General features: G+C 36.1%; 1 protein-coding gene and 1 pseudogene across 1 annotated transcript; one reads left to right on the top strand and one right to left on the bottom strand.

Annotated features, from left to right (window-relative positions):
- Positions 1 to 1,859: 1,859 nt before the first annotated feature.
- LOC114293167 (polygalacturonase-like) lies at positions 1,860 to 35,926 on the bottom strand (annotated as a pseudogene).
- A 12,076-nt stretch (positions 35,927 to 48,002) lies between these two features.
- Positions 48,003 to 53,105, top strand: LOC114314301 (polygalacturonase). The gene is made up of 4 exons (XM_082873127.1): positions 48,003 to 48,535; positions 49,930 to 50,219; positions 51,655 to 51,880; positions 52,836 to 53,105. Exons 1-4 carry the CDS (start codon positions 48,089 to 48,091, stop codon positions 53,052 to 53,054), a joined length of 1,182 nt encoding a protein of 393 aa, XP_082729253.1. The 5' UTR covers positions 48,003 to 48,088; the 3' UTR covers positions 53,055 to 53,105.
- The last annotated feature ends 585 nt before the right edge of the window (positions 53,106 to 53,690 follow it).

Genomic DNA, 53,690 nt, shown 5'->3' with positions numbered 1-53,690 from the left:
GTCATGGTAGATATTATTTATGGCACTATCAAGTGCCATTAAAAAAAGAGTTAGTGACACTTATAAGTGTCATTACACCATCAAGACTAAAACATTTCAGTGACACTTTAATGTCATGGTAGGCACTATTCGTGACGCTATCAATTGCCATTCGTGACGATAATTCGTTGTAGAACAATTTGATCCGCTCTTGCAGAGACTCGAACCGCCAACCTCCCGCACCATAAACCTTATACACCACACTCTTCCGACTACACCTCTATAGCACCATATGATTATATATGCAACATATATTATTTATATAGTACATACATCTATATTAATATAAAAGTATATGTATAAACATAATTATTTTATTGAACATAATTTATGTAAAATAAACTATTTACTAGTAAAATAAAAAAAAAGCACTTTTGGCGACTAAAAATAATTTTTGGTCGCCAATTCTATACTTTTGGCTACAAATTATTTTTTAGTTGCTAAAAAACTTAACTTTTGCTGACCAAAATCGGATTTGGTCACCGAAGATGCACTTTCAGCTACCAAAATTTTGGTCACCAAAAAATTTAATTCCCGCCTTAGGATTTTAGGTCTCCCGCGCTAAAAATAACCACTTTTGGGGACTAAACTTATTTTTTAGTCGCCAATTATAGACTTTTGGCTACTAAAATTTTTTTAGTCACCAAAAGCTTTAATATTGGCAACTAAAATTTTTTTAGTCAGTAAAACCCATATAATCAGTGACCAAACTTATTTTTAGTCGCCAATTGTAGACTTTTGGCTACTAAATTTTTTTAGTTCCCAAAAATCTTTACTTTGGGCTACTAAAATTTTTTTTGTCACTAAAACCCATATAATCAGCTACCAAACTTAGTTTTGGTCGCCAATTGTAGACTTTTAGCTACTAAAATTGTTCAGTCGCCAAAAAGTTTTACTTTTGGCTACTAATACTGTTTTGGTTGTTGAAAGCTATACTTTCAGCGACAATATTTTTTTTGGTCAGGAAATTTAGTCGCCGAATATGCTTTTTCCTTTAGTGTATATTAAGTTTAATTTATTTATTTTTAATCATTTACTGCATTGTAAAAATTTTTAAAATATATCGGCATTTTTTGTTTTTTCAAAAATGCCATTATAAGTTTGGAAAGTTTTTGACTTAGTGACATTTCTCAAAATGCTATAAAATATTTGTTTATGAAACTTTTCACCTAAGTGCCATAAAAAGTAATTTGCACCTACTTAGTATCCTGACATTTTTTAAAAAATGCCATTGCTACTAAAGTTTAGTGGCATCTGTTGGTAAATGTCACGAATATTATTTTTGTGGCAATTTCTAAAAACATGCCACTAGTATAGTGTCACTAAAGTGTGTTTTTGTTATAGTTTTGTGACACTTGTTCATTGAAATGTCACTAGAGCCTTTTATATTTCGCTTTGTGGCATTTTTAAAAAACGTGCCACTAAATATCATTTTTGTGGCATTTTCTAAAAATATGCCACTAGTGTAGTGCCACTAAAGTATGTTTTTGTTGTAGCTTTGTGACACTTGTTCATTGAAATGTCACTAGAGCCTTTTATGTTTGTCGTTTTGTGGCATTTTTCAAAAACGTGCCACTAAATATCATTTTTTGTGGCATTTTCTAAAAATATGCTACTAGTGTAGTGCCACTAAAGTATGTTTTTGTTGTAGTGACTGCTTGTAAGTCTAAGCTCGAAACCCAATTGGCTGACATCCCCATAGGCTCGACCAAAACGAATCTTTCAATACAAAAACATTCATACATAAATTTGATATAATATCTTAGCTAGGAACATTTGGAAGAAGGTAAAATAAAATAAATCAATTTTTTTTTATTTGCCTACAAACAACTCATGGGTTGAACGATGCCAGAAGAGGTTCCACTGGCATTGGCACATGATGCTTTAGCTGGTTGATTCTTGTAAGTGAGCTTTACATCCTCTAATCTTATCCCACTACATGGATGCGCTTTGCTACAGAGAAATTTCATCGCAACTTCTGTTGCTGATGTTCCATGAATATCACTATATGTAATACTGTTAATTTTTACACCCGAAATCTGCTTATACAAAAAAAAAGGATAATGGAAAGAAAAGAGTAAGATTTATAGTCAGCTTGAGAACCTTGAGAGAAAAGAAAAGTAAACCGATGAGAGAAAAGAAAAGTGTAAGTTGTTACTAGCTAATTTAAGTAAAATTTATTCTAATGTATGAGACCATATAGCATACCTGACCAGGGCAACCTTTGTAGTTGGGGCAGTAATTTTGGTCAATAACAATGGGATTTTGGACATTAACCATAATGGCATGTTGGAAAAGAACTCCCCTAACAAATCCATTGTTGGGTCTGCCCCAAGTCTTTATCCTGACTCCATTTTCTGTACTTGTGAATGTGATCGTTTTAACGGTCACATTCTGCACTCCAGGTTCTTGCAATTCCTTGCCTAGACTCCCAATGCTGCACACACATGGCATGCCATGTCATAACCACATCAATGAAATACTAGCTAACAACAGAGAAACTAACCGTTGATACACATGATACGTGTGGAATTTAAATAAATAAATAATATAATAAAATATTTATTTAAATAAAATCTAAGATTTGAAGCATATATTTCTCATTTATCTAATTTTTTTTTTTAAATTGAAAAATAAGGGACACATAATATAAAAATAAGCAAGTAAAAGTTTGGACACCAAGTTCAACTTTTAGATAAGAGTATAGATATCGAAAAATTGTAACTAGTGCTCTATTTGTTTAGGTAAATAATGTTTTCACATTTTTAAGTGTTTTGTATAATAGAAAATGTTTTTATTTTTATTTTTATGGTCAACAAAAAATAATAACTCTAATTTAATAAAAAATAGTTTTTACTTTTAACACGTGAAAAAGATAAGTTTCACCACCTCTACTTCCACCATCCCACTACAATACTACCGTCACCGCCTTACCATCATCAAGGCATAAATTTCAAAGTTAGCAACCAAATATAAGAAAACATTTTATGAAAAAAAATTTGCGCAAATTACACCTATAGTCATTGCATTTTGTCATTTTTGTTTTTACACTTTCATTTAGGCTAAATTTTGACCATTAATTTTGAATTTTGTGTCAATTTAGTCTAATTGATAATGCTAGTTAAAGATTTTGATGAAAAATAGTTACTAAGTTAGTTGAAGTTAACTCATTAACTCAAGTAAGATTATAATTTCGCTCTTAAAACGTATGGCTCATGTATGTAATTTTATAAAAGACACTAATTGGCCTAATCAATTAGACCAAATCATAAATTTCAAAATCAAAATCGAACTAATTGATAAGAACAAAAGCATTGAGTACATGAACTACAAATATAATTATTTTAAAAAATAGTTTTAATAGAAAATATTTTAAGTTGAAAGAAGTAAATTGTAAATAAATAAATAAAAATTATATTTGGTACCTGATACCATGGCCAGGACCACAAGCCACATTCTCAATCCATAAGTTAGTAGTGCCAGCACCAATAGACACACAATCATCTCCTGTACTGATCTTGGAGTTTATGATGGTGACACCCGATGATAATTGCACGTGAGTACCGTCCGTGTTGGGGCTATTGCCTGAGGCTGAGACTTTCACTCCTTTTAGCTTCACGTTATGGCAGCCATTGATCACTATGTGAAACAATTGACTGTTTATTGAAGTCAGTCCGCTGATTAAGATGTTGTTTGAGTTTGTAAAACTCAGTGTCTGCATATATATTGTGAATTAGTTAGACAATATTTTTTAAACACAAATATTATGAATTTATGTAATTATGATTATTGAATTAATCTCTTCTTCTTCTTCTTCTTCTTCTTTCCATAATGAGTTAACAATCAACGCATTGTAATATAAGATGAACAATTCTCATTATCAAAAGAGGGTTCATATCATTGCTTGATCCTTGAGTTTAAGGTGGTGTTGTCCGCTGTTAGTGTATAGTTGTTAATAGCAGTTATAGCATCATAGCTGTTAGTGTATAGTTGTTAATAGCTGTTATAGCATCATAGCTTAGCATTATAGCTTTAGCATAGCTTTATCTTTTATATTGTAAATGCTTTATGCTTTCGGTGGGTATCCAATGCATCATATCCTCTATATAAAGAGAGTGCATTCTCTTTGTAAACTTGCACACACAATTACAGATGATTCAGTGTCTCTCTCTCTCTCTCTCTCTCTCTCTCTCTCTCTCTCTATCCTCTCTCTCTATCAAACTATTGTTTCATGGTATTAGAGCCCATGTATACAATTCTAGCATTTTTCAATTTTGGTGCTTAGTCCCGTACACAGTGGAACTACACCAAATAGCTTGGAATCTCCTTACGATTCCAACGGCACCACGCACATCATCAGAAACTCCCTCACGCGCTCTCACGCGCCTCTTTTGTGATCGGCGCGTCTCTTCTTCCGTCGCCACTCTCACACGCGCCTTCACGCGCCTTCAGGTCTACTCCTTCGTGCGCCGCGCCTGCTACCGTGCACCTGCGTGCGCCATCCCTCTACCATGAGCCGCGCCTGCACCGTTCCACTATCGTGCACCCGCTTGCGCCATCCTGCTATTGTGAGCCGAGCGTGCGCTAGTTTTGCTAACGTGCGCCGCTAACATCATCTTACATTTTGCTGACATCATCTCTACACAGCATACCTTTTCTAGCTATTTTCGACCTTCCGGACTCATTGGTACACTCTGTTTTACCTAATTTTGCTTCTACAGGTCTATTCCTATTAATTTAGCCCGACTCAACTATTATTATGGATCGTCATGATGTCTCCCATCCCATTTCCGTTATTTTGAATGGTTCAAACTATGTTCTTTGGGCCCAAGCCATGTCTTCCTTCCTCAAAGGAAAGAAGCTCTGGCGAATTATCACCGGGGATGTGACCAAACCCGTGAAAGACAGTGACACTAATGAAACTACTGCTACTGCAGCTACTACTGCTACATATGAAGACCGACTTGAGGAATTGGACAGTAAGAATTACCAAATCATTACCTGGTTTCGAAATACCTCTGTTACCTCTATCAGTTTTTAGTTTGGTCGCTTTCAGCTTGACTATGTAACTACTCCTGCAAAAGACATCTGGGATTTTTTGAAAGAACGATACCAGACTACTGGTCTTGCCCATCAATATCAACTTCAGAACCAACTTCACCGCATGCGCCAAGAATCCACTCAGTCCATTAATGACTTCCTTTCTCAAATGTACTCTGTTTGGGATCAGCTTGCTCTTTCAGAACCAACTTGGCATGATCGAGAAGATGCTGTTTTATTTACTATCTATCACAATCAGCAAAGGTTGGTGCACTTTCTCATGGCTCTTACTTCCTCTTTTGAGCCCGTACGTGCCTCTCTGCTTCATTGCCATCCATTGCCTACTCTTGAACAAGCAATTTCTGAGTTGCTATTAGAGGAGACTCGTCTCGGTACTCTTCAAGCTCATTATGTGGACTCTGTTCTTGCCACTCCTCTGTACCGGCCATCATTTACCCAGCGGACCACTGCCTGCCTCTATTGTCAGAATCGGGGCCTTCCTTCAACACATCTCCTGGTCAATTGCCCCGTCAGATCCTGCCGCTACTGTAACAAACTTGGTCCTGGTCATCTGCAATAGGATTGTTTTCGCAATCCATCCCGATCATCCTCCAATAGCCACTCCTCTCACGGTGGCTCTTCCCGGGGGAGCTTTCATCGTTCTGGGAATCAGTCTCATCACACTGCTGCTGCTGCTTCCGGGAATCAGTCTCATCACACTGCTGCTGCTGCCTCTGAGGAGTTCTCTGAGTCACCTGCTCCGTCTACCCCTCGCTTTTCTCAAACGGATGTAGAGGCCATGCTCAAACATCTTCTCTCCCCTTCTGGTACACCTCATCCTACTGCTTTGTCTGTGATCCCAGGTAACTCTTCTTGGTATTTTGACTCTGCCTGTTGTAATCATATGACCTCCAGTTCTACTATATTTTCTTCCATCTCTTCATCTCCTCATATTCCCTCAATTCATACTGCTGATGGTTCCCTCATGTCTGTCCGTCATGTTGGTACTGTTTCCACATCTTCTTTATTTATACCTCAAGTTTATCATATCCCTGCTCTCACCTTAAACCTTATTTCCATTGGTCAATTATGTGAACTTGGTCTAACTGTCACATTTTCTGCTACTGATTATTTGGTACAGGACCCTCAGACGGGGCAGACTATTGGGATCGGCTGTAAGCATGGACGTCTCTATGAACTCATTCACTTTCATGTTCCTGTCTCTCCTCAGATCGTTGCTCCTGCATCTACTTCCTCATTATCTCCCTTTCATCTTTGGCATTGTCGCTTAAGGCATATTTCTGTTAATCGCTTAAAGTCTTTGGTTTCTAGTGGACAGTTAGGTCATGTAATTCCAGATAGTTTCGATTGTATACCCTGTCAACTTGCCAAACAACCTGCTTTATCATTTAATAAAAGTACTTCTGTTTCCCTTGCACCTTTTGATCTTATACATTCGGATATTTGGGGCCCCTCCCCTACTACTACTATGGGGGGATCTCACTATTTTGTTGTTTTTATTGATGATTTTTCCCGGTTTACTTGGCTTTTTCTCATGAAAAATAGGTCTGAACTTAAACACATTTATTATAGATTTGCCCAAATGGTCCACACCCAATTCTCCAAAGCCATCAAAATTTTTCACTCTGACAATGCTATGGAATATCGGGATTCAGATTTCCTTTCCTTTCTTCAGCGTCATGGTACACTGCCTCATCGTTCCTGTGCTGGCACGTCCCAGCAAAATGGCCGCGCTGAACGGAAACATAGGCATATTCTTGACACTACTCGCACTCTCCTTCTATCTTCTTCCTGCCCTGAAGACTTTTGGGGAGAAGCTGCCCTCACTGCTGTTTACACTATCAATTGTGCTCCTACCCCTGTCATCCATAATCAAACTCCCTTTGAACGTCTGCATGGCACTCCTCCTCCTTACGCCAATCTTCGGGTTTTTGGCTCTGCCTGCTTTGTTCTGATTTAATCCCATGAACACACCAAGCTTGAACCTCGTTCTCGTCTTTGTTGCTTTCTTGGGTATGGAATTGAACATAAAGGCTTTCGTTGTTGGAATCCTCTCTCTAAACGTCTTCGTATCTCCCGACATGTCGTTTTCTGGGAGTACCAAATGTTTTCCTCCCTATCCTCCTTTCACTTACCCGCACTTTCCACTAATGTATTGTTTACTAATCCTTTCATAGATCTTTTCTATGATGATTTTGATACAGGTTCCTCCTTCATCAAGACGCCCTTGCTCACTCATGATCCCGTCCAGCCTGCTCTCCCTGAAGGTCCACCTCTCATTGCCACACCTCCTTCTCCACCGGTTCTTCCTCCCACCGATCCTCCTACGGGTCGACCACGCCGGGTAACTCAACCTCCTATCCATCTTCGTGATTATATTGTTGAATCTGCTGCCTTTTCTACTTATGAACCTACCTCCTATCATGAGGCTTGTACTAATCCTCTTTGACAGCAAGCTATGACTGATGAACTCCAGGCCTTGGACAAAACTCATACTTGGGATCTTGTTGATCTTCCTCCTGGCAAGACTGCGATTGGCTGCAAATGGGTTTACAAAATCAAAATACATTCTGATGGCTCTATTGAACGCTACAAAGCTCGTCTTGTTGCCAAGGGTTTCAACCAGGAATATGGTATTGATTATGAGGAGACATTCTCTCCTGTTGCTCGGCTTACCTCTGTTCGCAGTTTACTTGCTGTTGCTGCTGCTCACTACTGGGGGCTCTTTCAGATGGATGTCAAAAATGCTTTCCACAATGGTCATCTTCTTGAGGAGGTCTACATGCAACCTCCACCTGGGTCCATTTTTTCACCTCATCAGGTTTGCAAACTACAGCATGCTCTCTATGGCCTCAAGCAAGCGCCTCGTGCTTGGTTTGCTAAGTTCAGTTCTACCATTCATGACTTCGGGTTCACCTCTAGCTCCTATGACTCTACTCTTTTTATATGGACTACTCCTCATAGTACCACTCTTCTTCTTCTGTATGTGGATGATATTATTATCACTGGTAATGATGAAGCTGGTATTCTCCACCTCAAACAGTTTCTCCACCGTCAGTTTGAGATGAAGGACCTTGGTACTCTTAACTACTTCTTAGGCTTTGAAGTCTCTCATGATTCTACTGGTTCCTATTTGTCCCAAGCCAAATATGCATCCGATCTTCTGGCTCGTGCTGGTCTTACTGATTGCAAAACTACTTCTACTCCAGTTAATCCTCAGATTCGTCTCACTCCTCTCGATTGGACTCTTCTCTCCGATACTACTCTTTATCGCCAACTCGTCGGAAGTCTTGTCTATCTCACAGTGATTCGTCCTGACATTGCCTATGCTGTTCACATTGTCAGTCAGTACATGTCGGCTCCTTGTACTCCCCACTATACTGCTCTACTCCACATCCTTCGCTACCTCAAAGGCACTCTGTTCCATGGCCTTCACTACTCTGCTTCCTCTTCTCTTGGACTGCGTGCCTTTTCCGATACTGATTGGACTGGGGATCCTACGGCTCGACGCTCTACCACGGGATTCTGCTTCTTCTTAGGGGATTCTCTTCTTGCTTGGCATAGGAAAAAACAATCCCTCGCTGCCCGCTCTAGTACCGAAGCTGAATATCGAGCTCTTCCTGATACTACTCTGGAACTTCTCTGGTTTCACTGGCTCCTTGCTGATATGGGTGTTTTTTTTTCTGGTCCTACCCCTCTCTATTGTGACAATCAGAGTGCCATTCAGATTGCTCACAATGATGTTTTTCATGATCGCACCAAACATATTGAGATTGATTGTCATTTCATTCGCCAGCATGTTACCTGTGGTACTGTTTATCTTCTCCCTATTGCTTCAGTCGATCAACTCGCTGATATCTTCACTAAGGCTCATCCTCCTGGACGCTTCAATGATCTTGTTTCCAAACTCAACTTGGTTGATGCTTTCCCTCATTGAGTTTGCGGGGGGATGTTAGTGTATAGTTGTTAATAGCTGTTATAGCATCATAGCTATTAGTGTATAGTTGTTAATAGCTATTATAGCCTCATAGCTTAGCATTATAGCTTTAGCATAGCTTTATCTTTTATATTGTAAATGCTTTATGCTTTCGGTGGGCATCCAATGCATCATATCCTCTCTATAAAAAGAGTGCATTCTCTTTGTAAACTTGCACACACAATTACAGACAATTCAGTGTCTCTTTCTCTCTCACTCTATCAAACTATTGTTTCATCCGTAAATCAAAACAGCTAGCGTTTGGTTTAAAACTTAAATAATGATTTGGATAAAAAAAAAATTCAAAATTTATAATCAAACACACAATTCAAAACTCAAACTCTTTTCAAAATTCATAACCAAACTTTTTTCAAAACTTTATTTAAAAAAAAAATTTCAAAAAAAAAATTTGTTCTTTAAAATTACTTTTTATTTTTTTTGAATTTTTTTATTTTTAGAGAAAATTATTTTTTATTTTATCGAATAAAATATTTTATTATTTTTTAGTATTGGTCAAATAATTTGTTTATGATTTAGATATATAGGTGATTCAAAATTTTTAAAAATTAAAAAAAATTAAATATTTAAAAAATAAATAAATAACATTCAAAAAAATTTTAAATATTTACCCTAAAAAATATAATTAAGAAAATTTTTAAATATTTAAAAAAATAAATCTAAAAAATTTCAAAATATAACTCAAAATTCTTTTCAAAACTCATAATCAAATTAATTTTATTTTTTCAAAAACTCAAAACTCAAATCATGATTCAAAAACTAAACCAAACAAATTTTTCAAGTAAGATTTAATATGTTCATAAAAAAATATTTTTATAATTTATAGTAATATATAACATATAAGAGTCCCATTACATTCCCTAATTATGGTCCCAAATTTCACTCACAATGATGTGACTCACCTATATGAAGTGGTCTCACACTCTCCCTTCTTTCGTCTTTAATATTCTAATTCCACATTTGAGAATGTAAAATGAAGAGATGAATCAATTTTTTATTTTTATTTTTTTTAATTACAGAGACTCATATATTTTTTAAGTTTTTAAAAATAAGCACATTATAATTATTCAAGTACCTCGAAATTTAAAAGAAATTTATTTTTTTTATTCATATATATACCCAAAACACTTCCAAGGCAGGATCCTTAGAATCCATCCTTACAAGTCAAATTGCTAGCTGATCTACTTAAATCATTAGACTTTCACTTAAGTAGAAAAGGATTCAAATCCTCGTCAATAAGGAGAAAAACATATTTTCTTATCAACTAGGATGATGCCTTGGTGATGAAATTCACCTTTATGTCCCAATTCCCATGAAACACTTGAAATATACTCATTTCATACTCGAGCTGCACTATTCCCGTACCCAAGTCATACCCAAAACCATTTGGCATACCATGGATGGGTTAAGTAGTCGATACTTGTACCCCAATATGTTCGGTGTAGTCATATCTCATAAGATATGGAAAGTTTTGTTATCTACCGTCTCGTTCGTGATTAAATATTTTAGTTAAAAAATTAAAAAAAAATTATAAATTATTATACTATTCTCTCTATTTTTTATATATCTCTTTTTGAATAAAATCAAAAAATATATTTTTTCTTACAAAATTAAAAATTATTAAAATAATATTTCCAAACGAGACTAAGCATGTTTGGTAATTGACTAAAATAAAGTCAATCTATTCTTCTTATTTTGTGCATATTTTTTTATAAAAATTGAAAATTAACTAAAACTATCAATTCCCAAATGTACTCTTCGCCTACCGTGGCTCCATCGGGGCAAGTCTTGCCAGAAAGGGAGAGAGAGCAAATGAATAACTCTGTATTTCTATGTATTTTTGTGTATTTACAATCTCTTTATAGAGAGGAGAAGACAACATAGGATGCTAATTGAGACACCGAAAGCAGAAAGCATAAAGCAAGGGGACACTAATTATTAAAGCTAAACACTAACATATAATAATATACTAACAGTCTCCCTCAAACTCAAGGAGGATAGGTACTAACCAACTTGAGTTTGGAGAGAGTAACAAAACAGGAAAGTAAACTGATAAATAAAATAAAATAGGATAGGAGACACTGTATGGTTGTGTCAAATCGTTGTTGAAGACACGGTATGGTCGTGTCACACCGTTGGAGAAGACACTGTATGGTCGTGTCGGACCGTTGTAGCAGATAATGTCTGGACAGTTTATGAGGTCATGCCGGACCGATGTAGAAGCTAACCGAAATCAATGTCAAGACAATTTACGGGGTCATGTCGGACCGTTGTAGGAGCTAACCAGAATCAATGTCGAGACAGTTTACGAGGTCATGCCGGACCGATATAGAAGCTAACCGGAATCAATATCGGGACAGTTTACGGGGTCATGTCGGACCGATGTAGATGCTAACCGGAATCAATGTCGGGACAGTTTACGGGGTCATGCCAGACCGATGTAGATGCTAACCGGAATCAATGTCAGGACAATTTACGGGGTCATGCCGGACCGTTGTAGCAGACACTGTATGGTGCACCAAGGGGCAACTTAAAGAGTGCGCCATAGGATGGCTTGGGTGGTTCGCATGGTATATAGCCATGCTCACCATGACTGGGTGGTTCGCATGGTGTATAGACATGCTCACCATGATATATGTATAATATCCCCCTCAAACTCAAATAGGTTTGAAGATAGAAGCCTATTGGAGGTTGAAACAAAGGAATTGATAAAGTGGAGCAGAGCGGCTCAACACAGAGTGGAGATGTTATAAAAAAAAATAATAATAATAAAAATGGTAGAAAGGTTTTTTTTTTTTTTTTTGTGGAATATAAAAAAAAAAACAATAAGATAATGAAAAAAGGGTGATGCTCACTAACTGAGTTGTATAATAATGAAATATTGATGAAAAAAGAAAGATAGAAAAAATAAAATAAAAGTAGGAGTAGTGGGATCAGACTGCGGGTTACTGAAGCCGTGAGTTGAAAATAATAATGATGCGTTGAAAAGTGGACATAATGGTAGGGATAGGGGAAATATATTATTATAAAAAATACATATATATATATATATTAAAATAAAAGAAAAGTGTGAAATAATGTGGGTGGAACCAGCACATGGTTTTGGTTTTATGGTTCATTATTTGAACTGGGGCCAGCCACTAGAGAGCATGTATCTCTCTCTCTCTTCTCTAGAACCAGACTTGATTCCTTCGGTACACCAGAGAGATGGGTTTAAGCTTCCAGGGTGAGTCGGATAATGCTTCAATGGTGGTAGCGACGTTGGAGTTTCGATCTCCGTCGCCGTTGGTGGAGGCGTGGAGGAGTAATTGTCTGCCGGAGTCGCCGTGGCAGACGGAGGAAGGGAAGGTGCAGTTGACTATGACGACTGTGTAGACGCGGCCATAATCCACCTCCAAGTTCTGGGACGAAGCTCTGCCACTCGACGACGTCGGAGTCGATTCTACGGTGAAATCCAGTGGGGTAAGGTAACCAGCTGCAAAAGCTGTTTGGTATGTTGCTATCACCCACGGTGGGTGACGCCGTGTCGGTGGCAGAAGTGGAGGTCGCCGATCTTGGAGCTGACGACCGTGAGCAGCGTGGTGAGCTTGGTGCTGTAGCTGCTGGCACTTTTGCCTTGTATAAGAAGCATCAGTCAAAGAAAGACCCTGAGCATGCCCACAAGCATAAGATAGAGGAAGAGATAGTAGCTGAGGCTGCAGTTGAATCTGGTGGGTATGCATTCTATGAGCATCGTGAGAAGAAAAAATGCCAAGGAAGAAGAGTTTCTGGTATGTGTTTGTGGTATGTATTGAAAACTCCAACGGGCAGCGAAGGCAATGTTGCCGGCCGGAGTAGCTGGTGATAGAGTAGCCGGAGGTGGAGTGGCTGGTAGTGGAGCTGAAACCGGCGGAGTGGACACCACAGGAGGTGTGGCCGGAGATTGACCTCCAACGCTGGCGACGACAATGCAGATAAAAGCTACAACATAGACGAACCTGTGATCCATATCCACGGCCTCACTGGTGTGAAGGTGTTGATTATTCCCTCAGAGAGACAAGAGTTCAGTTCAGTTATGGAATTTGTGGCAGCAGAGTGAAGGTATGTGTAGAGGTCCGGCGGGCGGCCAAGGCGAGACTGCCGCCCGCCGGTGAAGCAGAATGACTAGGTTGTTAACCTAGCTCTGATACCATATAACAATAGTTTGATAAAAAGAGGGAGAGAGAGCAAATGAATAACTCTGTATTTCTATGTATTTTTGTGTATTTTTACAAAGAGATGTACACTCTCTTTATAGAGAGGAGAAGACAACATAGGATGCCAATTGAGGCACCGAAAGCAGAAAGCATAAAGCAAGGGGACACTAATTATTAAAGCTAAACACTAACATATAATAATATACTAACACCTTACAAGCCCAAAGGGAAGCCCCCTGTCCATCAAGCACTCCACCAACTATAGAAACTCCATTGACTCCCTCAAACAGAAGCCAGAGATCGGCATTTCCTAAAACATTGTAATTGGACGGAGCGACGAGCATGCCATCAATACGAATAGTTATAGCATTGTTTGTGCATCGTCCTCCAAAGTTTGCTGGTCTTCCAATCAAGTACCTTCCTGGCGGCACGTAAATTGTGGCTGGCTGTGCCGAACCACAGGCTAAAGCCCATGCACTCAGGAAGGACTTGGTTGAGTCGGTCTAGCCGTCGAGCTTGGCTCCCAAATTCAATACATTATATGTGATTGGAAGAGTTGATGATGATGATGATGATTGATGGAAAAAGAAGATGGTGAAGAGAAATGTGAGAACTGGAAGAGATTTCATCATGGAGGAGAGAGAGAGATGAGTTTAGGAGTCGAAGAGGTTTTGAATTAGTTGAGAGGTATTTATAGAGGATATGAATGCATCTTCTCGTAACTGAAAAAAAAAAAATAAGGAAAAAAAATAATGGTAGAGGTGCCGAAACTAGAAAATTACAATACGTTGTCTTTTGTTGCTTTTTTTAGGTCATGCGTAACTTTTAAAAGTTTCCTTATCTTGGGACTAAGAGTAATGCTAAGGACACCAAATTTTCTACCAAACAAATGACCAAATGTCTCACATGGGTGTGGGGTCCGCAATTTTGTGGGCCCCACACCCATGTGAAATATTTGGTAATTTATTTGGTAGAAAATTTAGGATCTCTAGCATTTTCCTGGGACTAATCTTCCATTTATGATAAGGAAAGTTAAAAAAAAAAAAATAAAATAAAATAAAAAATAAAATAAAATAAAATGATGCGTAATGATTTACTTAAAATGATCAAAATAACGGTAGACGTTTTTTTTTAAAAATTGGAAATAAAGCACATTATTCTTTATAAAAATTCTATATAAAGTCGTCAAAACAATATCTAATTTAGGTCTATAAAAAAAATGAATAGATAGGGTTCATAAAATTTTTAATATTGTAACAATGTTCACACCAAGTAAGACGTTGATATTACATGATAGAAATAATAAGAAACCTTAGCAGTAGGCAGTTACTAACGCTGTATTTGGTTGGGGAATTTGAAAAGGGTTTTGAAAAGGTAAAAGAAAAAATTAAGTGAAATGTGAAAAAATATATTTACATTTCACCTAATTTTACATACTTTTTTACTTTCTCTCTCCAAATCTCTTCTCAAATTTTCCAATCAAACACACTATAAAAGACGCGGGATTTGTGAATGAGCAGCAAAAGGAGCAGATGCCGTAGGTGGTGTTTACATGAGAGATAGGAGATCTTCAAAGTTCAAAGTTTAGTTAAACCCTTGTCTGGCAACTTTTCGTTTTAATTTAAAAATCAAAAAATTAATAAAAAAATTAAAAAGTCATCAAATTATATAAAAAAGATAAAAAAAAAAATTATTTTCTCTTTACTTTTTACATATTTTTCATAAAAATTAAAAAAAAAATTCTAAATATATTTAATTTTTTTATTTTATATTTTAACTAAAAATAAAAAAATTATTAAAATAACATGTTTGCAAACGAAATATAAATGAAAAAAAAAGCACAGAAAGCAATTAATATGAACGACTGTTAACATGATTATTTTTGTTTTGGTTGGCGTGCAAGATCAACGCCTCTACTCCATTCATGTTTCCATATAGGGGTGAGCATGGTCCGGATTGGATCGGATTGGAATAAAATCAGGACCAATCCGTTTTCTACAGTTCCTAAAATATTGGAACCAATCCAATCCGTTTAAATCATGGAACCAATCCGAACCAATCCATTTAAATACGGATTGGATCGGTTTAGGACCACGGATTCACATAATTAAATAACAAAAATATATTTATAACACTTTAATTTTATAAAAATATAAACATAGCGCTATATTAGTTCCACAATAGCAACATATTTTTCTATAATAGCGACATACTGTTCTAAAATTTAAACAACCATAAGAAAATTGGTTTCACTATAAGTATTTAAACCATTACAAATTAAAACTAAAAACCAACAAACAAGAGTAATAAAAGAAGATATTATACGGTTTTAGGTTTGAGTTTAGATTTTATATAGAATTAAGAGAAGATACTATAAGGGAGGATGTATAATAAAAATATAGACTATTTGTATACGGTTCGGATCGGTTCCAATCCGGAACCGTGAGATTCAATCCGGAACCAATCCGTAGACTACGGATTTTTAATTCTTCAATCCGGAATCGAACCGCGGATTCAAAAAATCAATCCAAACCTATCGGATTGGACTGGACTGGATCGGATTACGGATTTCACGGATTGCTTGCTCAGCCCTATTTCCATAGCTGCTCGGTGAAACTTGAGATAAATATCAAAATAAGACATTATTTTATTGGGTTTTTAAAAATTTAAGGTTGTGTTTGGTAGAATTTTATAAATATGATTTTAGAATATGAGTTATATTTTGAGTTTGTAAGTTATAAAATTATGATTTGAGTGTAGAACATTTGTTTGGTTATGATTTTTGAATAGAATATTGAATTGAGTTTTGAATTGTATGTAGAATTGAGTTTTGAAAGTTTGATGTGACATATGAAATAAGAAAATTTGTTTGGTGACGAATTTTCAAAATAGTTTTCAAAACTTAATTCAACTTATAATTGATAATCAAACATACAACTCATAACTCGATATCCATATTTTTTATCAACAGTCATAACCAAACTATTTTTAAAATACTCAAATAAAAAAAATGATTTTTTTTCAATTAATTGTTTTTAAGTAATTTTTTTGAATAATTTTTTTTTTCAAATAACTTCTATTTCAATTATTTAATGTCAATTAATTTTTCTGTAAATTCATTTTTTAAGCCTGTATAAACATTACAAATATTAAAAAATTTTAGAAAATTAAAATATTAAAAATATTCCGAAAATCAAAATATTAAAAATTAAAATATCAAATTATTAAAATTAAAACATAAAAATATTTTTATGAAAATTAAAATATTAAAAATATTCCTATAAAATAAAATAAAATATTTAAAATAAAAAAAAATATTTAAAATAAAAATTAAGTTGTTTTTGTATTTTGAAAAGAATTTTGAGTTGTGTGTTTGGTTATGAGTTTTGAAGAGTAATTATTATAGTTTGAAATGAGTTTTGAGAAATGAATGTAGAATTATGATTTGAAAATTGCAACCAAATAACACACTCAAATCAATGGTGAAACTATGTTTTGAAGTGACCTAATGATTTAACCATATGTGCATAATTGCAATCTCTTTCTAATCTAATTTTTCCTTGAGTTGTTCATTAAATTACCAAAATATGCCTCTTGTAATTCTATCCATTCACATATATATACACATGCATATATAGACAGTTATTTTTTGTAATGTTAGAATTTTTATTGAGCAACAATACATTTCTAAAAAACAAATACATAGAAAAAGGTTTAATTTGAAAGGTATAGATGAGATTAATTATGAATGTATCATTGACTACAAATAAGTGCATATTAGACGAACAAATAATAATTTAATACAAAGAAATGTACATGCGATACAACTACAAATGATGAAGCAAGCTTACGAGAAAACATGCAATAGTACAAAAAAGTGAAGTAACAAAATATGGCCGTGACTCCGTGAGACTGAAAGGCATGCAGTTACTGTTGTCAAAATGTGATTTCTCCCCCCGTGAAGATACAGACGGAGTGCTGCAACTCCAAGATTCAATCTAAGGCACTGTTTGTTTCACTGCATATAAAATGGAAGATATAATATGATGTGAGATTTAGTCAGAATATATAATGAATAGGATATAGGTATTGAATAATATATCCCTCAATTCATATTTGTTGACTTGATATATAAGATTGGATATATATTATCCATACTTGTTTTACAAAATATATTGTAGGATATAAACAAGTAATTTCTAAGATTGTCCTCATAATATTATATTATATTAAATTAAATTAAATAATATTATATTATATTATATTCAAAATTTATGTTAAATTATATTATATTAAATTAAATTTAATAATATTATATTATATTAAATTCAAAATTTGTATTAAATTAAATTATATTATATTATATTATATTATATTAAATAATATTATATTATATTATATTATATTAAATTCAATAATATTTATATTGAATTAAATTCAATAATATTATATTATATTAAATTCAATAATTATATTATATTAAATTCAAAATTTGTATTAAATAATATTATATTATATTAAATTAAATAATATTATATTATATTATATTAAATTCAATAATATTTATATTATATTAAATTCAAAAAATATATTAAATTATATTATGTTAGATAGACAAAAGGATAAATTAGACTTTTTAAATCATATCCCAACCAAGGAGATATGATATAATGGGGGGTGGTATTGTATATCCTCTACTTTTTGGGGATATACAATCCCATGGATATTATATTCTCTTTGAAAAAAATTATAAACATAAAATATGTAAACCCCACAAGATATAATATCTTATCTCACCTTTTATATCTTGGAATCAAACAGGCTAAGTGTTCATAAGCTTTCCTCTCGTCCAGTGTTATGAATAAGTTACGAACCAAATTGCTTAAAGAAATGATAGTCGTTGATGCAAATTCACCAATAAAGACAAGACACTTGACAATGCTACACTGTCAAAATAATAGCAACTGGACCCAAGCAAAAGCATGGTAACTACCACAAAATAAACTTCCTGAAGGATCCCCAAGTGGTTGTTACAATCATGTGTCTAGGTTTCATTTGTTTCAATGTAATTGTTTTTGTTTTTATTTTTCGGTATTTAGTTGACACTTGAAACAAAAATATTTTATCATTTACAATAGAAATTTTGATTCAATAAAGTATTATTTATAATTTTTTAGTGAGCTAAGTTATCTGTATTTGAAAAAAACTAAATGTGTTGAAAATATAGTGAGTGAGAGTCAACTTTGTAAAAATTAACTTACGAAATTTCGAAAGGTAAGTCATTTTTAAAAAAATGATATAAGAATATTTTTTGTTTAGCGAAACAACAAAAAATTAGTAAAATATTTTTATAAAAAATATTTTATGTCAATACAAACAGAGAGAGTGCAAAATCGCTATCCCATAGTATCCTCCTCACCAAAGAGGAACCTACTCAGCTCATCACCGTAGACATCCTCCTCCTCGTGAGATGGTTCTTCTCGCTCCCCATGTACTCACTCTCTATGAATGTGTGTTTGAAAAAAATAATTATTCAGTAATTTCGGAATATAGACGCGTAGTATTCTATAGGATTATAATTAGTGAAGAAGGTGGATATTGTGTTGGGTAATTAGAAAATATAATGAGACATATTAAATAATGATTGGATAAAGAATATGAATACGTGATAATCCACGAACATTCAATAATTTTCCATTTGAAAATGTAAGTGAGGGTATACATACCTTTCTATTTTCAAATTTAAATCCAAAATTTTGGAAAAAATGAGTAACGAATTATATTTGGGCCAAAATAAATTAAATTAGCCCAAAATGGAATCTAATATTTAAATAATTGAACATGGGCCAAAATAATTAAGTTAAGACATGAGCTCAATCTGCGTAGAAATAAACCCCTCCAGGCCCAATCAAAAGAATTATACAACGAAATCTCTAATAATGTGGACCTACCCACATCATACCTATGCTGCACAGAATTTAATTTACAAAAATGAGTAAGAGTTCTAAAAGTTGAGCTCTAAAGAGGCATTAAATTGTTTTTTTTTCACTCATGTTTTTTTTTTTTTTTTAATGATGTCAGCTCATTAGAGCTATTTGAGGGCAGCTCTAATTAGAGCTCTCTAGCAAAACCCTTTAACTTAAATCGTGCCTCCTGCACTTCGCACTTAATTTTAAAAAAGTTTTGTACTCAAATTTTTGCAGAACAACCTACCCATCACTTTAATTAAAATTCATTCGGGGTCTTCTCTATTAAAAGGAATTTCATACGAATAATGTTAGAAATATCAAATTTTTTATTAAATAAATAACTAAATATTTCATATGAGATATTTAGTTATTCATTTAGTAGAAAATTTGAGACCTTTAACATTTTTCATTTCGTCCAATTAGATTACAATAAGTTTGTGAACCACACACCTATGTAAAATATTTAGTCATTCATTTAGTAAAAAATTTGAGATCTGTACAATTTTTCATTTCGTCCAATTAGATTGTAATAAGTTTTAAAGCTTCTTTAAATCGTTTTTTAATTTGAAATTAATATTTTATGAAAAGTATTCCTGTGTATTGGTTTGCTATGTGGTGTGGTCTTATTGTGTTAATGGGTGTGCAATGATTTAAGCGTCTGTTTTTTTTTTTTTTTTAAGGGTTTTCGTGCGTTGATGCTTGTTGGTTAATGCTTGTCTTTTCGGTGCTAATCAAATTTGATTAGTGGTAACCTCTCACCAATTTTGGAACCCAAAATTAATATTTATTCTGTGTTTGGTTAGGAAATTTGAAAAGAGAAAGAAAAAAGGTATGTGATACTAAGTGAAATGTAAATATATTTTATTCACATTTTATCTAACTTTTTTTCATTTCTCTTTTCAAATTTATCTTCAAATTCCTTAACCAAACATAGCATTAATGACATAACAAGTACTCCTTGAATAATTTTTATTATCTATCTTAGATAATAAAGCAATCCTTCCCGATTGTTTTTATGTTTTTTGTTTTATTAGTACAATTCTCCCAGATTGTTGCTGAAGGCATAACTTTTCCAGCCTAATTTAAAAAGTGTCCACAGATTTGGAGTGTGGAATTAAGCTTTAGTTAATTATACTCATCCTCTTTTTGGATGTTTCACTTTTCCAGTTATGTTCCAGGAAATAAAATTGGGGGAATAACTTGGCAATCACTTCCTTCATATTACTATCTTTCATATTTTTTATATTTTATTTGGTGTCGGCTTCAGTCCGGTCCTTAGTCAGATTGGATCGTGTGGTTGAACCTGTAGAGGCCCACCACGGGTTCCGTTTTGATAATCTGGACCGTTCAATATGTAGAACTCGTCGAGTACTATAAGCTTGTAAAAAATCACGTTAATCGGATATCGGTAACTATGTGATCAAATCAGATTTTTATCAACCGTTAATTTATTCACCGTCCATTTTTTTATACAAAACTGATTTGATCACATAGCTACCGATATCCGATTAATGTGATTTTTTACAGGCTTATAATACTCGACGAGTTCTACACATTGAACGGTTTAGATTATCAAAACGGGACCCGTGGTGGGCCTCCATGGGCCTAACAATACAGTCCAGTCTGATTAAGAACTGGACAGAAGCCAAGCCCATTTTATTTTGTAGATTCATTCTGGTTTTACAATAATGATTCGAATCTTTCATCTTGTAAACTCAATAGTAAAAATCAGTCGTACAAAAAATTAATTTTATCGGATATCATTAAACACATGAACAAAATATATTTTGTTTTTTTTTAAAGGATAGCAATTGAGTTTAAACTTAAACCGTTTATTTTATAAAACAAATGCAATTTTTTCTTCTATTCATCAATATTCTCAAGTGATGTGACTTATGACACATCACTTAGGTTGGTTTGTGGGTCCAAAACATTTTCTATTTGATTAGTAAGATTAATAATGAGGGAATTAATATTTAAGAGATTAGTATATGATTGATTATCCAATTACACTAATGAGATAAATAAGTATATCTTATCCACGTTTGTTTTGCAATAGATATGAAAATATATCATTTCAATTATATATTTATTTTGCATTATTAGTTGTAGGTTTAAAAAAAATTCTTTCAATTTTGTTGGATAAAATGTCAATCGAAATCTAATCTCAATAACAAAAATTGTAACTAAACAATGGAATGTTAGTCTAATGGATTAATAATCTCATTCATATTATATAATTTGCCGAATCAAATAGGGCCCACAACAACAAATCAATGTTTTAGAGATAAAAATATAGGGATAAAATTATTTTTTAGAGACAAAATATTTTTTTTGTTAAAAGTTTCATTATTATATTTTGGGTGGTGCTACGTTCCCCTAATTTTGTCCCCTCAATTCCACCTCTAATGACATGGCTTACCCCCATGTAAAACGGTCCTACACTCCTCTTCCACTTATCTTTAGTCTTCCTAATTCTACATCATTGACGGTAGAATTAGTGGAGCACAATTAAGGGAATGAATCATTATTCTTATATTTTTAGTTACAAAATTAGATATTTCGTGATGAATTACTATATCTGTGGGGATATATTTTCTGAGTCCCAACACGTGGCCAAGGTGACGCCGACGTATCAGCCGAGGTGCCACGTGTGCAGGTCATGATGTCGAGGTGATCTCGGCAAGGCCGAGGTTATCTCCGAAGATATCGGAATCCGAGATAAGCAGATAAGGCATGAGAGTCCTAAGAATGAGGAAAGACTTTAGCACGGATAAGGATAAAGCTCATAGGAAGTTTATCTTTATCTCTTGGAGAGTCCAGGATAAGCACTGAGCAAGAGTCCATTGATGCTAGGCTTCTAGTGGGACTAGGATTGAGTCAACTATAAAAGAGAGGCGCCCCTGATGGGTCTAAGGTACGCAATTTATATTCTGAACAGTGAGTTTAGCAGTATTGATTATCTTTGAGAGATATACTGACTTGATCGTCGGAGTGCCCCCGGGTGGACGAACCACTGTCGGAATCTTCTCTTTCTGTTGCAGGTCAGACAGGTGCCATCTATTCTGCCAGTGCTCTCCAGCTGAATACTGAGTTGGTAGTGTGATCGGAAAATCACTCACACAATTTGGCGTCGTTTGTAGGAAAGAAAGAAGAATGGATGGCCAATGACGGACAGAAGGAAAAGATTGGGGACGACACTCCTGCTGGGAGCGATAGACCTATCGACCTTGACGTCGAAGGAGACAACCACAACACAGAAACTCGTGACCAGAATCACAGCAAGAAAGACGTCGGCCAGGATGGTGGCATACCAAAGAAGCCAGATCAAAGTGGGTACTACAATGAGGATGACCTCCATGTATGGAAGGATAGATGCCTGCGGAGAGATGAAGAAGTAAAAGAGATGGCAAACAAATTGGCAGACCTGCAATCGGTCGTCAATTTCATGATGCAAAACAATATCATGCAGCCACCATACCCGTTGCAGGACACGCCAATTCTAGCGGCCAATACCCAGAAGGGAGGACAGAAGACAATCCCAATAGCCCCACAGCACACCAGAAGCGAAAAACACTCTCACCGACCTTCTAGGGAGGTCGGGAGAGGAGAGAAGATGAGAGAAAAATCACGGAGAACGCATCGCGCCAAGAAGGCAGACCCCAAAGAACATCGGCATGTTCAGGGGCAGGCACTCTGCTTCGACACAACTCACGGAGAAAGATCGAAAAGGACCCACTGTAGACATCCCCGAACGTCCCGGGAGGGAATCCCGTTTTGTTCATTTGAGCTCACTACAGTTCGGACTCAAATTGTCACGGTTCTTAATCTGATCTCACAATGTGCGATGTGAGATTGATAAATCACCAAAGAGTCCAAATCCGACAAATCGTTTTGAAAAACAGATTTTTAGAAAGAAGTGCCAAGCATGGACTGCTTTGCCAGATACAGAGTCGCCACCTAAATGTTTTATTTTTGGGAAATTTAGGAAACCCTGACTCGTTGCCTAAGGCCACATGTCTGTCATCACCAAAGTTGCCTCGGCTCGGAAACTTGGGTACGATTGGGGAAGGTCAGCTATGAGCACCCCCGCTCGCCCGATCAAAGATCGGCCACTACTAAACATGATATCTCGTTTTTGAAAACACATGCGTTCTTATTCCGATTAATTAGCTAGAATTACTACGTGATGCGCGCAGCAAAACAAGTATAGATTAGATCGCCTAATTTGGAACAAAGTATCGCATATCCGTTTGTTTGGAAAATGATTTGAAGTTTGCTACTCGTAAGTAGGCTAAAACATGGATTTCAATGAATTATCCTAATTCAAGCAATCCAACCTTCACCCACAAACATTCAGGCAGTTATATCACCTAAGCAATTAGCCTCATGGAAAGCATGCTGTCATGTTAACATTCACACTCATGCGAGATGCTAAAGCATAAACACTTACAGTGTACTCCGAGCCAAAACAAGAAACTAGTTAGTAATCATGCATGATCCTAGTTCATGTTAAGATGGCTAATGCAACGCATGCAAAATGCAACTAAGATAGGCTCGGCTATCCTAAGAATGGCATATGAGGTGCGACAATCCAATACATGTATTCAACTTGGAATTGAAATACAATGCAGTTAGCATGATGCGCCGAGCCCGGTGCATGCAATACAAATGAATGATGCAAACATGCTATCATAAGTATGCTAATTGAAATGTTCCCTAAAACTAACCATTGAAAGCAGGTAAGTAAAAGGGAGAAAGAAGTGAGGGTTAAAAGACATGCACACACTCACGCACACTTATTACAACATTGCCCTCTCTCGGAGGGTCCGAATAAATAATACAAACCAAATAAGTAATTAACTACTTTAGCTAATTAAATATTACAAAATTCTAATTAATTAACAAATTAATTACAAAAGGAGGTGGCCGCAGCCCTGTCTCGGAATGATGGGACGATGCATGCTCGATTCGCCTCGCTCGGAAACCCGTTGCCATGCCACATGTTGCCTCTATTTACATTGTTCTGCACCTCTGAGAACTGTACAAGTCCCAAGGATGTTTCTGAACCACCTTGTGAGCATTATGGAAGGTCACCGGCCAAAAGGAAAGGCCACCGACCATTGGAAAATGGTCATCGGCCATAAGTGGAGCTCTCGGCCAACAATACATGGCCGGTCGGCATTGAAGATGGCCGACCGGCCATCTCTTCCTGCAGAATCCTGTTTTGCTGCAGCAGAGGGCAAATAGAGCATGGCAATGCATTTTCAAAGCAATGTATGCACAACCACCCTCCCTATCATGTTTAAGACTCAAGAGAGTGTAGTCCTCGACCCTCGGACCATCAATCACGCATTTCAATGCATGATGGCCAAAGAAGCTAAGTGTGCAACTCGATATGGAATGAAATGCACAAAACACATAAAGGGCCTCAACCTCTATCATGATTGATCAAGAGGCAAGGGATGCACGCACAATGCAATGCAACCTTGGCAAGCAAGCAAGCATGGAAATAACTCAAGTATGCAACAAATCTAATGCAACATGAGCATGTTAACATGCAATATGCAATAGGCATATAACCTAAACATGTGGACATGTATAGCATGCAACAACATGCAAAATGAAACAAGCATGCAACAACATGGTGAGATGGACTTACACTAACATGGGTAGCTCTCAAGCATGCCAAAATCAGTGGCCAAGATGAAGCAAACAAGGCACCGAAACTCATGCAAACATGCACAATGCAATGGCCCCGAGCCTAAAACACAAGATGCAACTCCCCAAGAGCATGGCAAAGATGAAACATGGCATACAATGGCATACATTCCAGCTCTGAAATGGCATACTAAATGACTCCAAAAATGACTCTGAAGCATGCAAACACTCATGTAATGCATTGTTAAAGACTTAAGCATCGAAGCTAGTGAGATGCAATACACTATAGACATGCAAAGCGATGCTCAAATGATGAAACCAACCCCAAACAGACCTGATGCAGGCCAAAATCAGTGGCAAAATATGTTGGGATGGTGGCTTAGAACGCACAAAGATGAAGCTCATGCAATGGTCCATAAATGAGGCATACAAGCACAACTCTCAAACGCATTTAAAGAGTGATAAATGCATGTGCATGACCATGAAACATAGACTGAAATTACACTATAAATGATGCCACATTATTGAAATAGGCCAAGTAATGCATACTAAATGACTCAATACACAAAGCTTACAAGCAAGATTGAACCAAAGCTATGCAAAACAAGTCATGGGTGACCAAGACAACCAAAATCAGACCTCAAGCATACCAAAACATGGATAAAATCTTCTTGAAGTCAAGCCAAAAGCATGCTAAAAAGACATGTCACAATATGACGCATGTTAGGTTATTTCATGGGATTGCATGGCAAGTGTATGGAGCATGCAAGGGCTAACCAAACCAAACCTAAGAAAAGGCATGACATGATAAAATAAGCCCAAGAACATGCTGAAATGGACACAACATAGGCTAAAATGAGATGCTACTTCAAGGAGCATACAAAGCTAGTGTGTGTGATTTACACTACAAGTGTATGAGGCATGCAAGGGCCAACCAAACCAACCAAAAACAGATCTAAGGCATGTTAAAACTATACCAAAAATCTACTAAGATGGCCCAAAAACAAGCTAGAAACACATGTTCAAACATGAGGCATACAAGACTAGTTTGCAAAATTTACACTACAAGTGTATAAACCATGCATGGAATGACCAAGATAGGCAAAAATAGTGGCATATGACAGAAAAATAACCACAAATACCAGCTAAGACATGGCCAACATGAACTTAAAAAAGGTGCTCACATATGAGGCAAATATGACAAGTATTGAAGACAACAAAGAGAGGGGATGGCCCTCTCCTTCTTAGGACCTCAAAACACCATCCCCACCAGAGAAGGCCAATACAAGGTGGTCCCGAAACTTACAAAAAAGGCACAAAAAAGAGGCCAAACAAGGCCTAAGAGGAGGGAAACAACTCCAAACACAAAAATGATCTTAAACAAACTTCAAAAGCATGCAAAAATAGAACTTTTATCAGTTATAAGTTAAGCTCAAAAAAGCATGCAAGATAGGCTAAAAGTGTGTGCAAAAACGGGGAATAAAGAGGATAGTTCTCACCCTTGATGCACAGCTGCAAAACTAGCCGGTTCTTGGACCAAGAACCAACTCTTTGAGACCTCTCAAGACCCTCAAAGAACCTTAGGTCAATGGTGGAGGTGTATGGCTATGAGGTGTGGTGCTAAAGGCCAAGAACAAACACTTTCTAAGCCTAAATTATAGAGACAAAGAGAGATATATGCTTCTTGCCTTAAACAAATTTTTGGAACCTCTCTAAAGGAGAGGGAGGCCCTCTCTTATAGAGAAACAAGAGGGTTCAAGCTTCTAGGAGAAGCTAAAGAGGTTCAAGCTTCTTCAAGAAGCTAAAAAGGTTCAAGCTTCTTGGAGAAGCTAAAAAAAGGTTCAAGCTTCTTGGAGAAGCTAAAGAGGTTCAAGCTTCTTGGAGAAGCTAAAAAGGTTCAAACGATTCAAGCTTCCTCAAGAAGCTAAAACAAAGGTTCAAAAGGTTCAAGCTTTCTCAAGAAGCTTAAACAAGGGTTCAAAAGGTTCAAGCTTCCTCAAGAAGCTTAAAACAAGAGTGCAAATCCTCCATACACGTATGGAGGGCAGGGTCTGTGTTTACCAGCTGGCACAGCTGGTATGCATAATGCTTAAAAAAGGCAAAGAAAAGGTCTCGGCTAGAAAAAGTAGCCGATTGACCAAAACAATGGTCGGCCGACCAAAAGCAATGCCGAATGGCCAATACCTTTGGCCGGTAACAATAAAACAGGGCCGGTGGCCTCAAGCCATGGCCAGCGAGGTGTGGGGATGGCCAACATGCCATTCCCTGCCCTTAGAAGCAAAAACACAAGGGTTTGGTCCATGACCGAACACAAAACAAATAAGTTGAGAGATCTTGAGGCAAGGCGCATATCCGAGACCTCCGAGAACTCAAGAGGAACATGAACATGGATGATCATCGAGTGTTCAAACGATGACGTCCAAGTCTTGAGGACTGTCAAAAATGTGATGTCTACACCCACCATAAAGCTGAGAGTAGCATGTCGAAAAGACTGAAGTCAGGAGGTAGCCGAACTCCTGGGCGGAGCAAAGAAAACTTGAGAGATTATCTCAAGAGGAAGCAACAGAATGCCGATGCCGAGGTAACTTCCCCTGAAAAGTCGAGAACACCATTCTCAGTGGAGTTAGACAAATTTGAGGCGCTGAAGAGATTCAGTATGCCAAGGTTCCAAATATACGATGGTAAGTCAGATCCCAACTTTCACGTCGGATTATACTTGAACTCAATGGCATTGTAAAGTGGGAACGAGCCGTTGTTCTGCAAAGTGTTCCCCTCATCTTTTGGAGAGATTGCATCAGATTGGTTCCACAAACTACCAAAGGGAAGCGTGAAGACTTGGGAAGGCCTGGCCGAGATGTTTGTGGCCAAGTTCGTGATAAACAAGCTGCAGCCATTGAGGGTGGACGCATTAATGGCTCTGAAGATCAGTAAGGATGAAGGCCTTAGGGCCTATGCAAAAAGGTACTATGAGGTGTTCAACCGAATACCAGAATATAATCAAGAAGTTGCAGTCGTATCTTTCAAGAACGGCCTAAAAGACAACTGTCCACTGCGAAAATCTTTGGCAAAGACATTGCCAAAAAGTATGGAAGAGCTCATGGCGAGAATCGAGAAGTATACCAGAGCCGAGGAAGACACGTCTTGGACTAAAGAGACAAAGCAAGAGAAGGGAAACGGCTCGCCGAAGCGAGGCCGAGGTAACAATGGATCAAGCAAGCAGGAGACAGAACTGAGGGCTACATAAGCAGTGACAACTGTGTTCCGAATCCCAACTCACAAAGTCCTGGATCAAATTCGGAATCAACCCTATTTCAAAACACCAGCAAAGGCACCAGGAGAATTCATGAAAAGAAACCTTGGCAGGCATTGTGCTTACCACAATGTAAACGGGCATATGACTCAGGGCTGCAGAGCCCTGAAAACACACTTGGAAGACCTGGTGAGGCATGGCCATCTAAGAGACCTTGTGGATGAAGCCAGAACAAGGGAAGAACAGGCAAGATTGCCTCAAGCGACAGCAGCTCCACCTCCCTCAGCACAGCAACCTCAAGCAGGAGGACCTCGGGTAATTAATGTAATTCACTCGAATGTCAGCGAAAATGAGATCATGGGGGAGACCCAGAAGGTGAAGCACTTGCAGCATGTCTACCAAGTCGGGGAGAAGAGACATCGGGCAGAGGAGTGCCAAGGACCAGTAGTGTCCTTTTCTGAAGCCGACCTTGAGATGGTGCAGCACCCGTATAATGATGCCTTGGTAATATCCCTCCAGGTTGGGGAATGCCAGGTATGGCGCATCCTGATTGACCAAGGCAACTCTTGTGACATCATGTACGTCCGATGTTACAAGGAGCTTGGCCTTCACCCAAACGATATAGAGCAATCCAATAGCCCAATGGTTAGGTTCAATGGAACGCCGACATCGCCACTAGGAACAACCAGCTTGGAGGTGCAGGCAAGCACCAGGAAGATGACAACAGAGTTCACCATAATTGACACACCCTCCCCTTACAACATCATTTTGAGAAGACCATGGTTGCATGCAATGAAGGTTGTTCCCTTAACTTTGCATCAACTATTGCGGTTCCCAACAGAGCATGGGATTGAGGAGGTTAGAGGAGATCATCTGCAAGCAAAGAACTGCTCCATGGCAGCAATGAAATCCACCTGCAGCATAAGAGAACCAGAGAAGGCAGAGATCGAAGACGAAGACGTGGAGGTCTTAGAGGATGTCGGCAAGGAGCCAGCCAAGAAAAGTGAAGAAGCACTGAAGAAAATCCTCGTCCAGGAGGGGGATGAAGAATGCTTCTTTCTTCTCGGCTCGGGCTTAGCCAAAGAAGAAGAAAAAGAGTTGGAAGATTTTTTGAGAGCAAATATTGAGGTGTTTGCTTGGACACCTTATGAGATGCCTGGCATTGGCCCTGAGGTCACTTTCCATAAACTGAATGTGGATAGGTCGGTAAAACCAGTGGTCCAACGAGCAAGAAGACCGATGTTGATACACGTCAAAGCAGTGGAAGAGGAAGTAGACAGACTTCTGGAGGCCAGGGCCATTCGATAGGTAAATTACCCGACATGGCTATCAAACACAGTGGTGGTGAAGAAAAAGAATGGTAAATGGAGGGTCTGCGTGGACTTTACCAGCTTGAACAAGGCCTGTCCCAAAGACATTTTTCCTCTACCCAAGATTGACCAGCTGGTAGACGCCACTTCGGGGCATGGAAAGATGAGCTTCCTGGATGCCTACAGGGGATATCATCAGATAGCCATGTATTTCCCAAATGAGGAGAAGACTGCATTTATTACCAAAAGGTTTGTACTGCTACAGAGTGATGCCTTTTGGGTTGAAAAACGATGGAGCAACTTACCAAAGACTAGTAACCAAGATGTTCAAACACCTGATTGGCAGAACGGTGAAAGTTTACATCGATGACATGGTCGTGAAGACAAAGGAACCTAAAGGTCATCTGGCCGACCTGAAAGCAGTCTTTGACATCCTTAAAACATATCGGCTCCGACTCAATGCAGCGAAGTGTGCATTTGGAGGGGGATCTAGTAAGTTTTTAGGATACCTGGTGACTAGAAGGGGCATTGAGGCTAACCCAGTCAGATTAAGGCCATCTTGGAATTGAAGAGCCCGACGTCGGCAAAACAGGTACAAATGTTGACTGGAAGGGCCGCAGCCCTGAATAGGTTCATAAGCAGAAGCTCAGATAAGTGCAAACCTTTCTTCAACTTAGTGAAGAAAGCCACATATTTTTTTATGAAGAGCCCGACGTCGGCAGAAGCTCATAAGGCCATCTTGGAATTGAAGAGCCCGACGTCGGCAAAACAGGTACAGATGTTGACTGGAAGGGCCGCAGCCCTGAATAGGTTCATAAGCAGAAGCTCAGACAAGTGCAAACCTTTCTTCAACTTAGTGAAGAAAGCCACATATTTTTTTATGAAGAGCCCGACGTCGACAGAAGCTCATAAGGCCATCTTGGAATTGAAGAGCCTGACGTCGGCAAAACAGGTACAGATGTTGATTGGAAGGGCCGCAGCCCTGAATAGGTTCATAAGCAGAAGCTCAGACAAGTGCAAACCTTTCTTCAACTTAGTGAAGAAAGCCACATATTTTTTTATGGACAGAAGAATGCGAGGCCGCCCTGGCCGACCTGGAGAAGTATTTGACCACAGCTCCAGTTCTTTCAAATCCAGAACTTGGAGAGAAGTTGTTTTTGTACTTAGCAGTCTTAGAACACGCAGTAAGCGCAGTGGTAATCCGAGAAGAAAAAAGGGAGCAAAGGGTTGTTTACTATGTAAGCAAAACCTTGGTCAATGCAGAAATAAGGTATCTACCCTTAGAGAAATTGGCACTGGCTTTAGTAATGGCTTCAAAGAAGCTGAACCATTACTTCCAGGCCCATAAAATTGTGGTGCTAACTGAACACCCCTTGAAGTCTTTGCTACAACAAGGAGACCTGACAGGAAGAATAGCCAAATGGGCAGTGGCCTTGGGACAGTATGACTTGGAGTACAGACCTAGAACAGCAATCAAAGGCCAAGTTTTGGCCGACTTTGTGGCCGAGTTCACACTAGAATCCATCGTACATCGAGCTCCGTTGAGCCGAGGTGAACGATGTCCAAGCAAACAAGGAGAAGTCCAGCCAAATGTAACAGAACAAAAGAAAGAGGAAAAACTCAGACCCTGCAGCATTTACATCGGCGACTCCTTTCGAGTGTTTGTCGATGTGAGCTCAACTGGCAAGGAGCAGGGGCAGGAGTAGTACTGGTATCTCCAGATGGAGAAGTACTAGAACAGTCCATTCGATTGGGGTTCAAGGCCTCAAACAATGAAGCAGAGTATGAAGCATTGATAGCAGGACTAAAGCTGGCAGTAGCAGTAAAAACAGATGAAGTGATAGTCTTCTGTGACTCCCAGCTCATTGTTAACCAGACAACGAGCGAATTTGCAGCCCGAGATGAAAGGATGTCATCCTATGCAAAGGAAGTCAACAGGTTAGTAGCTTTGTTCCAGAATTGCCGACTACATCAAGTTAGCCGAGATGATAACAATTACGCCGATGCACTAGCCAATCTGGCCAGTGCAATACAACCTGGAAAAGCAAGGACGATAATGGTCAAATACTTGTCAGGCCCAAGCATCGAACCACTAACCACAGAGCGTGAAGCAATGTGTGTGGACATGGGACCAAGCTGGATGGATGCAATTGTTACATTCTTGAAAGAAAGAAAGCTACCAGATGACCACAAGGAGACACACAAGATCAGATTGAAGTCGGCAAGATTCAGTCTAACAGCAAAAGGACATCTCTACAGAAGATCTTTCACTGGACCCCTTTTAAGGTGTGTACACCCATCACAAGTTGAAGATTTTTTATATGAAATACATGAAGGAATCTGTGGAAGCCACACCGAGGGCAGATCACTAGCCCATAGGGCCATTACCCAAGGGTATTGGTGGCCCTACATGCAAAAGGATGCAGAGGCCTATGTCAAGAAGTGTGAAAAATGCCAAAGGTTTGCACCATTGATACACCAACCAGTAGCAGACCTGAACCCAGTATCCAGGCCTTGGTCGTTTGCCCAATGGGGCATGGATCTCGTTGGGCAACTGGACAAAGGAAGTACCTGCTGGTAGCAACAGATTACTTCACCAAGTGGATAGAAGCTGAGCCCCTAGCCAAGATCCGAGATGTAGACGTGAAGAACTTCTTATGGAGAAACATCATCACCAAATTTGGCATTCCGAGAGCAATAGTTGTTGACAATGGAACACAATTTGACAGCAAGCTAATCAAGAACTTCTGTGCAAAGTTCAAGATCAAGAACTACTTTTCAACCCCAAGTTTTCCCCAAAGTAATGGACAAGTAGAAGCATCCAACAAAGTTATCTTGGATGGGATAAAGAAGAGGCTGCAAGCAGCAAAAGAAAAGTAGGTGGAAGAACTACCAAGTGTATTCTGGGCATATCGAACTACGCCGAGAAGATCAACAGGGGAATCCCCTTTTGCCATGGCTTATGGCACAGAAGCTGTCATCCCACTGGAGATCGGCATCCTAGGGATCAGAATCCAGGGAGTAGAGAACGGGACTAATGATGTACTCTTAGCTCGAGATCTGGACCTACTAGAAGAAAGAAGGGAGAGTGCTGCAATTCAGCTTGCAGCTTACCAGCAGCAGCTTGCCAGATAGGAATGGCAACGGGGCGGGGCGGGCCGGGGATCACCCTCCCCGTCCCCGATCCCCGAAACTACAAAAATCTCCGTCCCCGGCCCCGATCCCCGACGGGGAACTCATCACTCCCCCCAACCCCGCCCCCAACGGGGATCGGATTTCCCTGACCCCAGAAAATCCCCGTACTCATCATCAACAACATCATTCAGCAACATCATCCAAAAAAAAAAAAAAATTCATGAACAAAAACATCAACAGCAACATCTTAAAAAAAAAAAAAAAACCATCAACAACTTCATCAAGGGATTCAAGGAAGCAACATCATCAACAAAAAAAAAAAAAAAAAATAGAGTCAGATTTGGTGGAGGGACGAAATCGACGGTGGCGGAGGAGGATCTTCTCAGATCTGCCATGGCAGAGAGAGGGGGAAGCGAGAGGCGACGGAGGAGGCCGCAAGAGGCGACGGAGGAGGAGGTCACCGGATCGGATGGTGTCACTGCAACTGCGGTGATTCGGAGGAGGAGGTCGCGGTGATAGGAGGAGGGAGAGGAGGGAGATCGCGGTGATAGGAGAGGGAGATCGGTGGAGGGTTTTAGAGAGAGAGAGAGAGAGACATGAGGGGCGGTGATGGATGATAAAATCAATTGTAAAATCAATACAGAGGTGTTGGTTTTATGTATTGATGAGAGGTGGTGATGGACGGATTATTTTATGTATTGATAAAGGAAGATAAAGGAAAATGATTATTTTATGTATTGATAAAGGAAAATCAATACAGTGTGTAAAATAGAGAGGTTCAATACAGTGTGTAAATGAGTGACGGACAAGGGTTGGTTTATAATATATATATGTGTGTATATAGGGGTAAAATAGTAATTTTATTTCGGGGAAATTCGGGGCCGGGGCTTGAACACTGATCCCCGTCCCCAACCCGAAACTGATCGGGGATTTAATTTTGAATACCATCCCCGTCCCCACGGGGATATTTTTCGGAGAAAAACCATTATAATTCGGGACGGGGGATCGGGTCCCTGTCGGGCCGGGTTTAAATTGCCATCTCTATTGCCAGAGCTTATAATAAAAGAGTCAACCCAAGGGAGTTCCAAGTCAGCGACCTAGTCTTGAGAAAAGTCGTTGGCAACAAGAAGGATCCCAGAGAGGGCAAGCTTGGCCCAAACTGGGAAGGACCCTACAGAATCACTTCAGTATTGGGCAATGGGGAATATCAGCTTGAAGATAGTGAGGACAAAGAGTTACTAAGACCCTGGAATACTTGTAATTTGAAGTTTTTCTATCGTTAGATTTTCCTTGTTATTTGCCGACGTAATGAATAAAATTTTAGCAGAATTCTTCTACATTTGTGACTGATAAAGATACATAACGTTGTTTCTGGAATACATGCATAATGAGACCCCAAGTGAAACTTAGGTTCACATTAGGGGGCAGAGAGAAGAAATGATGTTTAACACTTGTTGAAACTTGAGAAAAGTTTACAAGTTGAAGTTAAACCGAAATGATGTTTAACACTTGTTGAAACTTGAGAAAAGTTTACAAATTGAAGTTAAACCGAAATGATGTTTAACACTTGTTAAAACTTGAGAAAAATTTACAAGTTGACGTTAAACCGAAATGATGTTTAACACTTGTTGAAATTTGAGAAAAATTTACAAGTTGAAACCGAGATCGCGCCAAGAAAGGTACTTGGATACTTGCCGAAGTAAATCATCAGTTTGTATAACCGAGGTATGTCACCCCGAGAAGTTTGCACAAGATTGAAGTATATATTAAAGATATGCAAAGTATAAAAGTCATACAAGAGCAATAAAGGGAAGACAAACACACAAGCATTCAAGAAAGAAGGAAGTTGTATTCATTAAAAGGCACGTCGGCCATATGAAGTGCTTAGATTGTCTTAAAAAAACAAAGAAGTACAAAGTGTAAAAAACAAAGGAAAAAGACATCAAAACTAAGATTCCTCAGCATCATTAGTAGGCTGAGTTTGGATCTCGGAAGACTATTGGGAGGACATCTCGGCCACCTTCTCGGCCGCAAGCTCAGCATCAATCTCGTGAAGGGTCTAATCAAGGCTCTTGTCGGCGAGAGGCACGTCCAACGATGCCTGCTCAGTGGTAACTTCCTTGGAGACTTCCTCAACCTCCTCATCTTGAGTCAAGTCTAGGACTTGCTCATTTTGAGGAAGAGACTTCGCCCCAGCAACGTCTTTTGACTTCCTTACCAAAACTTCCTCCTCGGACTCAGAGTCATTGTCGGCGGATTGGCTCGGAGTTGGGGGAATGGCAGAGGAAGGACATCAGTATTCCTAAGGGGGGAGTCCTCGGGGACATCCAGCCTTTTCAGCAAGGGCATCCAGCCAAGGTTAAAACCCCTGTTACATGCCTATTTCACCTGCTTTTCATAGTCCGTCGTGACATCGGCCACCCCCTCGTTGTAGCCTTTCTCATCGGCTACCTTGACTTCAGCCTCTTTTGTGGCCAGAGCGTCTTGCAGTTCCTTTTGGGCTTGGGCCATCTTCTCCTCGGCCTTTCTCTTTTCGGCCTCAAGAACCTTCTTAATGGCCTCAATAGATTCAGTCTTTTCTTCGGCATCGGTTTGAGCTTTGATGGCAGCCTCGGCCTGGTCTTCAAACTTTTTCATTTTTTATTGCAAACCTTTGTTGGCCTTTTGAAGACTGGAGACCTCCCTCTTCATTTCGGCCAGCCTCTCCCGGTTCTTGAAGGATTGTACTGAGAACGAATGGGCATGCTAGATGGCCTAAAAGTAAACAGAACAGAAGTTGTTAGAAAAAAATTACAAGTATAAAAAAAAAAAAAAAAAACAGAAAGAAAAAGTTGCCAGATAAAGACACTTACTTGAATGGAGCGTTGAAGCATCAGAGCGTAGTTTTCATACTCGCTCAACTCGGCGTTTCGGTCGAGATCGCCGGGAAGAAGCAGAGCGGTACTGAGGGCTACGCCGACGTTAATGTCATCAGCGCTATCGTTAGCCATAACTGGCTTATCTTCCAGAGTAATTTTGGGGGCCCAGGGGGCATCATGTTTTCGAGACCCCGAGGTAGCTGACGCGGATGACCTCGGCTTCTTTGATTTTGGGGATTCAGATGGTTGGACCTCAGTACGCCTCTTTCCAGCAGCAGACTGAGACTTGTCGCTCTCAACTAATTTAGAGATCGGCAAGGTGTCCTCAGTTTCAACCTGAGTCGCCATTGCCTTTTGCTGAGCCTTTTTCATTCTTTTTTGCTTTGGTGGAGGCTGGGTTTGTGTTGGCTGAACATCAACGTCAGAAGGGATGCTGGCTAAGAGGTCTTTTGCAATAGCTTTCTGGCGGCCCATCTCGGAAGAAAAAGCAGTTCGTCGCCGACGTTGTCGCTGAGATGGTGGGATTAGGTATGGAGCCGAGGTTGACGATTGCTCAGCTGGATCAGAGGTTGATCCTTGGTCTGTCCAAGATGTGGATGCGACTTGTGGATTTGTGGTAGAAGGTGGAGAAAGGCTTTTCTTCTTCTTTTTTGGGACGTTTGGAAGAGCCGACTTATAAGTAGGGATGAAGTTGAGAAGCAGAGGGGCCTTCCGTTTGAGAACTGACAGATCCAAAAGTCTCCTCAAGTCTTTGTTGGGAAAGAAAGACTGACGGAAGCCCTTTGGTGGCTGAGGAAGAGCTGCAAGAAAAACAGACGTTAGAAGCAGATAAATAATTAAAGACTTTGAAAAAACTTTGAAAACAAGTATGGGTGCAAGGCTCTTACCATTGCCCTCTACAAAAACGATTCGAGGAAGAGAGTAGAGATGGAGGTCCTCGTCTGGAGCAAACTACCAGTTCCCCGAGGTAATGAAATAGTCATCCCCAGCTCCTTTATTGGAGTCAGGGAGGTCGGCTACGATTTTGTACTCAGTGGACCTCGGCTTATGGTAATAAACATAGCCCGTATCTCTTTTGAGGCCACACATGGTGTAACAGTATTGGATATCGGCTAAGGTGATCCTAGCGTTTTCTTGTTTGGCTAAGGTTATTATGCCATTAATGACTCGATAGGAATTAATGGCAAGTTGCATTGGGTTCAACCTATAGTAATGGATTATCTCACGGAAAAGAATGTTGAGTGGAAGCGGGAGTCCGCACTCAATAAAAGCTACGACAGGGAAGGGCATGGAATCAGCTGTGGGCATGATAGAGTCTTCCTCCCCAGTCAACCTCAGATGAACATCGGCAGGGATGTCAAACTCACGCCTAAAGTGATCTAATTTGCTCGGAGTATCTACCCTATGCTTCCACATACCCATGATATCGGCTTAACTGAAGGGGTTGGATTTCAGAAAGGTGTTTTAAAAGGGTTATTAGGACCTCGGCAAAAACCCAAATTATGTACTGGGTAAGAATTTGTGGAAATAGTTTCAGTTTTTCCTAATAATTGTGGGTTCTACAAGCAAATCCCAAACCTATATCTATGGAAACGAAGATTGAAGGCGTGAAATCTGGAAAACAAAAAAGAAATAATGTGCTTCAGAATCAAGAACAGAGATGGACTATCAAGAACATTGTAAATACGAAGGGTATAAAGCCAAGAACAGTGGCAGAAATCAACAGGAGTATGAACAGTGTATGAACAGTGTACATTCAAGAAGATGATTTGGGTAAAACCAGAATCATGAAACAAACATGTCCAAATATATGGTGGAATATAAGATGCAAGGTGAAATATCAAAAATATGAACAAGGTTGCAAAGACAGCAAGTAAAACAATAAAGTTCAGTAAGGTAATAAGAAACTAAAACCAGCAAAATAGTGGCTTACTAGAAAGAGGGAAGCCGAAATGGGATTTGCCGAAGTCTGACGACGGTTGCAGAGGTGTAAGATCGGTGGAAATCACGCCAGAGGTGGTAAATGAAGCAAAGTTGCAGAGCTCTGAAAGCTTGAGCAATGGCGGGTCTGAGGAAGAGAGCTAGAGAGAGAAAAAGCTAGAGGATTGAACAAAAAGTGAAACAACGAAAAGAGGGAAAAAAGTTTTGTTAAAACTTGAAACGGCGGCAAAACAGGATTAATGCGCCTAAAACAACGTGAGCGTCAGACGGCGCACGTATACGCGAGATAATTAAGAAGCGCGTACCAAGTACGATCCAGTAAGAAAAAGACGCGTGGCTAAAAACGGTTGAGTTGTTATGCATGACAGCTCATGCGCTTGAAGAAGTTCTTGGAAATCTTGATCTTTAAGAAAACATGTCAGCCTATAGTAATGAGCTCGGCTTAAGCCGATGTACTGGCATGAAGTACTGATATAAGTTCCATCACCTCAGAGTGCCGAGGTAATAAAACCTAGGGGACAGTTGTGGGGATATATTTTCTGAGTCCCAACACGTGGCCAAGGTGACGCCGACGTGTTAGCCGAGGTGCCACGTGTCCAGGTCATGACGCCGAGGTGATCTCGGCAAGGCCGAGGTTATCTCCGAAGATATCGAAATCCGAGATAAACAGATAAGGCATGAGAGTCCTAAGAATGAGGAAAGACTTTAGCATGGATAAGGATAAAACTCTTAGGGAGTTTATCTTTATCTCTTGGAAAGTCCAGGATAAGCACTGAGCAAGAGTCCATTGAAGCTTGGCTTCTAGTGGAACTAGGATTGAGTCAACTATAAAAGAGAGGCACCCCCGATGGGTCTAAGGTACGCAATTTATATTCTGAACAGTGAGTTTAGCACTATTGATTATCTTTGAGAGATATACTGACTTGGTCGTCGGAGTGCCCCCGGGTGGACGAACCACCGTCGGAATCTTCTCTTTCTGTTGCAGGTCAGACAGGTGCCATCTATTCTGCCAGTGCTCTCCAGCTGAATACTGAGTTGGCAGTGTGATCGGAAAATCACTCACACAATATCTATTTAGGATAAAAGATTGTCTCAAAAAATAAATCTTTTTAGAACCAAATTATTTAGTAGTGATATTTTTACAATTTAATTGTTAAAACTTTTTTTACTTTTCAAAATGACTTTTTAGCGACTAGTTTTGCAACACCAAGAATTGAGCCAATGTTTTTTACAACAAAATTTTCAAATTTAGAGATGAAATTTTGGGTCCTAAAATTCTTGTTTGTTATAGTACCTTTTGAATATTATTTCAATTAATCTAATATTTAATTGAATCTCAGTGGTTCAATTTCTAAATATTTATACTTATTATATATTGTAACTAACTCTTAAATTGGTGCAGATGTGACATAATTTTTTTCGCCCACCTTTCAATGTGTAATTATTATCTAATTATTTTAGATAACTATGATTATCAAATTTAATTGTTTCACATTTAATTTGTTTTAGGCGACTTTGTGTCCATTTCTAGGTGTATAAAACGGAAGAAAAGTGGATCTGAGGGGTAGGGGGAAGCTATAATCCTATACTGTCGCCTGTTTATACGGTTTTTCTCTTCATTTTTTCACGTGGCATAATAAACCCCATTAATTATGTATGTATTATTATAAATAATAATTAATTAATTAACACACATTTATAAAGGCAAGTCTATTCCTTCTCGCTGATTTAATTCTGAATACATTCTGTTCACATGATGGGCAATGATCCTCTCCAGTGCAAGTTCTCTGGTTACACCAACCAATTTCATTTGATTCAACCATTTTACATGCCTCAATATGGGAGTAAAAATTCACTATGTTATCACTTATATAAGTGATATCACTAATTACTAATAAATCCACAAATAAGAGAGTCAACTCCACAATTGAAATATACCTATTCACTCCAACATCATTATGTCATATATATGGGGATAACCATACTTGCATGATAATATGGTATCTATGCCAGTGTTTGTGTTGATTTTTTTTTTTTTTCCTTTCAAAAATAGGCACATAAACTTTCAATCCCATGATATAGTAAGAATTTTAATTTTCTTTTGTTAAGAAATGGCAGAAATTCACAATTAAACTTACAAATTCACGCTGATATGGTAAAAAAGATAGGTCTTATAGCATTAGGTCAAATTATGAGAGTTTTTTGTATGGGTCTCAAACATTTTTCTTTTTTATTTTACAAACTGTACGAAGAAAATAGTTAAACGAAAGTTACACTCGCAATAATAAGACTCGAATCTAAGCATCATGATTGGTAAGAGAGTATCTCATCCACTAAATCGATTCATTGATCTTGGCATAGTGTGAATTTAGAAACACAAAAATCTTAATACATACTTGTATGACTATAATGTACTAAAAAATGTTAGTATCCCCAAAGATTTATTAAAAATTTTACCAAATGTGTTATATAAGTTTAGGACTTAAATATTTGAAATTTTTTTTGATAAATCTTTTAAGATTTTTAATATTACTGCAATGCATTGAAACAGGGAAATTTAGGTATATAAATAAAAAAAACAACCGAACGTTCAACTACCAAAAAATATATTTCTATACGGGGAGCAAATATTCAAGCAATCCCGTATTCCTTTCTTTCAAGCTCCGTTTCTGTCCGATCACCTGCGTGCACAACAACAGTGAGCTACCCGGCGGTGTGTGGCCAGAAAACCCCTCTGACAACCAAGTTAGCACACACCTGAGGATAGAGAGTGAGGAGAGAGTTGAGTGTAAGTGTTTCTCTTACCAAATGTTCATCTGTCTAGCATGGGGGGCGCAGACTTGCTTATATACCTTCTGCACCCTAAATCTACTCACGTTCGTCTCTCGACACGTGGTGCTGCTATCCCATCTGTCAGCACAAATCTTGCTGAACATCACCTAACCCGACTGCCAGCCCACTGTATTGGGAGCTCGGCAGCCGGGCTGTAGCATCTCGGCTGTCAACGGCCATGCTACGTTTCATGCCCAGGTGCCCCCAACAACCGAGCTCCTTTCCAGCTATGCTCAACTGCATTCCGGCGAAGCCGAGCTTGAGATTGGTCATACCGGTCAACCAAAGTCCTTCATGCCGAGCTTCAGGCATGAGCCTTCACGCCGAGCTATGGATGCGTGCTTTCCAACTGCGCAACGCATAAACCATGGAACCCTTACTTGACCGGCCTCCGTGCCGACAAGGTGAAGTAGCTCGGTTCCACATGCCTTTGCCATTGCCGAGCAAAAATCACTTCTGGGTGGACCCGAGATACCACGGCCCAAATGTGTTCGGCCCACAATTTGTCTGGTATTACCATGGCCCAATCCAGACCATATTTTTCCCTCTCAATTTCATACACATTTTTGTCAAATTAGTGGCTAGATGGTTGATTTTATATTACGGTCTTAAAGACTACGCTGCATAGGATCCAGTGAATTAATTAATTAGTTCATTCTTGTACATCATGTCTATAGGTAGTAATTGAAGGCAGGGAGCTTTTTCCTTTACCAAAAATCAAACCCTTGATGGTGAGTAATTTTTTTTTTCTTGGCATGCGGATTAGATATATGTTATATTATATTTATCATTACGATTATCATTGATTTTGACAGTAAGGTCTATTACATTTATATTGGATGTTTAAGAATGGGGACTTTTTAAAGGTCCCTAATATTAAAATTTTATAATATAAAGGACATCTAATATTTTCATAATGTCTAAGGCCCCTAAATATCGATCCAGAAAAAATTGCCAAATCCAGAGAAAATTCAAGGGTAATCTAGAGAAAATTGCCAAATTCAGAGAAAATTCACAAGGCTTCATTATTATTCAGATCTTTTCACTATTTTCTCTAGTTTATAAATCTTTTCAAGCTTTTAGTACTCTTTTTCCACAATTCATCTTTGATATCTCTACCACTGCCTTTAATGAATGGGGCGGTGGTTTGAAACCAGAGAAAATTGAGAAATTGTGGACTTCCCAAACCCAGAGAAAATTGAAATTTCTCCGAGTTCAAATTTTTGCAACCTACAACTCGAAAACTAGTACCAATTGTTGAGGTAAATACCAACATTATGACAATCTAATTCACAATATTTTAAAAATGACCCACAACTAATACTGATCATACTTCAATAACAAGATTCTAACTTCTATCACTCAACAAAATGCACTTGAAAATTTCTTTTTTGTCCCCTTTTATCATAGGATTCTAACATCATAAAGAAAATTATTTAAGGCAGAGAAAATTGTGTTTTGACTCAACCAGAGAAAATTAATCAAATCAGAAAAAAAATTACAGTTCTCTCTTCTCTTCCAAAGAAATTCTAAACCAGACAAATCCAAAGAAAATTGAACATTACGGAGAAAATTAAATATGTCAAAGAAAATTGTGTTTTGACTCAACTAAAGAAAATTAATCAAACCAAAGAAAATTACAGTTCTTTCTTCTCTTCTAACTCCATTTCTCATCTTTCCCAAATTCTCTAGTTTGCTTATAATTATTGTTTCTCTTTTGCTTCTGAATAAACTATCCCCTTTCTTCTCGTAGTGGATCCTTCCATGGATTTGAAGCTCGAAGAGTTCTTGGCATCTTCATGTTTCTTGAACAAAACCACGTATTTCCTGAGTGGATCTCTGTCCGATACTCGCCCCTCTGATGCGCTCTTGAACAAGAAAAAGTCCTTTAATCTCCATTTCTTGTGACTTCCTTTGGAAGATGAGAAAGACAGGGTCGAAGAAGTATTTGAAGATTGTTTTGTGTTTGGTTGCAGTTGTTGCTGTTGTTGTTCTTGTTTTTGTTTTTTCCACAGGTACTTGGAAACCTGGTAACGAGATAGGGATCTTGTTCGTCCATAGCGTGTACTCAGTGACTGTGAGGAAACAGCCCTTTCTCTTCCTCTCTCATGCTCTGTTCTGTTACGACTATTGATGTTTCCGATTGAGGAAGGAATGACGATGATGAGATCGAGATCGGTAAGTTGATTTGAGAGAGTCAAATTTCTCTGTGATATATGGATGTGAGATTGAGGAATTTTAGACATCACAAAATAATATTGTGGACCTCTTCCATTACTAAAAATGGAAAAGGGACTTTAGACTAATTTTTCCGTTTAAGAAATGATAGAAAATATATACATTTATAATTGGGTAAATTACACTTTGCACCAATGCACTTTATATCAAATTCCACTTTAATTCTTACATACGAAATTGTGACAGTCAATCCTCTGTACTTCTGATCAAATCCCACTTTGGTCCTTACATATGAATTCGTGACAGTCAACCTCCTGCACTTTTACTTAAATCTCACTTTGGTCTCTACACAAGTGTTAATGTCCATTTTTTGTTATTCAATTGTTTAAATCTTTAACAACATTTAGTCACATAATAAGAATATGATTATAACATAAGGGCAAGAAAGGAAAATCATCTATATTTTCCACCAATACACACTTTATCTCAAAATTTACATTAAAATATGACTATATTAAGCTAAAACAAAATGTAAATTATGAATAATTAAGGAGATGAAATAGGGTTTTGCATAAATTGAAATTACAAAATTTTATTTTTCACGGTAGCACAGTCTTCTATCTATTCATCTTTTTTTTTTATTTGATTTCTTTGTCGTATTTTTTATTTATTTCAAAATATCTACGTTCTTACCTTTTTGTCCCACTTTTTATCATATGAACATATATATTGTATTATATAACTTTTATGTGCTTATCATGTAAGACAAAGTGTATTGGTGAAAAACATAGATGATTTTCCTCTCTTACTCTCATTTCGCAGTTACATTTTTGTCACATGACTGGAATTTGTTAAAGATTTAAAAATAGGGTAACAAAAGAACGATGTTGACACTTGTGTAGAGATCAAAGTGAGATTTGAGTAAAAGTGCAAGTGGTTGACTGTCACGATTTCATATGTAGGAACTAAAGTAGGATTTGATCAGAAGTGAAGAAAGTTGACTGTCATGATTTCATGTGTAGGAGTTAAAGTGAGATTTGATGCAATGTATAGGGTGTAAAATGTAATTTACCCTTTATAGTTAGTGAAAAGTAATACCACTTGATAACCCAATTGACATACAAAAATTTCTCCTTTCTGTCTCAATAAATTAAAGTGTTCTAAGCCTTGGTTTGGCTATCATTTTAGGGCTAAAAACAGCACAAATTGACAAAATAGGCTAAATAAGGTAATAAGACAAAATATCACATTCAATCTATAATCATTACACTTTTTCTCTCACAAAAGTCAAAAAAGTCGAAAAATTCAAACCAAATGAGGCTAAAAAAGCCCTAACACAAAAAAGTTTGTTATATTAGCCAATGCCAAACGAAACTTAACTAATTGTGTATCTCAAGTTGGTTATGGCATCCAATTAACCCTTCTAACTAAAGACGATATATGTTATGGAAAATTACAATTTGCACCTGGGTCATGGTGAGGTGGTGTTCTAATTTGATTGTTATTGGTTGAATTAGTGGGACCCATCACATTTCTGTCTCTTCTTATGAGACAATGGGACACTAGTCTCTTAATGAATGGTTTGAAACGATACTTTAAGACCAACCAATAACTGCCCCTATGTTTGTAAATTATCATGTACCAACCTACACTATAGTGTGTTGGTAGTAGAAAAATAATTAGAAACACAATTAGTATTTTTAAAATTATAAGTCATGATATGTTCTTCGTTTGTGGGATTTTAGTTTAATAAAAAATGAAAATTAATTGAAAATATTTTTATGATTAATAAAAAAATAAGATTATCTGAACAAAAAATATTTTTTACTTTCAAAAAATGATAAACGATTCAAGATATTGCAAGCGGTATCCCACGACCATTAGTTCTACTAACTCATTACCACCACTAATACAACTATTAATACATGAATTTGAAATATGCAACCAAATATAAAAAAATATGTTTTACGAAAAAAAAAATCTATAAAAAAGCTTTCAATATATATTTTTTTAATACCAAAACAAACAAACATATAATATATATTCTTTTTTTTTTTTTTTTTTTTTGGGTGCCAAGATTGTAATATGTTAATTTGTTAGTAAAGTTAGATTGCAATTAAAGGAGTAGCCTAAGGCTCAAACTCCTAAATAAAAAATAATCGATGAAAAGTGAAAATGGTAGAAAGTGAAATAAAAGAAAACAAAAAAGAAAAGAAAATATATTTTTTTGTACGAATTTGATTATGATAAAAAAATTTACAAGAAAATATGAATTTTAATTAATTAGAAGTAATTACTTTTATTACAAATTTAAATATTCTTGTATTTTCTTGTAATTCTTAAAAGAAATTAGAAGCTTAGTTATCATACTATTATGAATTGTAGAAAAAAAATAATTTTCTTATAACTTCCACCACTTTCAAGATAAACAAATTTAGAAATATATATATATTTTTTTCTATTTCCTTCACTTTCTATCATTTTTATCATAACTAAACAATGGCTTAACCATAGAGTGACCTCTGACGATAGATCTTAAGAAGCCGAGATACAGAGGTCATCCTTAGGTAGTGCTATATAGCAAGACCACTCAACTTTGTAGTGGTAAATCATAGATTCGCACATAATCGACAATTCGAATCCACATTCCTAACACTAGATATGATTCGCTTAGGCCTAAAAGGTTTATCTTACCAACTGTATGTGTTATATCCAGGATGACTGGCCCTAAGAAAATACGAAACTTGCGATCTCAAGATTTATATCTCAAGAATGTTATGTCATGCAACAAAGTAATTGTTTTTTCTACATCATATTAATATCTTAAAAAATGATATATAAGTTACTTTTTAGACTTACTTTTTAAATTTAGTGATGTGTCCAAAAAATGATTGATTGACTGATAATTAAAAACTATTTAATTATCAATCAATTATCTTCTTAACATATTATTAAATTTAAAAAATAAATCTAGGTTGTGTTTGGAAAGGTGTTCCAAACACATTTCAACCCACACTTTTGAGTGTAGTGTTTCTTTTCAACTTTTAAATTATAATTCTACACCCACTTTTGAATTTTTTTTTTGAGTAGGAAAATTTTGCTAACCTGGTTGTTCAGCCCTAGATGTCCGGTCGGTTGACCAGCCAGTTGACTGGAACAGTGTTCGGTGTTTTTTTTTTCACCTGTTATTTTTATATTTTAAATAAAAAATATTTTTGAATTTTTTTTATGAGTTTTGAATTGAATTTTGAGTTATGTGTTTGGATATGAGTTGTAAGTTTTTGAATCAAATATCATATGTCACATCATTTATTTCAAATTCAATTCAAAACTTATAATCAAACAAATTTTCTACACTCAAATCATAATTTCAAAACTTACAAATTCAAAATATAACTCTATTATCAAATTATAATTTTAAAACTCCATCAAACACTACCCTAATTTTTAAACCTGAATATTAATACTTCCTCCATCCCAAAATATTAGTCTCTTATTCGATTTTTTATTGTCCCAAAATATTAGTCCATTTTCAAAAATCAAGTACAAAAATAATATAAATTTCCTATTTTTCCTTTCTTTTAAATTTATTAACATCATAGAAAGTATAATTATGACATTGGTATTCCTAAAAAATGTATTATCAAAGGATAATTTAAAAAAATTAATTTTTTAAAGTGGAATAATTGTACTATCAAAAAAAGTTAAATTCCCTAAAAAGGACCACTATTTTGGGATCAGTGATACTACATGCATCAATTAGTGTATATAGTAGTGTACTAACTATTATTATGATATTATTATTGATCACATTTAATATATAAGTTACAAATATTTAAAATCATACAAATAATAATACATCATCTATTAATACACTAATGTGTATATTAATCTGGAAAATGTTTGGTAGCCCAACATTTTGTGGCTCAAATCTGTCAAAACGACGTCGTTGTCGTTTTGAGTAATTTGAACTATTTGAGCCTCAACGACGTTTTGAGTGATTTGAACTATTTAAGTCACAAAATTTTGAATTACCTAGCATTGTTGTATTAATATATACATATAACATTATTATTTTGGGATGGAGGAGTAGTCTAATATCTTAAGGGTGGTTTGGGATGATCTAAATAAGTGTACTTTTTGACTTTTTATGAAATATGAATTGGGTATGAATTGAGTTTGAAGTGATATGGTAAAGAGGTGATATAACTTAAATAAGATGATATAACTTAAATAAGATAATAATTTTTTAATTTTTTAACTTTTTTAGTGTACCCAAAATCAAGCCTTAATATTTCTTCCATCCCAAGAACACATATGATGTCGTAATGCCAGCCGTACATGTCCGATCCGTAATGGGAGGGTAACATCTATTAATTGACTTCCGTATCAAGTAAAATCATACAATTAACAATACAGTATTGTTACATACTTAGAGGTTATTTGAAGTGTCTTAAATAATTATATTTTTTTGTATTTTTGAATTAAAAAGTTGAAAAAAAAAAATAGATGTTTGGATTAATTTTTTGTCTTTTTATAAAAAAATGTGTAATAAAAAATTATATAAATAAAGTGTTTAGTGGAAGAAAGGTGATTGATTGTACGGCTGCTTGTGGCTGCCCCAGCATGCCTATACAGAAAAATAATCAATTCCTTCGGGACAAATAACTTTTGGACAGTGATGGTCGGTCTGTGGGGGCCACCATGGGTCCCATTTTAATAATCTGAACCGTCAATATGTACAATTCGTCGAGTATTATAGGCCTATAAAAAATCACGTTAATCGGATATCGATAGCTATATGATCAGATTAGTTTTTTTTAACAGTTAACTATCATATTATTCGTTTTGTTTATACAAAACTGATTTGATCATATGGCTAACGATATCCGATCAACATCATTTTTTACAGGAATATATTAATCGACGAGTTTTATATGTTGAACAGTTTGAATTATCAAAATGGAGTCCTTAGTGGGCCCCTATGGGCCCAACATTTTTGTGACTTTACATATAGAATTTTTTTTTTGCTCCAAACAAAGTGTGTAATGCCTGTCTCTATCACAAGACGGCTAAGAATAGCTGTTCAGTCCATTTGTAGTATTGTAATATATAAACTATTTTTTAAATATTTTTTATTTATGAATAATAATGTCTTTTTTGCTTTTTGTGTAACTTTTTTATTTTTTGAATTATTTTTGAAATGCCAAACTTGGCCTTACATTTTTATATTTATATTTTCACCTAGAATGATATCACAATAAAGTCAAGTTTTATTTTATTAAGTATAGAATAAGAATAATGCTATATGTATCAATTAGTATATTAATTAGTATATCAATATTAGTTATGATATTATTATTGACCCCACCCATTAATCACATTATAAATATTAAAAATCTCTTAAATTATATCACATCATCAATTAATATACTAGTTAGAACACTAATTAGTACATATAACACTATCAATATAATAAATTAAAAATTGATACATATAATCCTATATTATTATGGGTACAATTAAAGTATTTTTTATATTTTTTATTAACAAATATTTTCCTTAATGATAATAATGAACCCATGCATTCTTCACACTAGACTATCTAACTTGAATCTTCTTTCTACTCTTTCCCATCACCAATTACTCTCTCTCTAGATCATTTCTCACGAGAGATAGAGAGAAATGGCTAATAAGCTAGTAGCAATAACACTATTGTCTAGCATTGTCCTTCTCTCATGTATATCAGTTACCATCTCGTCTTCCTTAGCATTCTACAATGTAGTCAGTTTCGGTGCCAAACCTGACGGTCGAACCGACTCGACCCAACCCTTCCACCTGGCCTGGATGGCAGCGTGCAGCTCTGCTAGACCGGCCACGGTGTACGTTCCCCGGGGGACATTTTTGATAAGGTCGGTTACATTTAACGGTCCGTGCAGGAACAGGATAGCGTTTGAGATTGATGGAACTCTGGTAGCTCCATGGGACTACCATGTGATTGGAAATACAGGGTACTGGATTTATTTCAAACAGGTCTCTTGGGTTTCAGTCCATGGTGGAACCATTGATGCAAGGGGTGCTGGCTTTTGGGCTTGTCGAAAAACCTCAGGTCCTTGCCCTGCTGGAGCTAGGGTATGTCCTACACTTCTAGCTAGCATTATTCAATTCAGTTCTTCTATTTTCACATAAATTAATTACAAAATCAAACATAACACTCGCAACACATGTAAAAAAGTGAAGTATAGGAGAGGTAGCATTCAATTCTGTGATCCGTTTATATATTCTTAAACTTTTTTGAGTTTTATATCTTACGGTGCATTTTTTTATTTTATTTTATTTTGTACATCTAACTCAAAAAAAAAAAAAAAAAAAGACGAATTACAATAACGGTCTCTATAGTTTAGAGCTTGTGTACTTTGGTCTTGGGCTTTTCAATTGTAACACATTTAATCATGAATTTTGAATATTGTTCCAAATAAGGACAAATGAAGATATCATTATTCAATTTTAAGGCAAAGTCATCAATTTGATAAAAATATAAACTAATTTAACAAAAATCAATGTCAAAAAAATATATTTGAATTTTTAAAAAATTATTTCTACCTACCAAAAATAAAATTATGTAAAATTGATAAATCTTTTAGTTATTTATTTATTTTACCAAATTAATTTTTATTATGTATTTGGATAATAATAATAATAATGTAATGGGTGATTGTTTTTATTTTCATTAAATTAATTTCTATTTTTCCAAAAGTTAAATATGGCAATAACTTTGATATCACTATTAAACCAATACATTAAATCAAAAAATTTAAAACTAAAAACATTTCATATATTAAATATATCGATTACACATTAAAAGGCTAACAACCACTCAGGATTATTATCCAAATATATAATAAAACTAATTTGGTAAAATAAGTAAATAAATTAATGCGTAAAATATTTATTAATTTTATATAATTTTATCTTTAGTGGGTAAAAATAATTTTAAAAATTCAAAAATATTTTTTGACATTTATTTTTGTCAAATTAGTTTATATTTTATCAAATTAACGATTTTGCCCTAAAAATTAAGTAATAATATTTTCAATTGTACTTATTTGGAACAAAATTCAAAATTTATGATAAAATGTGTCACGATTGAAAAATCATGGACTAAAGTGACACAAGCCCCAAATTATAGGGACTATTAATATAATTCGCTAAAAAAAAAAAAACTAATTTGTATCAATTCGATCTTTATAGTTCTAATTTTATTGATTTTATCTTTAAAATTTTCATATTATGTCAATTTATAATTGAAGTAGAAATTGAACTAAAATCAATAAGTAAAAACATCCAATTTAAAAAACTACGCGCATTCACATTTGAATGAAATATTATGTCATTGATTTATGTCTAATTACTTAAAGAATTAATCAACTTGACTAAATCAATACAATGTAAAAAATTAAAAGGCAAAATTGATATAATTAGAATTATAAAGATGATCCAACCATGTGTGTGTAAATGCAATGCAGTCAATAACGTTCCTTGCATCAAACAATGTGAAGATCAGCGGGTTAAGATCAATCAACAGTCAGGTAATTCACGTAGCGATAGCGCAGTGTAATAATGTGAATATTCAAAATCTAAATGTTAGAGCATCGACTAGTAGTCTTAACACCGATGGGATACACGTGGAGTCGTCGACCGGAGTTACCATAACTCGGAGTGTATTCAGAACCGGAGACGATTGCATATCCATTGGACCGGCCACCACCAACGTCTGGATCCAGCGCATCGCCTGCGGCCCCGGCCATGGCATCAGGTTCATTACTTTTTCTTTTTCTTTTTCTTTTTCTCTTTTTTAAATTTTTTAATTAAAAAATTTAATGCTAATACTTTAATATATTTGGTTGACTTGATATTTATGTACTTGATCTTTGTTAAACAAAATCATTTCATTAACTAAACATGCATTGGGATTTGGGATTGATTAAGAGGGATCTCATGATCTAAAAATGAATATTCAATTGCTTTAATTATGATAAACTATACTGACTTTTTCTAAAGTTCACGACTCTTATAGATGAGTCAATATTCTTTCCTTGCACTCTTTACTTGTACTATTTTTTTACAGGATTTTTGGGTTACTTTAGGTCTAATTTTGATAATTCGAATTATTTATATTTTAAGATTTATTCAGTATATCATACTTGTAAAAAATCAAATTGATCGGATATCAGAAAGCATGTGTTCCGAAAAATCGAACTAAAAACTATTTTTTTAAATAATTTAATAAACAGTTTTCCGAACAAATGCTTTCTGATATCCGATCAACTTGATTTTTTATAGGTATGATATACTAAATAAATTTTAAAATATAAACGGTTCGAATTATCAAAATTAAACCTAAAAATAGGCCCGAAAACCCTGCAAGGAGGAATGCAAGGAGAGAGTGAAAGGAAAGGATCCCAATTCCTTATAGATACCTCCCTCTTAAGTTTTTCAGATAACCTGTGTTTTGGATTTCTCTTTTGGGTGGTAAGTATAATTTTTTTTTTTTTTAATTCCCACTGTACCTGTCATTCATTCCAATAAATAGAGATTAAACATTATTCAAAAAATATAAGTGCACCACCAACAACTCTTCAAAATTAATGATACCATAAAAATTCGAGTGTTTTCTAAAGAAAGCCCATCTTTTTTATTTTTAAAGTTCTATAAACACAACAAAAATTAATTTTCTTTTCTCTCAACATGGAAAACTAGTTTCATTGAAAAAATAAAATAAAAAATGAAACAATAATATTTTTTTTAATGAAACTATTTACCAAAATCTATATATATATATATATATATATATATATTTTAAATATGTGAAACACACAGTAAACCAATTAAGAATAGCCCTTTCAAATTTTGATACAATTATTTTCAAGTTTAATTACTCCTCTGCAAATGAATATGTTTTTTTTTAGTCATTTCACAAATCAACTAAGAGGAAACTGATAAAATCAATTAAAAAATTAACACCATTTCAAATGTAATTTACCCTTATAATCAATCATAGAATACATTTTGTTACACATACCTTATCAGACTGAATTATTAACAAAAGCTCCCATTAGTTGGGAAAGAAGAAAAAAAAAAAAACATGAAAAAAACAGATGAGTTAGCTAAATTGTGCTATATATGTTTGTGAACTTTCTCACTTACTACAATTAATTTTGATGGTTAATATTGGCTGTGATATCATACAGCATAGGTAGCCTAGGCAACGGTCTCATTGAAGGCGGTGTCCAAAATGTGACGGTAACAGGGGTTGTTTTCACCGGAACTCAGAATGGGGTGCGCATAAAGACATGGGCGAGACCAAGTAATGGATTTGCAAGAAACATAGAGTTTAGATATGTGATAATGAGGAATGTCGGTAACCCTATCATCATCGATCAAGAATATTGCCCTAATAACCAGTGTCCTACTATGGTAACCATTCTTCTCCAAAATTATCACCTTCCAATTTCAAAAAATTTATAAATAAAAATTGTTATGTATAATTCGGATTTATTATATATGTAGTCACACCTCACAAAATATAAAAATGTAGTTACTCACTTGGCTTCATTTGGCTAAGTTTTTTTTTTTTTTTTTTTTTTTTTTTGAATTTTTAGAACTGGCTTTTTTTAGTTTGGCCTTTTTTTTTTTGTCTTTAATATATATATTTAAATTTTGTAAAGTTTTCTTTACCTTTTTATTCTGTCTTGATTAAAATGATCCTTAAAATTAAATAATTTTTTTTATATATAAAAAGTAAGAAAATAAGAAAAAAATGACTTATTTTTTATTTCTGTAAACTGTTTCCAAAAGAAATTCAAATTTTTTTATTTTATTTTACGATCATCTAATCAAGATAAATCTAAAAAGTAAAAAATTTGACATAATTTTAAAAAGCTTCACTAAAGACTATAATAAGTTGAACTAAAAAAACCCAAAAAACTAACTCCCACAAGAAGATTCTCTGGCTATGCTAATTTTAATGACTTGCTAACTTTTCTAATTGGAAAATGGGTCATGCTAATAAGTGATTTTGGAAAATATATATGTATATATATATATATACTTTTTGTTTGAATTCAATACAGTTTTTAATGTAATTTTTAAACTATTTCACTTATTTTCGAGATACCTTTTATCTCAATCTCAATATTAAATAATATTTATAGAAAACTCGTAGCAATTTTTTAAAAAGAAAATTGGTTCTACTCATAATTTAGAGTAAACTATGATTTCCACATGGCATCATTGATTAACTTGCTACGATTGGATCAGTATTGTTGCCTACCATACAAAACTATCTCAAGGGTACCTTTTAATTTTTTGTTTTGTTGTTCTGATTGTTGTGCATTTACATGTTCATAATTCTGTTGCATATGCATGGCAGAGTTCTGGAGTGAAAGTGAATCAAGTGACATACCGCAACATTAAGGGCACATCATCGACCCCGGTGGCTGTGACATTCAATTGCAGTCCAAGTAACCCGTGCAGAGGAATCCGAATGCGAGACGTACAACTTACATTCGAAAATCGGCCAGCAACTGCATTTTGCGCCAATGCAGGTGGAACCAGCAGGGGCACGGTCATCCCCAAGAGTTGTCTGTAAAGAATAATAAATAAATAAATAAATAAATGCAAATTTGAAGGCCTACTTGGCTTGTATTTTCAATGTATTTTTCAAATTTGAATTTGAATTTTCTTAATTTAAATCAGAAAAAATATTTCACATATATATGTTTGTGCATGTTGACAATTTAACCAATTAACGATCCATGAATGATCAGATAAAGAATTCGGGACTCAGATCCTAGAGACGAATACTTATAAATAGTTCATGGACAATCGTAGTATATATTTGGGTAAATTACATTTTATTCATTTTATATTTAGTCACTTTCTCACTTGGGTCTTCATATATTTCAAATTTTCCTTACATCACTCCTAAAGTTAATTTATGTTAAAAATTATACAGAAAATGACACATTAACAATTACGTGATATAAAAATATTTTATTATATATTACTCACACTTCTGATAGAAACTTAAACTCTAAAATAATAATATATTTTTTATGTTATGTAATAATTATTATGACATTTTATGTCTAATTTTAAATATAAGTTAACTTTAGGAGTAAATTTGAAAAAACTTGAAACGTTAATGATGTGTTTGGTTGGGGGATTTGAGGATGGATTTGGAAAGAGAAATGGAAAAAGTAGGTGAAATATGAATAAAATATAT

The sequence above is a fragment of the Camellia sinensis genome, chromosome 6 (genome assembly GCF_055761805.1).
Source record: "Camellia sinensis isolate YWXY chromosome 6, ASM5576180v1, whole genome shotgun sequence".
Taxonomy (NCBI): domain Eukaryota; kingdom Viridiplantae; phylum Streptophyta; class Magnoliopsida; order Ericales; family Theaceae; genus Camellia; species Camellia sinensis.
This window is presented reverse-complemented; position numbering and strand designations above follow the sequence as displayed.

Bases quoted from the DNA above. Each gene is read 5' to 3' on its own strand.
- LOC114314301 (XM_082873127.1), top strand. From the start codon at position 48,089: ATGGCTAATAAGCTAGTAGCAATAACACTATTGTCTAGCATTGTCCTT. The intron at 50,220-51,654 runs GTTCATTACTTT...GATATCATACAG, and splicing joins GGCCCCGGCCATGGCATCAG to CATAGGTAGCCTAGGCAACG. The intron at 51,881-52,835 runs GTAACCATTCTT...TATGCATGGCAG, and splicing joins ATAACCAGTGTCCTACTATG to AGTTCTGGAGTGAAAGTGAA.